The 72,089-nt window shown below is 30.0% G+C and overlaps 4 protein-coding genes across 17 annotated transcripts in view; 3 read left to right on the forward strand and 1 right to left on the reverse strand.

Moving 5' to 3' along the window:
• Window positions 1–210: 210 nt before the first annotated feature.
• Window positions 211–6,720, reverse strand: LOC110650492 (uncharacterized). Of its 13 annotated transcripts, XR_009143510.1 has the most exons (14): window positions 6,468–6,719; window positions 5,762–6,139; window positions 5,224–5,289; window positions 4,894–5,033; window positions 4,357–4,483; window positions 3,834–3,985; window positions 2,517–2,652; window positions 1,979–2,407; window positions 1,707–1,843; window positions 1,434–1,491; window positions 1,029–1,116; window positions 846–896; window positions 613–719; window positions 211–526 (listed from the first exon to the last, which is right to left on the reverse strand). XR_009143510.1 is itself a non-coding variant. In XM_058135371.1 (11 exons), exons 1-10 carry the CDS (start codon window positions 6,582–6,584, stop codon window positions 1,479–1,481), a joined length of 1,695 nt encoding a protein of 564 aa, XP_057991354.1. In that variant the 5' UTR covers window positions 6,585–6,719; the 3' UTR covers window positions 211–526; window positions 1,434–1,478. The 13 variants fall into 13 exon arrangements, 4 of the variants coding, with proteins under 4 accessions (XP_057991354.1, XP_021661163.1, XP_021661154.1 ...); XR_009143521.1 differs by lacking the exon at window positions 613–719; XR_009143502.1 differs by having other exon boundaries at window positions 613–896.
• Window positions 6,721–7,722: 1,002 nt separating this feature from the next.
• Window positions 7,723–17,629, forward strand: LOC110650494 (magnesium transporter MRS2-11, chloroplastic). 2 transcript variants are annotated; one of them, XR_009143686.1, is made up of 15 exons: window positions 7,723–8,212; window positions 10,112–10,184; window positions 10,431–10,501; window positions 11,212–11,297; window positions 11,450–11,540; window positions 12,608–12,676; window positions 13,539–13,619; window positions 13,704–13,869; window positions 13,967–14,012; window positions 14,984–15,064; window positions 15,936–16,018; window positions 16,639–16,682; window positions 16,781–16,897; window positions 16,989–17,018; window positions 17,116–17,629. XR_009143686.1 is itself a non-coding variant. In XM_021805474.2 (14 exons), the coding sequence occupies exons 1-13, from the start codon at window positions 7,871–7,873 to the stop codon at window positions 16,874–16,876; spliced, it is 1,329 nt and encodes a 442-aa protein (XP_021661166.1). In that variant the 5' UTR covers window positions 7,724–7,870; the 3' UTR covers window positions 16,877–16,897; window positions 17,116–17,629. The 2 variants fall into 2 exon arrangements, 1 of the variants encoding a protein (XP_021661166.1); XM_021805474.2 differs by lacking the exon at window positions 16,989–17,018 and having other exon boundaries at window positions 7,724–8,212.
• Window positions 17,630–33,288: 15,659 nt separating this feature from the next.
• LOC110673296 (agmatine coumaroyltransferase-2-like) lies at window positions 33,289–34,891 on the forward strand. The gene has a single exon (XM_021836384.2). It carries the CDS (start codon window positions 33,375–33,377, stop codon window positions 34,695–34,697), a length of 1,323 nt encoding a protein of 440 aa, XP_021692076.2. The 5' UTR covers window positions 33,289–33,374; the 3' UTR covers window positions 34,698–34,891.
• Window positions 34,892–67,962: 33,071 nt separating this feature from the next.
• LOC131168793 (protein argonaute 5-like) overlaps window positions 67,963–72,089 on the forward strand; it is a 6,509-nt gene continuing 2,382 nt past the window's right edge. The window contains exons 1-13 of the mRNA XM_058135791.1: window positions 67,963–68,650; window positions 69,248–69,465; window positions 69,604–69,753; window positions 69,878–70,011; window positions 70,095–70,204; window positions 70,454–70,557; window positions 70,659–70,797; window positions 70,880–70,996; window positions 71,090–71,200; window positions 71,303–71,374; window positions 71,468–71,590; window positions 71,695–71,857; window positions 71,931–72,052. Of these exons, the coding sequence (XP_057991774.1) occupies window positions 68,153–68,650; window positions 69,248–69,465; window positions 69,604–69,753; window positions 69,878–70,011; window positions 70,095–70,204; window positions 70,454–70,557; window positions 70,659–70,797; window positions 70,880–70,996; window positions 71,090–71,200; window positions 71,303–71,374; window positions 71,468–71,590; window positions 71,695–71,857; window positions 71,931–72,052 (2,061 nt within the window). The 5' untranslated portion in view covers window positions 67,963–68,152. The remainder of the gene's footprint in view (window positions 68,651–69,247; window positions 69,466–69,603; window positions 69,754–69,877; window positions 70,012–70,094; window positions 70,205–70,453; window positions 70,558–70,658; window positions 70,798–70,879; window positions 70,997–71,089; window positions 71,201–71,302; window positions 71,375–71,467; window positions 71,591–71,694; window positions 71,858–71,930; window positions 72,053–72,089) is intronic.

The raw sequence follows: 72,089 nt of genomic DNA on the forward strand, positions 1-72,089 counted from the left end.
TGAAAAAAAATATTTTATTATTTTGAAGTTATATCAAATTTAACTTAAAATTAATTTTTAATACCTCGAACAAAGTATTGAAGAAATTATTTTTCTCAACAATATTTTCAATAACAATACCAGTTCATTCATTAAATATTAGATTTGAGTCTAGTGAACTGTGATGCAATATTTTTTTTTTTATCAACTTCTTTTTTGAATGTTTAGGCATTTAGAAGTTCTCTGTTTCTTTTCTTCCCAGTCACAAGAAAGTACAAAACTAATGATTGAAAATGGTGCATAGTTTTTCCCAACCTAACAAGTGCTAATTTAGAAGTCGACCTGCAAGATCCTTCAAGTCCTTGTGTTAGTTTACCCTGTTATGGACATTTTCTTTTGTATCAGAGCTTGAAGGTGCAATTAATGCCTTTCCAGAAAGGATTCTCTATTTCGCTCAGCTCATCGGTGTAGGCAGCAACATTCCTAACTTGTGACCCCTAGGCTCTTGTTACACTTCTTTCCCCACTATACTGATGGACTATGGTTTCTGAGCAGAAAATACATTGCTGTTAGAAGACTTGTGATGCTTATTGCTTAGCTATGAGTAATAACTGCAGGAAAGAGAGTGCTTACTTTATATGTTCACAACAGTAATCCAACAATCTACCAATATTTACATCAATCGCATAACGTTCTGACTATTCTTCAAAGATTTGGCAGTGGTCCGGACAATTACATAACTATACAATAAAGAACAGTGCAATTACAATTGATTTGGTTGAATTGATTTGGTGGATTAGGGGGCAAAAAACATGAGCCATTCTGTTTATTAATGGTACAAGAATTGTATTTCTGTTTCATGTTACCTGACGCACTGGATATGGAGGTACACTTGTCATACGGTGCTGGAATTCCAACTGAAAGATCATGTACTCAAGCTATCATAAAAATACCTTCCTCATGATTGATTTTATGTTATTTTTTAACTTATAAATCAAATCAAACACTAATCTACTAATGACTTTTTAAAAATTTGCTCCAAGCCATACCATGTACTGGGGCTTTATGCTCTGATTTAGGATGGGCATCCAAATACCAAAGTATCCATACATTGATCAGTCAGTCTGCATGCTTCATCTGTAATACCAGAAAGCCTCCTTTTATATTCAACTAAAGTCTACAATTAAGAATTAACAATACATCAAATGCTAACTAAGACCTAGGCATATACTCGAATCTACTTTAGGACAGAAAGGAAACTACTTATAATATGGTTAGGTCATTAGTTTTCCTAAAGAACTGAAGTCAAGTATCAGGATAAATGGGTTCCAAAATATAAGCCAAGCGTTTCAAAACTCTGGCATCCATAATACAGGTTGAAACTCGAGGTACAGTTATAGCAGCTAAAATCACTCTTTAAGGCATTGAAGAGGCATACACATTCTTCTACCTACCCAATTTTGCCATTTCTCCGGGCATGCCACAGGAGGCAGTTCTTTTTATAATATTTTGCTGCACAAAATCAGATAGAAAATTGAAAAAGCAATGTCAAAGGATAAAAGTCAGTAAAAAGAAGTGTTAAAACCTTTACGCGCCCATGAATGAGCAAAACACATTACCATTAAAAGAAATGCAGACTCAAGAATCAAAACTGAGTGAAGCTTAGCTATGAGTAATAACTGCAAGAGAGAGAGAGAGAGAGAGAGAGAGAAAGAGAGAGAACCTACTTTATATGTTTACAACAGCAAGCCAACAGTCTACCAATATTTACATCAATCGCATAATTTTCTTCCATCACATCATCCCCTTCGCGAGAGTCCTTTGATGCTGTCCACTGATTTAAAATACTGACTATTCTTCGAAGCTGTGGCAGTGGTTAAGGGGGGAAAAAGATTTGCAATATTGGCATATGCTATAAGAATGTATAGGCATGGTGTTTTCCTAAACAAATTTATGCATATTTTCAACAGACACCCAAAAAGAAGACAAAGGAGGATACAGCTGTTCTTCTAGTATCTGATTTTATATTGGAACTGGTCAAACTCTTGGATTCTTCACTCGGATTATCTAATTTCTGGTCAAGAAGATCATCTTCAATTAGGTCAGTTTTGCTTACTAGAGCCAGCACATACTGATGCAGATTTGATAGGCCCATGTCATTTTCTTTTACACAAACCAGTAACCTTGCAATAATACTCCAGAGTGCACTCCGTGCTTCCAAATCATCCGAGACAAGAGGAAATATATCAAGCAAACCCTGTAAAAAAGTCAAATCTGGAAATATCCAATGCATCACCTCCAGTCCAATTAGAGCCTTGATACAATGAGAAACATACAACTTACCATGTGATATCTCCAAAGCAAGATCAGGTACATCAGACAGAATATTTGCAATTAAAACTGAAGCAGTAGCACAAGAGCTGGCAATCTGCAAACAAAAAAAACCTTCAGCAAGTTACCAGCTAAATAGCATTAGCTTGAAACAATGAGATAAGTAGAACCAACAGTAATTCAATAAATCTGGCCTATAAATATACCTCTACTTTATCAGGGAGTTTGACCAGGTCACAAACTAGTTGAAAGAGTTCCTTGTTAAAACAAATTTCTAGGGAATTGCCATCTAAATTTGAAAGAGCTTCAATTGCACGAAGAATTACATCAAGAACAGCATACCTGCAATATAGATTGAACATCAAATACAAAACAATCAGAAATTCATATTTGGGGAAAAAATGCAAGATAAGCACAGGAAAAAAAAAAGTTCAAATTCATTTGGCAATCATGCAAAAATAATTTACAATTTCCTAAGCGAAAACTAATTCTTAACCCACTATCACATGAACATTTTTTATTTGATGACAGGTGTAAAAATGTTGACAATAGTGTTTAGAACAGGAAATTAGACCACTTTACTAAATAAATAAATTACTCCAAAAACCCTCAGTTGCCGGCAAACATTTGAACATACATGGATCCCAATTCAGCTGCCAGCTGATGGGCAGGCATTAATGATTAGTTCTGTTTTAGCAGGAAATCTAAAACACTCATCACTCACAGCCAGGTGAGACAAGTTAATTGACTAGCTGCGCACAGATCATATAAATAATGAATTGGCAAGGGCAAAACTACCAAAATAAGCTCAGGCATGTGTCATTACAAAATAATGATCTAGATCCAAACATACATCCACGATAAACCCCAACAGCTCACAATAAGAATTATGTACTGATGATCATAGTTACATTCTTAAAGACATAGATACATCAGAAACACAGCCTTAGTATGTTAGAATGCTGACCAAAAGAACAAAGAGTATGTGATCCATAAGTGTCTTCTTAGTTATGTTAATGAAACATAAACCAAGATGAAGTTTAAGAAACTGTGGTAAAGATAGTTTCTAAATTTCCTCCCCTGTTGACACGAGGGCTCTTTGAAATCATAAACTGAAGACAATGGGGAAATTGCTTCACTAACAGTAAATCCAGACAGATGAAGAAAACTCATTTTGCCATTCTTTATGACAACACTTTTAAATCTGTTAAAATTTAGAATGATATAAAAGATGAGAGAGAACAACAACAGAATGATTTATGTGGTTCGACTACAGGGAGCCTATATCCATGGATGTAAAACCTTAAAAGGACTACATTTCATTCACTTGTGTGTTTGTGTGTGTAACATAATACACAAATCCAAATTTATAATGAAAGATACAAGATTTATATGGCAAACAATCAACAAATCATAAATCACTCATTTATACAAGAATCAATCAACTTATAGACTATTGCTAATCAATCACATGAGTTTCTCATAATCATGGGATTCTTCAATAAAATCCAATGATGCCATACCTTTCAGGTACTCTTTCCCCTTTTAACATGCTCATTTCAGAAGCAAATAGATTTATCAATAGACCTGTCAAACCCAGTTTCATCAGAGACAGAAGATGAACAGATGAAACATCCTGCTGACTTTCAAGGATAGCTAATAATAATCCCACACTCTGTTCAAAAAGGAATATTCTTTAGCCAATGGATAAAAAACAAGTTAATCAAATAAAGAATTGATTTGTGAGAGTATAGTATGTGACAAATTTAAAACCATTTAGTTATAGTATGTTTCTGCAACTTTTGGATTAGTAACATGTTAGCATAACAAGGAATTGCAAGGGTCCTATTGATGTCTATATGAAAGGGTAACCCTTAGATATTACATAGCTAAGCAAAATTTTTGCAGAAATGCTTTCTTTGTAAGCACTTTGGAGATAAATTATTATATCCAAATCTTCACTGTCGACATATTGTTGCCACAGCTTGTATTCATGCACAATTTGCCAGAATCATGTATTAAAAATCTTCATAGCAATTCTCCTACCTTTTCTAAAAGCTGTGGATTCAAGGTATTTTCTGCAACCCACACAATGCGCCCCAGAATATGTTCAGGCTGTAATGCCTCAGCCCAAGTATTGCACTTGTCACTTTGAAGACCAGAAGTTAACAACCTGTGTCCGAATATCAACTGTAAAGAAGATATACAGCAAATAACAAGAATAAAATATCACATGCCCAGGGCACCACCACCATCTCTTTGCCTGCAATATCCATGAAAATTTGAAAATAGAAAATGCAAGTTCTTTTAAAACAAAATCCCCAACAGGTTGGTGTTGTCTTTTCATGTTTTTTTCTACAGGTCCACAAGAGCTAAGTTTTTCGAATTATAAAAGGATTAAAGGCTGAGAAAATAGTAAAATTCAAAAAAGAAAAAATAAATGAAGAAAAGGAAGAAAAAAACAAGAAGAAGAAGAAAAAACAATATATAAGTCAATACCAACTATGATTAAAAGAAAACCTGAGAAGTTCTCAGCTCAAGACAAGACCTCAAAGATTAAAATAAAAATACATATGTATTTACCGACAAGCTTCACACAGGCATTGAGTGTCATCCAAAAACAACTGGTCGACAATTATCTCAATCAGTCCATTAGTAGAGATTATATGCTTCATTGGAACTTCATGACAGGCAAGGTTTCCAATGATGCCCAGGCAGATCTCCTAAGTAAAGGAAGGGCAAAGCACAACAATAAGCATCAAACTCTCAAAAACTTTTGCAAGTAACCAATTCCATAAAAGCCAGACCAAAAAGAGAAAAACAATCTCATAAATAAAGTCAATGATGCAAAAAAATGAGCTTCAGCTTACAATGCAAGAGGATTTTCAAGAAATAGGTAATCGTGTAGCTCACCGTGATTCTTACTGACTGTGAAAACATAAGGTGAGCCAAAAGCACTTCAAGTATAAGGTTTTCCACCTATAAAAAAACATTTAAGGATACCGTTCCAGTAAATAAAAAGAAAAGAGGGAAATTTAATCTTTCCTAGAAGCAGATACACAATTATTTTATATTTGGAACAAACTAAAAACTAGAAGGGCCAGTTTCATCCAAACCCCATTTCGGTTCCCATCGTACATATAATGAATACCACGCTCTGAGTGTTTGCACATGATGAGTTAATAATTTGGTGGTGCTTGTACAAGGGTAAGGTGGAATGTGTGCTTGGAGATCTTAAACATTGAGGCAATGAACATTAATCTAGAAAAAGCCAGAAAAATCTTCTAATCATTACAAATATGATCAAGAAAGCTTAAGATTTCAAAATGGTACTTTCTCTTGTATTTTTTCCATAATCCAAACAAATTAAGTGCAAATTAGAATGCAAAAGAGACCAAAAAAGAAAACAAACATCAAGAGAGATTAATCAGAAACGAACAAACTCGAGTACCATAAGTTCTGCATGAGTTTTACTCGCAGCAAGATCCCACAAAACACATCCATACTCTTCCCAAGCCTCTTCTCCTGTTGGCACACAAGGCTGTTCACATCTAAAAGATGAATCCTTTTTGTCTCCATCTTGACAAGCAGATTTATCCAAACTATCAACTGTGCTCATACTCTCAGACTCGTTGAATGAGTCTTGAACTTGATCTCTAGATGGAAAGGCTCCACAATCTTCCATGCAATCAGCACTCAACCCATCACCAGTGGCATCGCTTGCATCAACTCCATGAGTGTTGTGATCATTCACCAAACCAGTTGGAATAAGTTTTCGTATCAAAGATATAATATAACTAGGATCAACTGTAGTTGAAATGTCAAATAGCTGTACAATAATAATTAATCATTGTTAATATGAGCATTTATCATCGTTAAGAGAAGAAAATACATGATTTTTATAAATATTTAATTAAAAATGGAACTAAAATTAATTGCATGAGTGATAAAATCTGCAATTACACAAGCTTTTTATCATTCAAAACTTCAGTAACAACTACGAAGACTAACCCAAAAACGAACTGAAATTTCAGAACCCTACCTCCAACAATTCGTTCATATATACATAGCTCCCACTAGGGATTACAAATTTAACATAAAAAATGAATTGCGATAAACAAAACTGAATAAGGAATTTAGTGCCGTAGGATTGTGACCTCATCGGGAGGGGCAGAAGGGTGATGTGCAGGCGCCTCAAGGGCTGCTTCTTGGTCTTGCTGGTATCGTTGTTGTTCTTCTTCTTCTAGTGGGTTTGGTTCTGATTCCGACGCCATCAAGCTTTGAGCGTGAGCGAGGGGAAACGCGTTAAGCCTCGAAAATATTTTCTTCTATTATACCGTGTTTGGAAGCAAAATTAGAAGGCGAAAAGCGAGGAGGGGAAAAAATGGGAGGGGGACACAGTGGGGGAGTTGGTTTTTGAAAAATGCTAAATATTAAATTTCACTCTTATATTTAAAAAGGTGTTGAATTTAAATATTTTTAAATTTTTATCTAAATTATATCAGTTTAAAAGTTTTAATTTAATTTAAAATTTATATACGAAAATTTTTTTATTTCTTAATTTAGATAAAAATAAAAAAAAGTTTATATTTTAATTTTTGAATTAAATTGTTCAATTTCTATTTAATTTAAAAATTAAAAAGTTTAATTTTTTTATTTTTAGACCAAATTAATTTTATATGTAAAATTTTAAATTAATTTAAATAAAATGCTGACGAACACAATACATCTAAGTTTGGATTATTACAATTCGGAGTAGAGCCAGTGATGGATTGATTTGAAATTGAGTCTAAATCAAAATTGGATCGATTAAGTTAGGGTTCAAAATGATTGATCAATTTATAATTTTGAGCTAATCAATTAAAATCGGTTACTTAATGTAACGGTTTGATTCGATTTAATTCTTTTAATAGATAATTTAAAAATAATTTTCAATCATTGAGTTTTTTTTTTTTTAAATTGAATTGGAATTGAAATTGAAATAAAAATATTTCTCAAATTAAATCCATTGAAATAATTTGTGGGTCTCCATCCCAACAGCTCCGTGGGTTGTAAATTTCTTTTTTTTGTGGATTTTGGTTTTGTTGAGCTGCCGACATTTCATGTTGAGAGACTCTTTTAGGCCTGCTCTTATTTCTACGATGCTTTATCCTTTGTGTTAGATGTTTACCAGGAACCATCTAAGTTGGCACTTGATATTTTGTTTGCATGGCGGATGATAAGTTTTGGTGATGGGAACTCGTGGGGTTACAATGAACGGTCGACTCGAAAGGTGTGAGTAGGATGCCAAAGAGAACCACTACTCAAATAGGGGATTTTTAAGCCAGGTGTCAATCTTTGAAACTCACTAAACCATCGGAATGTATACGGCGGGACCACCTTCATTAGAATAATAAAAATCCGTATTCCTCAAAATTACAAAAGCAGATGAGCAATGAAACCGAATCCAAGCCACAAATAACTGTCGCCATTTTCATACCAACAACTTCCGCTCTCTCTCTCTCTCTCTCTCACCTACCTTCCAATCCATGACCAGAACTTCTCACACTCAGAAACGGCAATGTCTCATCCTCTTCAATTTCCACTCTACACTTCGTCTCCAGGGCCTGATTATCTCCTCCTCTCTCCCTCTCCATTCCAATCTCCTTCTCCAATTTTCATCTACAAGACGAAGATTCCACTGTTCCCAATCGCGTTTAAGGTATCTTCGAGAGTTAGGTGCTTGACCAAGCCGTCTACTCAAGAAGATCGCTGGAATGAACCGGAGACTTTGGTACCTGATGACGGTGATGGTGTAGAAGCATTGAGAGAGAACGCGAAAGTCCAACACCACCAGCGAGATAGAATTGCCACTTCGAATGGTGATTCTCTCTCGCTTGGGATTCGCGAGCCGGTTTATGAGGTTCGTTTCATTTTTTTTTTCTGCAATTTTTATTAATTATTTATATATTTTTGTCTAATTTTTTTTTTAGTGATTAAAGAATTTTATTTTTCACCCGTTTGGATAATGGCTTGCGCTTGTGGTTTTGGGCTTAACCATCGTTTGGCATAGCTTTTCAACTTACTATTCGGTGGGTTGAGATGGATATTTCGCATAATTTATAAAATTTTAATTAGATTTTATTTTTTATGAATTAAAATAAATTAAAATATATTTAGTAATTAATAAATATTAAATTGTGTTTGATAACATTATTTATAAATTAATATTTCACTTAAATAAATATTTTTAAATTATTTATATATTTAGTACTTATTTTTTAAAATAAAGGGGACACATAGAGTTACTCAATCTATGAAGTTGTGGAACATCAACTACGTCATTATATACTATCTCTCCCAATCGATTTGGCTTCATGCCTGGTCGTTCAACTATGAAAGCTATCTTTCTCATTATAAGTTTGATGGAGAAATATAGAGATGTGAAGAAAGATCTACATATGGTTTTTATCGATTTGGAGAAGTTTTATGATAATGTTCCAAGATATGTCTGTTAGAACAAAAGAGGTTATCTATTAAGTACATACAAGTTTTGAAAGATATGTATGAAGGAGCAACTATTATTGTGAACATAGTGGGAGGGGACGTGAGAGATTTTCCTATCTCAGTTGGATTACATCAAGATTCAGCTATAAGCCCTTACCTTTTTACATTAGTTTTAGATGAATTAACGAAACATATACAAGAGACGCCAGATGTTTGCGGATGATATAGTTCTGATAAATGAAGCGCCAGAAGAAGTCAATAGAAATCTAGAGCTTTTGAGAAGTACTTTAGAGTCAAAGAACTTTAAGTTAAGTAGAACGAAGACAGAATACATACATTGCAAGTTCAGTGAAGGCCGAACTGGTAATAGGGAGTTAGTTTGGATGGAGTGGTACTGTATCAAAGTAATCACTTTAAATATCTCGGCTCAGTCCTTCAAGGAGATGGGGGATGTGAGGAGGATGTTAGTCATAGGATTAAAGCCAGATAGTTGAAGGAAAATTTTAAAGTACAGCCATACGACCGGCTATGTTATTTGGTAGTGAGTGTTAGGCACTGAAAGAGTCGTATGTGTCTAAGATAAGAATTGCGGAGATGATTGTTAAGGTAGATGAGTGGCTATATTAGACTAAATAAAGTCCGTAATGAAAGTATTAGAGAAAAGGTAAGAGTGGTGCCAATTGAGTATAAGTTGAGAGAATGGAGATTGAGGTGGTTTGGTCATGTGAAGCGTAGACATACAGAGTCTCCAATTAGACAAGTAGAGCACATTAAGTTAGAGGATAGAAAGAAAATAAGGGGTAGACCTAAACTAACTTAGAGAAGAGTTTCGAGGATTTAACCTAAAATCGTTTAGAATGGAGAAAGAGAATTCATATAGCTAACCCCAAATTTTTTGGATAAAGGCTTAGTTGAATTGAGTTGAGTTTATTTTTATATTTAAAACTGTGATTAAGATGAAAAGTGTGAGGATAAAAGCTATAGACAAACCTATACTAGTGTTATCTTTGTATGTATAAGGGAAGAGTGTAGTGAAATGGCTTTGTATTTTTGATTCTGTTGATATATAAGATTAATGCAACAGCAGTACTGAGAAATAACAGCAGGGGGAGCCTAGAAGGTTAGCAACATCTTTAGAATAGAATTTACACGGAAAAGTTTGAAAATTCAATTTGTTTGAAGCTTCTTGTTGTTTATCAATTATTCTTAAAGCTTTGCAGCCGCATTTTGGAACTTCTTATGCTTTTCTGTTGTCATTGCTCAACATCTGGTGTTATTTCCTGCATGAATGTTGCTTTCTTTTTTCACTCTACAGGTTGTAGAAGTGAAGTCAAATGGGATGCTATCTACAAGGAAAATAAACAGACGCCAATTATTGAAGTCAAGTGGTGGGTAAACCATTCCAGGAAAAAACAGCAGATTTTCTTCCCATTTTGTAGTAATAATATGTTTGTATAATTTCTAGAGTTCCTTAGGTTTTCCTTTGTTACATTAACCACATGCTTTCAACATTTGATTATCTCGCTGGCATTTTTTGATGGATCAGAAGAAAATTTTAATTTATTTATTGTACAATGATGTGGGTTCTTTCCTCTTATGAGGTTTTTTTTTTTTTAATTTTTTTTTATCACGAGGTCTTCGCCCACGAGATATCCGGAGTGTTGATCCATCATTGTTTTTGACAAATTCAATGCCCTCTTTACTGGTACTTTGTCAGCTTGTCTGCTCCTCTCATTGTTTCTATTTTGTTATATGTTTTTTATTTGATAATTTGGATCTATTTTTAGGAGAGCCTTCTGTCTAGAATGCTTGTGTTAGTTGTCTCCCTTTTAAGTTTCCTACTAATTGAGAGGGTGCCAAATTAGCTTGAGTGTAATTGCAAATAGAACAATAAAGTATTGGAGATGAATGCCAGTTTACTTTTGCATCATGTCTTCACGTTGTTACCCACTCAATCTTTCCAGATTTATAACTGTACATGTTGAGGAGGTATTAAATGGTTAATTAAATTGCATTGTCTTCTTCTTCTTCTTCTTCAATTTTTGGGTAGTAAAAAGAGGACACATACATATGATAGAGGAAACAAAAAAATTGGAAAAAAGGAGTCCCATCCTAGATTATTAGAAGGAAAAGTGCTTCTTCTTCTCCTTTTTTTTTCTATTATTTGGTAATAAAAAGAGGACAAATAATGCACATATGATTGAGGAAACAAGAAAAATGCAAAAAAGAAGTACATCCTAAATTATTAGAAGGAAAGTGCAAATTAATGAAAATCAAACTTACCAAAGGATGAAGCATGTGCCTTTCTGCTTGAACCTTTTGGAATTTTCATTCTGGATAATCTGTGCAAACCTGATATTGATAGTCTTCTATTTGTTATGATGAACTGATTGGGAATTTGGGATACCCTTCTAGGTTCGTGAGCATGCTATATTGCTAAATCTGGGCTCATTGCGAGCAATAGCAATGCAAGAGCGCATCCTTATATTTGACTACAACCGGTAATATTTCTCTTCTAGAGTGGGGCAAGTTATCTTCTCAATCTCATCCTCTTCTCTTCTCCTCTAAAAATTTCTTTTATTTATTTACCTTATTCTAAATTGAACAGACAATGGAAGATTTATTTTAATTTTTATGGGCTAATACTTTTCAGTAAAGGAGGGAAAGCTTTTATAGACACGTTATTACCTCGATTAAATCCCAGAAATATCAACGGAGGGCCCTGCATGCCATTTGAGCTTGAGGTCAGTGGGGTATCCTGCAATTCTGATTTTATTTGTTGGAACATGATGATGATGATATGAATGCATTTTGCTGGTTTGATGCTTTAATTTGTTAAAAGCTTTTTTTCTTTTTTTTTTTTAAATACTAAGTCAGTTGTTATATATCCCCTAATAGCCCAATGAAAAGAATTTTCTCTGAGTACAGTTTTGCGTGCCATTCTTTTAATCAACCAAAGAATTTCTGTATTACATTATATATGAAAGAGAAAAAAGGTGTATAAAAATTCATTTATACATACCACATAAAAACACCGTTCCAGACAACAGGAAATTGGAAAACAGTGGGTTAGAGAAGAAGTTGCAATCATTTTATGGGTGATGTATTCAGGCCTTCAAGTATTTCTAGAAATACTTTCCTCAATAGCTAGATACAATGAATTGAGAAACTGTAAATTGGCTCCTATTTTTATGAAAAAGAATCTCTGGCTTGAAAGTAAAATGAATATAGAGGGTGAGGGCCAGAACTGAGCAACTTTTTGAATTTTAATGCAGCAAAATGCCCTCTTTGATATCTATAATCATTTCTTGGCTAAAACTACTCCAGCTAAATTTGTCTTTGATAATCTTTTGATGGAGAAATAAAAACTTCATTTGGGAAAATTTGTTAACAGATTATTTTTTACTGGTCTTGATATTAAGCTATTTTTAAGAAAAGGCAACTTCATGTTTTCAAAATGGAAAGTCATTTTCCTAACTTCAATAAACTTATAAAATGGGAAATAATATAAGAGAGAACCACGTAAGCACATACCTACTAGTCCATTGACCATCTTTGAATTCCATAGGCTCCACTGGGCTTTCATTAGTTGCCATTGTCACTTCAATGTGAATCAATTATCATTAGCGTCATTGGAACATTAATTGATTACGTCATTGGAACATTAATTGATTATGGGGGCTAAAAATCATGTAGAGTGGAGAAAGCGAATCCATATAGCCGACCCCAAATTTTTGGGATAAAGGCTTAGTTGAGTTGAGTTGAGTTGTACCTGTGGTTTTGAATTGGACTTTTGTCATTAAACTTTCAGGTCGTTGAGGCAGCATTGCTTTCAAGAGTACAGCGATTGGAGCAGAGACTAATGACTATTGAACCTCGTGTGAGTATGGGAACATAGTGAGTATGTTTTGTATTTTGTTTCTTTTCTCTGTTTGATATTTTGTTGTGGAACAGTTCTTTAACTAATAGTACTCTTATTATTACCTTGACCTGCAAATTAATGACAATTCCCAGTTTGTGTAATGTATTAGATGGCTGATGTTTTTATGTTCTAACGCCTAAAAGTGCAGTTTATATCTGATATTTTAAAAAAAGTTGTTAGGTATTGGCTGAGATGAAAAATGGAGGATTGGGCTAGCCGTAATCTTCCTAGTTTACCTGATCAAATAGAGAATATTATAAGATCTTTCAGGGTTTCAAAAGAACAAAGTAATTTATTTTTCTTCAAATACAAATGCCTCGATGTTTGAAAAGAGTTTTTTTTTTTTAATCATGGAATGATTTACTTAAAGTTACCTTGTATTGTTTCTTATTTCAAAATTGAACATATTTCTCTCTCTAAAACCCTCATCCCCATCTACTCTCCCATTATTTTGGTAATATTTTCAAAAATAAAATTACTGCAATGCAATTCTGGGACATTTGTTTGGATACAAACAAGTAAATTCTATCGGACTTGAAGTTCATATGCCCTAATAGTCTTGTTGATTCAACTAGGATAATACTTAGAGACTGGGGATAAATTCATGTTGCTTCCATCAAGATGCACATTGTTTACTTTGTTGTGCTATTCATAGACCAAAAATTCCTCCTTCTGTTAATAAAATTTGCTGAACCATATGATTTTCAAGATTGTTGTTTTTATGTAATTTCATATTACATGTTCTTGGATTTGAAATCTAGATTGTGGTCTTCCTCAGATGTTTTCTACCATTATGATTAGTGCTTTGCTGGTGCTTCAGGTTCAAGCTCTTCTTGAAGTTTTACACAACAGGTTAACTGCTGACATTTTAGAGGAACTCCGTATTAGCAAGCAAGCATTGGTATAGCATACTTGACTTGGAATGATATATCTGTCATGGTAGTGGAATGGTCTTTGGTTTTTATATTTATCTTGCATGTGGAAGGTTGAATTAGGTTCAAGGGCAGGAGCTCTTAGACATATGTTGCTTGATCTTTTGGAGGATCCACATGAAATACGCCGTATATGTATAATGGGAAGAAATTGCACTCTTGTAAAGGGAAATGATAATGTGGAATGCTCTGTTCCCCTAGAAAAGCAGATTGCTGAGGGTAAGCCGTATAAAGGAGCTTATGTATTCTAAAGTTGCATAAGTCGTGTTACAGTTTAGTGTAGTTTTCTCATGGGTTTTATTTTTTTTATTCACAGAGGAAGAGGAAGAAATTGAGATGCTTTTGGAAAATTATCTTCAAAGGTTATTCCTGCTTGTTTTTCTAGTGCTTTTAAAGAATATATAACATAGATATTCTGTTCTTATTCATGATTTGCAATGTAATATAGATGGTCTATAATCCATCTCTCAACTTTTCTTATGATGCGATGCAGTTTAGTGTAATGCTATTAAGATTTCATTAGGATATTAACTCTAAATAGTGCTAAAAGTAAAAGAAGAAAAGAAACAAAAGAGAATTTTAGAAACCAACAGTAATTTTTATTGACATGATCTTATATTTTAGTCATGAATCAATGTCGTTGCCTTATCAGTGCATATGGAGTGTGTGCTGCATGTCAATATTTCCATGGTCATATGCTGTGCATTTTTCATGGATAAAAATTTCCTCTGTGATGACTTGATCAATCTACATAAGATGCAGCCAGATGATTATAAGCCCCTGAAAATGTGTTGATTGGAATGGAATTTTGGTATTTATACATTATCACAGTATTAGTGTTTGTAGCAAAGTATTGGATCATCCAGAGAGATAGCTTTTTCTTTTTATTTTATATTTTTGGTTGGCTTGGGGGTTGGGAGAGAGGGATGGCAGGATATAAGCTAGTTTATGAACCTCTCTTTGAAATTTCACTATTGATACTAGCCAATGTTTTTTAAAATTTTCTGTCATAAGCAAGCCCCGTATGGATAGGGAAAACACTTGATCCTTATTTGTTTTACTTCAACTTTAAAAACAGCAAGGACCAACTAGAAATTATGCCCTAGTCTCAGAGGGCAAATAATAATTCACTCTATTTTGTTTTCATTTTAGTTCTACTTAAAAGAATCAGAAAATAAGTTACAAGAAGTGTTGCCCCACAAAGAAAAAAAGGAAATGAATCGATGAAAGTGCTTGCAATGAGCTTTAGTAATCTGGTATGCATAGTAAGTCAACATCTATTCTGTTCATGTTAAGTATTCTGCATCCTGACATCATCTTATTCCTTTTGCAGATGTGAATCTTGTCATGGTCAGGCAGAACGACTTCTTGATTCTGCAAAAGAAATGGAAGATTCAATTGCTGTCCATTTAAGGTTTGGACTTAGGACTCTGGATGCTATCATAAATATTTGTCCTTTTCTTAGCATTAGAATTTCTGCTAAATATGTTAGCATTCCATGCTCAGTAGTCAGTACACCATTGATTTTGTAATAAGCTATCTTGAGTCATGCTGAATTACTAGGGAAATGACAAACAACTACCTGCTCTAGGAACTTAATTGTCTGTATTATTATAATAATTCTTAGTGCTGTTGTTGCTGCTGCTAATACAAACTGAAGATGAGTTTTGAAACACAGTGCAGACTACAGAAACACATTTGCATATTTGCACAAATGCACTCCAGTTCTGATCATTCAACAGAGAATGTTCTTGCTTCATATTAACTGGCATGTAGAGTGAGCCACCTTCAGTTATTTTTGCATTTTTTTTTTCCTACTGAAAAATAATGGCTTTGGCCAGAACCTAAAGAGTTAAGACACGTGATTAGTTAAGGTCAGAAATCATGTTTTTGGGGGCATAAAAAGCATCTCTATTTTGCATTGATTTTAGTCAAACCATACAATTCATTTGTATTGAACACAACTCTGAATTGATTCTAAAATTTGCTCATTTTATATTTTTCATGTTAAAAATAATTGCATTTAAACTACCTAACCATATTCTTAACTCTTCATTGGTAAATGTAAATTCCATGCTATGGTAACTCAAATTTTTCTGTTGAAAAGAGATTGAGGAAACATGGCTCATCCCTAGGTGTGGGGTAGGGGGGAAGAGGGAAAACAAGGAAAAGCCATGGCCTAGTACGCTGGCAATGGTGGTGATGGTTTTCAATAGTGCATAATGATTTGGAGTTCATTATTCCCCACACTTTTGTCTTTGAACTTGTACTCTTTTCTTTATCAGCTCTCGGAGGCTTGAAGTGAGCAGAGTGGAATTACTTCTTCAGGTTGGGACATTTTGTGTGGCAGTTGGTGCTCTAGTTGCAGGTGTGTCCTTTACCAGATGTGAAGTTAATGCCTTTCATACTGTACATGAAATTGTTAGGACTACTACAGCATTTGACCAGTGGTCCAGTGACACAAATGAAAGCCATTCTTTGGGTTATTGTACTTCATAACACGCTAGTGTTGAATTGTCTACCATCAGAGGCTTCTTGATTGGGAAGTGAGAACTACTTGCTAGCCTAAGCAGCATAGTGAACTCATGAGTCATGAAATGCATATATCAAATTTCTGGTCAGCATCATTATTTAATTCTAGCAGCTACTGAATTCTGAAATGATCATACTGCTGTTGCAGGTAGTCTTATAAATAAGTGGATCAGAGAAGAAATTAAGTTTGGACATTGGTCATTGTGTTCTATGGTACTTCGAAATATAAAAATTTCAAAAATTGGGTGTGTTGTTAATGTATCATTTGACTAAAAACATTTGGTAATACTGACAGAAATTTCATATTTCTTAGATGTTGCTCACATTTCAGGTTCAACATTAATTAAAGTCCAAACAGAGTGATATATTCTATGGCTTGCAATGATCTGCAAAATTGTTGTGTGAAGAATCTATTCATGCCACATGCTCATGTGAGCAATTGTTTCATGATTGCAGGTATATTTGGCATGAACTTGAAGTCCTATCTTGAAGAGCACGTGGTATGCTCATCCTAAAGTTTAAAAATCATCACGCTTAAGCATTTCCATTTCTGTTTCTACTGAAAACAATTCATGGTAACGTAACCTTTTTGTTGCAGTTTGCCTTTTGGCTGACAACAGCTGGGATAATTGTCGGTGCTGTTGCGGCATTTTTTTTAGTTTATTGGTATCTCAGGGCTAGGAAAGTACTGTAATTTAACAACAATTTGAGTTAGGTAAGTTCCTTTTTGCCCGATTATTCTGGCTATCAGCATCCATTTGCAATTCTACTAATAAAAGATATTCCTCATGAACATATACCTCCAGCTCATTAGTGAAGATTATCAATTATTGGAGGTTTATCAATCTTTATCACAAAGTTTATTCCTTGAAACCCGAAATTGAGTTTTAACGATGGTAGTCAAAACCTAAAACTGTCTGTATTTATTTTCAGGTGATTTCAAAGGTTAAGCATACGTGGCCAATTAATTTTGGTTGATCACTTACAAGGGCCACTTAATGGTGTTTGAAATATATAGTCCAATTTTTATTGGGAGTCATGTTTCACCTACAAAATCTGCAAGAGTGGAGCTTCAATGCTTTCATATGTGCTTGAGAAAACGATTGAGGTTCCATGTTTTCTTGAAGGAAATTGTTTGGTCATTGTGGCAGTGGAACAAAACTTGCTATTCAAGAGTATGTTAGCATTTTGCAACTTCATCATTTCTTAGCTCAAACAGAGACATCTTAGAGAAGTTGGCCATCTCTCTCTCTCTCTCTCTCTCTCTCTCTTGGATGTAATTGCACTAAGTTTAGGTCAGTAGAAGCAGAATCAATTGAGTCGTGAAATTTTAACTTTAAATTAAATTAGTCTAAATATTAAAAAAGGTAATCGGACATTTAATTATGAGTCCTGATTAATGACTAATCTATTATTAATTTGAAGGAGGACTTCGTTTTTGCTTTGAGATTTGTTCGAGTTCTCCAAGAAATTTTACTCGTTCACGATCATTAACTATGACACTTTTTTTTGCCTACTCTGATTTCATTTAATAATAATGATAATAATAATAATAATAATAATAATAATAATAATAATAAAATTATTACTTAATCCTTATATTTCAATATTATTAACTACTTAATTTCTATATTTTTAAAAATGTATTATTTAATTTTTGTATTTTTATTGTTGTTAAAATATTTAGTCTCTCCATTAAATATTTTATTAGCAAAAAATTTTAATTCCAGTTAAATTATTATTTAGTCACTCTATTTTAGTAAGACTAGTTAGTTAGTCATTATATATTGAAAAAATATATTTTTTAGTCTTTATAATTTAATTATGTTAACTTTTTAGTCTCTTTTATTATTTTTATACATTCAAACCACCTTAACTCTCCCCCTTATATCTCTATCCGCATAATTTTTCTTTCTGCACTCACACCCTTCTTCCTCTAATTTTATCTCTATTTTTCATCTTTTAATAGAAATTGGGATAAGTTGTAAGACTAAAAATGTAAATTAATTTCTCTACATTTCAAAGTAATTAAGATGTTAATCTAGAAAATTTGTTTTCTAATAGAAAAAATACGAAAATTATGTATAGGAAATTGAATGACTACTTGAATAATTTAAAGAACAAAGTGTAAATTCATATTTAATCTTAACACAACAAAATTTTCATTTTCATTCAATAATCTATTTTTAAAATATTATGTTTTTAAAATACATGGGCTAATTAAATTAGTTTCTCTAAAATAAAGTGATTAAATAGTAGTATTTTTTAAATTATAAAAATTAATTAATTAATTTTACTAAAATAAAAAGACTAAATAATAATTTGACTGACATTGACTAATAAAAAATTTAACGAAAAAAATTAAATAGTATATTTTTAAAAAAATTAAATTATTAATTTTATTAAAATGCTAATAATAATTTTTTATGATTCATTTTATTTGAAGAGAGGAAACAGAGCACTAACCACTACTATAAGTCCTTTGATAATCTCATAAATGCAATAATTAAATTGTAATTTTTTTTTAATGGTAGCTCTAATTGAGATTTAAATTCGTGAAGATATTTTAGTATTATCAAATTAAAATTTATTAATTAAATACATATTTACATTTATGTATTATTTGGATTAATTAACCAATTGAATATCTAAACTAAAATCTAACCCATTAAAAACGAACTTATAATAACTATAACAATTAAATACAAATTAATCAGGTCATCAATAACTTATAAAAAAAAAAAGAATTATTCCATTTATTGCTAACTATACTTTAAATTTGGTTAGCTGTACTTTAAATTTTCAAAAAAATAATAAATTTACTCTCCAAATTTACAAAACTGGTCTCACTTAGAGTACTGTCAACAAAATTTGGAATACAGTTAACAATAAGTGAAACTATTTCTTACTTTTTTTTTTTTTAACAAGTTATCAATAATATTACTTATTTATGTTTTAAATATATATTTTGTTAAAATTTATTGATAATTATTTTTAGTTCATTTATTTTAAAAATTACTTATTAATCAATCAATCATAGCAAGAATTCAGCAATCTTTTGGCAATTCTTATCGACCAATCTTCTAAATCGTATCTCCCTCGATACAATTCAAGATTGACAAGAAATCCCTTAATTGAATGCTATTGCCTCTTCCTACATCTTCTCGACAATGTCTCTTCCCCGCGAACATTGACACCACAACTTTAATTGGCGATGTTTGTGTGCTATTCTCAAGAGGAGCGGATGCATGTGAATCACCAACTTCATAATGAATGGTCTCTGGCCCATTTCTCATATTCTCAAGATTTTACATGCATGTGGATCACCATACACAATAATTATGGTTGGATTTTATTAAATAGCATTATAAAAAAAAATTATGACAATATTAAATCAATATGAAGAAATATATTCTCAAAATCATTAGAGAATGAAATTTAATTTTAACATATTAAATTAATTAGAAATATGTGTTTAAAAGTCAGGCTAGATTAATTTTTAATTTAGTGATGAATTGTATTGATTAATTAAGCAGATGTTCTTTACCCTTCACTTTGGATTGAGTCTAATTTTACTCAAAAACTAATTCAAGAGAAGAAATTTGCTCAAGTTATTTATATATATATAACTTAAATATTTCATTTTCAACAAACGTGAGATAATAAATCTCCTCACGCTCAGACATGAATATTTAAAGTATGAAATTTACAGACAGATACATCTGTGAGTAATCCAACATTGAAATATATAGATTTTAATATCATATAAAAAAAATAAATTATGTATAATTTTACTCTAAAAACTAATTCAAAGAAAAAATATTTACCTATAGATTAAATATCTCATTTCAAAGGAAAGTGACTTATAAAATAAGTAATATACCTGCAATCATCAAGTCAGGCTCTTCACCCTTTACTTTAATGTATATATATTTTCTTATTTAGTTGATGCTCTTCTTATAAGATATGCCCATGTGTGGGTGACAAAATTATATTTGCATAGGGATTAGGGAAAGTTAAAAAATAAAAAGTAAAACTTTTCCATAATCAGCTTATTTTTATATACGGGAGTTGAATGAATGACTTGAAACAAAATAATAATTTAATTTATTTTTCATATTACAAAACAATAATGTATATATTGAATTATCTCTTTCAATAATTTTATTAATAATTCAATTTTCAAACAATTAATAATTACCTAGCTACATATTTTCAATTTTAAGAAAAAAAAAACCGAATCAATAAAAAAAATTGCTAAAAAAAATTAAAGATGAGCATAATCGAATTTAAAATTAGACTGAAATTGGTCAATATTAAATTTTTCTTAAAAAAAATTAAATTTAATTAAAAATAAATTAAAATAAATTGAATTAAATTAAAATTAGAATCAAAATTGAAATGAAATAAATTATTTAGTTCAATCGTAATTTTTTTAAATCTTAAATTTTTTTAATAGTAAATACAAAACAAAATTCATTAAATCTCAAACTTTTAGCAAGAGTAATATATTGAGAAAAAAAGATTGGATCTAACTCTATTATAAAAATTAACTTAAAGAAAATATCGAATCTAACTCTTGTAACGCCCCTGCTCCAACCACTAGAGGAATTGTCTGTTTTGGCTCATCCTATCTTGAGTTTCATGGTTTTGTCCCATAGGTAGAATGGAGAACTTCTCAGGAAGTCACCCATCCTAGGATTTCTCTCAAACGAGCATTTCACCAAAAGGCGTTTCTAGTTATTAGTTTTTCCTATTTCAGTGTATGATTCAGTTCATTATTGTCCCTCATTTAATTAAGGTCTCAAGTGAGGCCTCACCTCCAGCCGTAGATTATTTCTACTTGTCGCACGAGATGTTACAAGCCCACTAGTTTCCGCCTAGTTCATCCCGGAACCACACATCTATTAGAGGGGGTCCGGCTCTGATACCATCTATAACGCCCTTACTCCAACCACTAGAGGAATTATCCGCTTTGGCCTAACCCATCCTAAGCCTCACGTTTTGTCCCATAGGTAGAATGGAGAACTTCCCAGGAGGTCACCCATCCTAAGATTTCTCTCAAACGAGCACGTTTAATCCTGGAGTTCTTCCAACTCTCCATTCTACCAAAAGACGTCTCTAGTGATTAATTTATCTAATTTCAATGTATGATTAAGTTCATTCCTGCCCCCCATTTGGTCAAGATCTCAAGTGAGGCTCCGCCTCCAGCCGTAGATTATTTTCTTTTGCCACACGGAATGTTACAACTCTATCCTAAAAATTAACTTAAGGAGAAGAGGTTTATTCGAGTGACGAACAGGAATAAATATTTGAAGTGTGAATGAAAAAACAGCCCGGACTTAACTCTACCATAAAAATTAGCTCAAGAAAATGAGGTTTATTCAAATCACGAAGAGGTATGAACATCGAAAGTGTGAATGAGAAAATAAATCGAACCTAATTCTACTAAAAAATTAACTCAAATAAAAAAAATTATCTAAATTTTATATTTTGCCCAAAAATTAACTCAAATAGCACGAACAAGCATGAACATCTGAAGTGTGAATGGAAAAATAGTTTGAACTTAACTCTACCAGAAAAATTAACTAAAGGAAATGAGGTTTGTTCAAGTCACGATTAGATATGAATGCCTAAAGTGTGAATGAGAAAATAAATCAAGCATAATTTCACTAAAAAATTAACTCAAATAAAAAAAAATAATCTAAATTTTATATTCAACACAAAGTTTTTATAGAAGAGCTTGTGGATGTACCACAGAAATTCTGAACAAGGAACATGGAAAAGTTATGGATATCCACTAAGCAAAAGAATCAAACCAGACATAATTATTAATTTTCAATCAAGTGGCAGTTTACAATTCATTTTAATTTAACGACTCTCGTGGGTGGGGTTGAGTTTGGTCACTGACCCTCTCCATAAATATACATAATTTTCACCTCCATATTTTCCCCACAAATCATATGAATAATACATGCAATGTCAACTCTTCCAACAGTACATTATCCCATATTGTTATAATTCTATGATTAACTTAATTAATTAACTAACAAATTGATATATTTTATTAATTACTCATATTCTTCATTTCCCATGTAAAAAATAATAATATATTGATTTTCTTTTTTTATTTATTAAAATTCTAAAAGAAAACAGGAGACGTGAATTATATTCACGAGCATATTCGGCTAATATACGTTAAATTAATAAATATGAAGCTTCGGCAGCTATATAATTAATAATTATTTGAGAAATTATGAAGTCAACCAAAGGGAGAAATTTTTTAACAGATTGCAGTGGCTACCAACAACCAGTGTTTTGTGTTTTTCAACAATTTGATAAACAGCTTTTACTTCAAATTTGACTTTTTGATGATTATGGATATTGATTGTGATTAATAAGTTCCTTTTTTTTTTATAAAAAATAGAACACTCAGATATAATAATCATCATTATGCTCATATTTACTAATTAACATTATCAATTTAATTTAATTTTATAAAAAATATTTTATCTATCGAATCCGAAATAACATTCACAAAGCGCACTAACTTATAAAATTAATAAATTCAAATCTGATAATAATATGTCTTAATAAATACTTCTTCCGCAAATCTATCAGGGAAAGGTTCAATCTAGACAGGCCACCTTACAAGCGGATTTGGGTCTCTGGATGCCACCTCCCATGTCACTTTCTTGACCCTTGTAATAATTACCACTAATTATATATCCATTTTGATTTTTGTGTTTGTAATTATTTAAATTATTTTTTATTTTAATCATGATAAAAAAATTATTAAATTAATTTATTTATAGTAAAATTAACTTTTTTTCAAAAATTATATACATATGAGACTATATAAAAATTATACAACAAAATTAACATGCTTATTTATTATTAGTTTTTATATTGAAAATATAAAATTATATTTTCTGCAATATATATCATTAAGATTCTGTTTATTCATGAAAAATAAAAAAATATTTTTTAATTTTTTTTAGTATTTAGAGTATTTAAGAAAATAAATAAATAGAAAATATTTTTTCTAATTAAAAGAAAAATTAAGTTATTTTTAAGAAAAATAATTTTCTCTTATATTTTCTAAATTTTAATATTTTTATTAAAATATAAAAATATTTATATATACATAATATAAACACCCATAATTAATTTAACATTAGAATCAAACATTAAAAATGTTTTTTAAAAAATATAAAAAATATTTTTTATAAATAAATTATTTTTCAAATAAATAGAGCATCAATATCTTAATTAGAAAACCTTTAATTAATTGATGATTGGTGAAATTCTTCAACCCTATCTTCCTCGTAATCATGACATCATGCATATAAAATGACAGCATCAATAGCTTACTTTGCATAAGCATTATTAGATAAAATTTACGCAATGAAATTAATAAGCTTCTTATAATTAATTAATTTTTCAACCCTTTCTTCCTCATAATCATATATCGTACAGCCCCAACAAATTCAGGTCAAGTGATATGGAAGCATTATACTCCATTTGCAAGGATTAATTAAATTAATTAAGAATCTAAAATTTATAAGTTTAACATATATAGGTGTATGTTTAAGAATGACGGGATAGCTAAGCTAACATTATAACATAAAACCAATTGGCCACAGATGGGGAGAAAGCTACTCCTAAACTAATCTAAACATATATTTAAAAAAAAAAAAACCATCAAATTTTAAATCTCACCGATAATAATTTTCTATCAATAAAAAAAATAATAATATAACTAATCACAGTAATTTGGTTGATCTTCCTATACCTTTAAGGTATAAAAAGCAGAGAACTCTCAAGTTCAAGTCTCTTTATTTAGTTTTTTTAAGATTATTCTGCGGTATAGCTCATCACCTATAACTGACTCATTGTGCATCCATTGAATATATATATATATATATATATAAATAAAAATTAAACTTGAAATTTAAATATGAATATACATGTATATATTCAATAGGCGACAGAGCCAGTCCGTTATGAATATATATACGTATATTTATGCAGATCAGGCGATTGAACCGACCATATGCATGCAAAAGAAAGAAATATTTGTAATTTTGTAAGAAAAGAATTGAAGAAAAACTTACTTTAAAGCTTTATAAAATTTGTAAAATTTGTACAAAGGTTTTGTAGATGTAATTCCGGGTAGGACTTACAAAGGTTGCTCAACACATGAGCTTCCTAAGATCTACTACAAGGAAATACAGGGTTTGTAAGTTTGTAGGTGAGGTAGAGGTAGGGTAGGATGGGAAGTGAATCAACCTTCTTGCTCCTTTCTTCACCTCGGGGTGAAACTCCTTCAGGACCTTATTCGTATTCTCTCAGCTTCAGAAGCTTGAAGGGGAGAAGCTTGGGCTCAAGAGGCTTGAAGAATGGTTTGAAGTGGCTTCCCTTTGCCTTGGATGGGTGCCTCCTTATATAGAAGTGTCCAGGGGCAGTTTTGTAATTTTGAAGGTTTTGAACAGTGGCTGTCACTTGATGCCTTCACGTGTGAACAGTGTTTTTTGTCTCCTTCACATGCTAATAGTAAAAAAGTGAACAATACAAGATATGACAGGTGAACAGTGTCCTGTCTGGTTTTGAAATAAAGGAAGAGGAAAAAGAGAATATTAAAAAAATGATTAAAATAAAGGAAAATGAAGAGAAAAAGGGTAATTTTGCCGCCATAAATTTCTTTTGCCGGTCTTAAATTTTTTCTTTTTCTTTTCTTTTCTTTTTTTTTTTTTTAATGGAGTGGAGCTGGGACCACTCTTTTATCCTTCCATCATGTTTTGTAAGTTGTGCCATGTTTCCTCGTCGTCACTTGTTTCGTCATCTGACGAGACAGAAGATAAGTCGTAGTGACTTTCATACTGAACCATGTAATTTTCATACTATGTTTCAATATGAAAGGGTTTTGGACCTGGCAAATGTTCATAATGAACAAATATCCGAGAATATGTACCCGTATAGATTAGTGCATATTCTGGATATCGGTGTTTTTGCCAATTTTCAACGACTGTCTTTGCTCGCCATTTGTTGAGTTGGACGAAATAGTCTTCATGATTGCATGGCCAATCCGGAAGATGATAGAGAGGAGGAAGTTTTGTATCCAGGTAGAAGTAATGGATCGCTTATTATAGCTCTCCATTTGCTAATACTTCTGGAGGTGTTGAAATAATTTGTATGTTGACTGGTTTTTGGAAGAATAATAGTCTTCTTACTTCTTGAAGGACTCTATTTCCCAAAAACCTTGTCATTTCATAATCAGATCTTGTGACTCGGACTCCAGCTAACATACCCCATTTGAATAGTTCTCTGGCGTCTAGATATCGGATTCCAGACATCTGAGTGGTTTTGAAGCGGGGGATGCTGAAATCTAAGCTGTGTTCACAGTCTGGATAGCACAGAGGGTATCGGTTAGGATGTGCCTGAGTGCAATGAAAACGGGGTTTTGAATAGTACTCCCATTCCCATGACCATCCATTGTGACCTTGCTGATTGCTTTTTGTAAAATTGAGACATTTTTGGAGAACATCCAGCTGTTCTTTGGTTCTTGACTGGATGATGTTTTGTAGAATCTGCTCGCGGATCTCTTGAGGAAGGCTGTTGAGAACTTGTTGCCTGAATTTCTTTGAAAGACAACGGGTTTGGAAATGTTCTAAGGACCTATTGGCACCAAGTGAAGCAAAGAAGACTTCACTATGGTGATAATTTTTCACATTGACTAGTGGGGCCAATGGTAATTTTACACTAGAATCCAGTGGGGATCCTAGGCCTTCAGTCCTTCGCTTTTGAATTCTTACACTAGAATCCAGTGGGGATCCTAGGCCTTCAAATTCCTGTTTTTGTAATTCAAGGTGATGATTTTGGTTAGAAGTGGATGGATCTGATGGACTATTTCTGGATGTAATGGATTTGTATAAATTTTGGTTTTGTAAAAACTCAATGAATGATTGAGCTACCATGATATGATCCTCATGATATTTAATTCTACTAAGGAGGTCAGCCACATATTTATTAGCTTCCTCAAACTCAATACAAAGTGCATTGAGAGCTATTACTCCCAACTTTTTATTTTGTATTAAAGTCCAAAGATTGTCTAATAAACATTGGTGCCTTTCTGTGGGAACATATGCAGTTCTGGCTACATTAATTATGAATTTTTGAGCAGGAGTTTTGGAGAGGACTATTGGTCCAAAGTGGACTAAATCACCATTGTTGGATGATTCTGCCATCTGCAAAAACTCACAAGGGTTAGTTTGTAATAAGCAGTAATCAAAAAATTGATTTTTGAAAACAAGCTTGCTTAATGAAATTTCTTTTTGTAAATGCTGTCTTATTTCCTGTTCCAAAACATTTATTTGATTATAAAAAATGGAATAAACATTTATGATACTCAAATTCTTTGTTTTGGGTTTTTCAATAAAAGGAAAAACAAGATTTTGATTTTTTGTTTTAAAAGAAATATTATCATAGTTGACTTTGTAGGGAGTAATCAAATTGATGAAAGGCGTCCCTAACATGACACTATGACTGATATCTTTTATTAAAACAAATGAAGTTTTTAGAAGGAGATTTGAATTGGCTATTGAAGCCTCTGTTTTGTATTTGATTTTATTTGCAGCTGAAAGGTTTTCAGTAGTTTTTTCTTGGAATTTCTCTGGAACAATGCCTTCTTTAATACAATTTAAATCTGCACCTGTATCAAATAAGGCAATTGTATCGATCCTGAAATCTTTTGAAAAAACTATCGAAACTTTAATCAAATATTTTCTGGAAGAAATCTCATTAAGAATGAAGAGAAAATCCTTTGTAGGTTTTTCAAGACTTTGAATTTCTAAAGTATTTTCTTCATCTTCTTCTTCGATTTCTTCATTGATTTGTTTTGAAAGTAATTTTTGAAGTGTTTCTGAGTCCTGTGCCTGTTTTTCTTTTAGCTCATTAAGCTCAATCTTAACAGCTTTTATTTCTTCCTGGAGGCTTTGAACTAAAACAGTTGATTATTTTGAAGTCTTTTTTCTACCCATCATGGCCGTAAGGTCATATGTGTTTTTTGTAATAGAGGGCAGAATAGAAGGTTTTTGTATTGGCTGTTCTTCAAAGGTTTTTAAAAGTTTTCCTAAAAATTCCTTTTGTAGTTGAGAATCTTCAACCTGTGTAAGGATTTTTAAGAGTAACTTCTGGTCTTTTGAAAGAACATTGATTTTCAATTTTGATTTTATAAACAGTCCATTTTCTGTTTCAGAATCTGAACTGGATGATGAACTTATGATTAATTCATCAATTTGTAATCCTTTTTCATTTTCTGTGAGATCAGTATTGCTGGACTCACCTTCGGTTTCAATTAAAAGAGCAGTTATTTTATTAATAACTTCTTCTTCTAATTGCAACTCATGAAATTTTTTGTTTAACTTGCAAAAATTTGCAGTGTGGCCTTTGTTACCATATTTGTAACAAGTTAAATTTTTTATCTATGATTTGGATTGGGGACTAGGTTTACTAGTCTTTTTTGGAAGTTTTTTGTAATATGGATCTTTTTCTGGTTTTGAAGAGTTTTTATATTTTTGGGATGATTTTTTGTAAGGTTTTCTGCTACAACTTCCTCCACAATTTGGAGTAGGGTTTTTGGTTCCTATTTCAAATTGTTTGCAGAAAGATCCTAACTCTTGGCGAGTTTTTCTCATTTCTCATTTCAAATGTTTTTGTAATTTCAAATCCTGACAAATCTTTAAACCTTCTTTTTGAGTGAGACTGACTAGTTCACCATAGGTTAATTTATCATACGGGATTTGATTTTCAAATGCTTCCTTAATTTTATTCCTAACCTTTTCTCCTAAAAGGACCGGAAGTCCAGCAAGGAATTTTTCTTTCCAAAAGGGTTGATTAGAATCTTCTCTAAGCATTACCCTAGTAAGGAAAGTGTTTTTGTAATACTGAAAATCACTCAGTTTTTTGCATCTAAGATTTGAAAGGAGTTCGGCATTTTTATCCTTAAGATGAGATGGGTCACCTACAAAATGTAATGAAATTGTTACAATCAATGTGGCTACTGCATCTGGGATTGGTTGGCCTAGCTCATCAAAAATTGACACGCCATCTTCTTGAGTTTGTATGGATTCTAGAATCTCAAATTTTTGTAGGTTCGTGAGATGATAATCCCACCATCCTTTGAGCTGTCCTGAGAATCCTGCAATGAGGAGTTCAGCAATAGCTCTTTCTGGGGTTCCAGTTTGGGTTTTGTAAGCATTTACTGCCATGGTCATTTGCTGGAGCAAATTCAAGATGTTGTACTCAGACATACCATCTATGTTCCATCCATAGACAGTAGAGGCATTGAATTTAGACTGGGTCAGAATTTCAAATCTATTTTCTATGCCTAAGTCTGGAGCTGTTATTGGGAGAGGTGTTGCTACCCGCGGCCAATAAAGTCTATTGATTTGTAAAGGTTTTGAAGAATGAATTTTTTCAGTTTGGATGGGCTCATTTTCTTGGCTTTGGACATTTGAGTCTGAATCTTCCTCAATTAGATTGACACTCCTTTGGGAGGTTTGAGGTGTTTCAGGTGCTACTAAAGTAGAAGTTGAAGCTTCTAGCCTAGTCTTCATGTCTTTCAAAGCTTGGATGAATTCAGAATTGTTGTTGTTTTGTAAATCTTTTTTACTGTTCTTGGAAACTTGAAATGGTTTGAAAATTGGGTTTTTCAATTTTGTATCCGGCCTAGTTTCAATTTGGGAAACTGTAGCCTGTTGGTTTTGTTCCATTTTTTGTAATTGCTTACCTATGGTATGCAAATGGGTATTTGTAAAGTTATTCTGTAGAACAATGTTTTTTATATTCACAGAATCACTTTCATTTGGAATTTTGTAGGGAGCTGCTTCTACTATTTGTTCCAAGTGGGGAATTTTTACTATCCTAAGAGGAGGATGTTCAAATTGTATTTTTCTACCATCTGAAATTTCCCATTCAGGAACTTTGTTTCTAACAGTAACAGGATTAACAGATAATTTTTCTTCTACTTTCTTTGGAAGATCTTTTAGAGCCGCAATGAACTTTGATTGATTTTCTCCTGACTCCTGTTGTTTAGGTTTTGAAATTTGGGAAGGTTTTGAAACTAGATTTGATTTTTTGAAAGTTTTTGGAATTTTGGAAAACGGATATGAAATGTTATGCTGTTTAGCATACATCTCAAACCAATCAAAGAAAAGAATATGAACTCTGTGTTGGTGTATAAAGTCATAATATTCATTTTGAATTTCTTTCCTTTGATCATTGAAATTTTTGAAAAACCACATTTGCTTTTTATGATTTTTTGGAGAATAAAAATCATCATGCAAATATTATTTGTCTACTTCAAATACTTTTTCAAGCACATTAAGTTCATGGTTTACATTTTCTGTAATGGCTGAAAAGGTAGGAGAAGTAGGTTCTGACTCTGTTTGGGTTTCATCCTGAACAGACTCATTTTGTAAATTTGTATAAACTGGATGTGGAACATTTGTAGAGTAATCTATGTTTTGTAAAGTGAATCTAGGTATTTATGAAGTAGAAAACCTAGAAGAGCTAGGTAAGTCTGAAGTAGAATACTTAGGCTGAATATTTTGTACTCCAACTGGTTTTGTACCGGGCAAACTAATGACAGAAGGTATACGAGACACTTTTCCTATGTCTACAGTACTGGATGTTGAGGAATCATCTGAAAACCTAAGGCTTCTGTTAAAGCTAAGGTTGACTCTTCCGTCTTCATACTGGGTTATTTGCCTCAGTTGAACGTTTGGCTCAACTATTTTTGAAGATTCTGGTTCTACTGCACCTTCTAAAATCCATTCTTCTGGTAGGGTTATGTCCTTCCATTGGATAGATCTAGGGATTACAGTGTTGGATTTTGTAAGATCAGTTTGTAAAAGCAAAGTTTCTCCTCTTTTACTTTGAAACTTATGTTTTGTGGCAAAAGCAGAAACCATAGCTTTGTAATGAATTTTGTAAATCAGTGCAAGAGGAATAGATCCTTCAAGCATTTCGTAATTGTGAGTTTTGATTTGTAAAACAAGGGATTTTGTAATATTACTGTCGTTTAACAAAACAGTAAAATTTGGATAGCAATCAAAAGATATTGGTCCACTGCACAAACTAGACTCGACTGAACTAAGCAAGGAGTCCTGGAAGTTTATGAACCTAGTATCTCTAAGAACTGCTAGGATTGAGGTGTTCAACCCTTCTTTGGTAAGCGGTTTAATTCCAACTTGGACTAAACCTATATAGATGAATTTGTATTGTTTTTCACGGTGTTTTTGTAAGGATTTTTTAGACAGAAGAGAAATCGTCTCAAAGGGTTTTGTAATCTGAAGATCTCTTTCTTCAGTTTTGATTGTGAAATTAGTTTTGAAAAAATTGAGTTTTGTAGTCTGATAGATCTGATCCTTTTGTACTTTTGGAATTTCCCAATTATCTATATATTTTTCAAAATTTTCGATTATTATTTCTTCACTATTAATTATCTTTCTCGACTCGGAGGACAAGGTAGAAGAGTTTGAAGAAGAAACTGTCCTACAGAAAATTGGATTCATAGTTAAAGAATTTTTCTAGGTTGATCTTTTGAGTTAAGTGAGGTAATCGCACCCGGAATCACTGCCCTAAACACGCCCTCTCGGCTAAACACGGGACTTACAACCCAGGCCTGTTTACACCTCTAAAGAAGCTGTCTTATCACCTTAGGATTATCTTACCAACCTCTAAAAAATGTTTAAATGTGAATCCTAACCTTAAATAGAACCTTTTCCCCCCCAGGCTCTGATACCAAGGACGCACTGAGATCGAGAGGGGGATGAGCTAACAGGGAAGAAGAAACAATCTAGATCTTGAATAATATATAAATAATTAAAGAAATAAATAAAATGCACAGGAAAGGAAAATCTTCAGAAATGAAAATTAAATTTGTAAATTAAAGAAATATATATATTCTATAGGCGACAGTGCTAGTCCGTTAAGAATATATATACTTAACAAAATAAAAATTAAACTTGAAATATATTACCATTAATGGAAATTCTAAATTAGTTCATATAGTTGGCTTAATTTATTGAAATTTTCTATTTGTTGTTTTTTTTTCTTTTGTCGATGGAAAATTTTGCTTGAGATTTTTATTTTTAATAAGCGAAGAGAAATATTTTAATGAAAGAGAATAACAGGATGATGAACAAGCCAGGGACTCAGATTTTGCTTGTGATTAGGGATGGATATTTTTAATATTTCAGAAATTTTTAAAGGGTAAAAGGATTTAAATTTTAAATAATACCTAATTAATCTCATGCATTATTTGGTAGGCAATTAATCATTAAGTTGTTACTCTAATATATTGTGAAGTTTTTAGCAAACACGCTATTAGTAACATTAATAATTAATTAGTTTTTATAAACGACTTAATTATTATTAAATTATAACCTTAATCTAGTCTTTAATAATTAATGTTTAAAATAAAAATTAATATTAGTTTGATATTAATTTAATTATCTATCTAATTAATATAGCTAATTAAAAAACTTAACTTTTTTACTTTGCTACTAAAAATGGGTACACATAAGCTCCACACACTCCACATAAAACATTTTATTTTTCATACATTACATCTATATTGAAATAATAATTACATAATATAATTAATTACACTTAAAGTAATATAATAATAATTACATATAAAAATAGATAAAATTATAATTATTAATTTTAATTTTTTTATTTATCAACAGTACTACAAATCACTACCCAACCACATCCACTACTACCACCAATATCGGGCTATCATCGCTGTCATCACTTTTGCCATGTCACCACCACTGTTATTATTATTGTCGTTACCATTTAGTTATTACTGCCGTCACCATTATTAGTGAAAATATTATTTAAAATTAAAATAATACTTAATAAAATAATATTATATGTTAAAATTTTATACTAATTTATTACATTTTTATTATATTTTTGTTATACATGTAAATAATCATGAGTTATAATAGTAATTACATTAAAATATTAATTTTATTATATAATTAATTATATTACATTATATCTAATATTTAAATTATTACTAAATTAAACAGTAATAAATATAATCCAATAATAATTACATATATTAAACATAAAAGATTCCGATTCAACTTCCCCTCCTCTTACACGTAATGGAGACACAACAAGTGTATCAAGGGAACATCACCATGTTTTTCTTCGAAAAATCCAGAAAAAATTGAAGAATTTACAGGGAAAATCAAACAAAAAAGGCACTAATGCTACTAGCTTTCACATTTATCTTTTGAGAAGTTATTTTAATTGGTCTAATCTGTGAGCTCTTCTGACAATTAATTATTCGTCGGTGTGTGGATCTGTTGGTTTTCTTTTCTCGCATTTTTTTCCCATCACATTTTCCCACGTGAATCCCTGAACTTAATAATTATTTTTTTAAAAGGAAAATTTAACAATAATAAGTTCTAATTTAGTAATAATGAAATCATTTTTTATTATTGTAGGATATCTATTTCGATCTCCGATCATAAAAAGACAAGGGCAAAAAATAATTAATGAGTTTGACATTGAGTGAATCAATTTAAAAAGAAAAAACAATAATTTAATTGAATCAATGACGTTTAGGGATGTTCCTCATACGTAAGGGATGATCTGGCCCTGCTTAACACTTTAGTCCACACAGTTCCAGACACTTGTAGCTAACTTGAAATTTAAAAAAAAAAAAAAAAAAATTAGATAATGAGAGATTTCTGATTCACGGTCAAGCGTACCATGATTAGTAAAATTCTAACTCTCAATTTAATGAATGTAATTAACGAGTATTACAAATCGAATCAACCTTTGTTAGCTAGTTCTTTTTATTATTTAATTTGAATTAATCTTTGACTTGTACTGATTATTCTGTTTTTATTACATGGAGCTTAAATCATGTTCGCACTTTAGTTTTACAAGAAAGGAATATAGAATTAGTCACCGTTTTGCAAACAGTTGATTAGCTAACAATTCACCAACCACAAAAGGTTTGGTGCAGGGAAACACTTCACTATATAAGGAGATGAGCTATGCCTCAGCTAGATACGCTCAAAATAAACCTTGTTTTCTCTCTTGGAATTAGCTAGCCAATATAGCCTTATCCAAAAAAGAAAATTACCCAAATACCAAAAACCATGAAGGTGAGAATAGAGAGTACAAGAACTGTTAAGCCAATTTATGAAGGGAATTGTCCTCCCCCTACCTCACACTGTATCCCTCTGAGTGTGTTTGATAAGGTCACCTACAACACCCACATAGCAGTCATTTATGCCTATCGTCCACCAACACCAATGAATGCAACCATTGAGCTTGGCCTCCAGAGGGCCTTATCAGAATACAGGGAATGGGCTGGAAGATTAGGGGAAGATGAGAAAGGTGATCCTGTCATTTTTCTCAATGACAAAGGGGTGAAACTAGTTGAAGCTTCTGTGGATTGCAAGCTTGATCAACTCATGCCCTTGAAGCCATCTCCTGTTTTGCTTAGCCTTCATCCTAGCTTGAAGGACGTGGAAGAGCTCGTGCAAGTTCAGCTCACAAGGTTCAGTTGTGGCTCATTAGTAGTTGGCTTCACAGCCCATCACTTGGTAGCTGATGGGCATTCCACCAGCAATTTCTTGGTTTCATGGGGGAAAGCTAGTCGTGGACTTGACATGAACCCACTTCCTCTTTGTGATCGAACCATTTTCAGCCCTCGAAAACCTCCTCATTTCGATTTTGAACACAGAGGAGTTGAGTTTAAAAGCAAGAAGCTTGTCAAAGATTTTCCAAATATATATATTGATAACTTTGTGGATGACATTATAGTCCATAAAGTCCATTTCACATTGGAATTTCTCTCCAAGCTCAAGGCTAGAGCCTCTCCACCATCAAATAATCTGCAGAACAAGACTTATAGCACTTTCGAGAGCTTGGTTGCTCATCTATGGAGAGCCATAACAAAGGCTCGAGGGCTCGGTGGGTTCGAAAAAACACATGTGAGAATCTCAGTGAATGGACGCATGCGAATGAATCCAAGAGTTCCCAATGAATACTTTGGGAACTTGGTGCTATGGGCATTCCCAAGTGCGAGGGTTAAAGACCTACTACGAGAGCCATTACCTTATGCGGCCAAGCTCATTCATGAAGCTATTGCAAAGGTAAATAACAGCTACTTCAAATCATTCATCGACTTCGCTACCCACAAGGCAGGGAAGGAAGAAGACCTGGTGCCCACGGCGGAGATGAGCAAGTCGGTGTTGTGCCCTAATTTGGAGGTTGATAGTTGGCTAAGGTTTCCATTTTATGATCTGGATTTTGGAGGAGGAAGTCCTTATATATTTATGCCATCTTATTTTCCAACAGAAGGAATGATGTTTCTTCTACCTTCGTTCATTGGGGATGGAAGTATAGACGCCTTCATACCTCTTTTCCAGGACAATTTGGCCACCTTCAAAGAAATTATCTATTCATTGGACTGATCAACTAATTATTACTACAATAATTTATTTTTTCCTTTTGGCTATTTTTTTCTTTTTCCATCGTTATAATTAAGAAGTTCTTGTTAAATATATAGTTGTTGTCATGTATTTTTCTTGAAGGTGGACCATCTACCTGCTTGTAATAACAACTGCTCATAAGAGATATCATTAATTATAATTGCATGAAAACTTTACTTGGGGAGTAATATATATATATATACATATACACATATATAATTGATCAACAATTAACCATTTGATCAGTTTTTTTATTTAAAATTTGTCCCTTTTTTATTGTTTTTAATGAATAAACTAAGATTATAGTATTTAATTTAAACTTAAACGTCAATTTTAAATTAATTATACAAGATATCGAAAGTGATATAATAAATTAATTTATTAGTCATATTTGTATATCATAAATTCAACAATATATTTTTTAATTTTTCTAATTTATTTAACTTTCATTTTTTAATTTAAAAATTATAATTGAATTAGTAAGTTTAATTAATCAATTTTTTATTCGATTTTATCAATTTTAGTATTTTTTTATAACAAAAATAAATTTATTAATAATATTAAAATTTTAAGTATTATAAATAATTACTAGAGGGACAAGATTTTACTCCTATACATCAGGCATAGAACATATTATTATAAACAATAAAATTCATTAATCTTTTAATATAATGATATTAAATCTTTTTATTTGAAAATAATTTTGAAAAATGATATAAATCTTTTCAAAAGATTATAGAATACTTTCTGGTGCATATAAAAGTAGTGCTTTCTCTCTCAGGAGGCCATTGGTCTTTTATTAAATTTAGATAGCAAAATATTTTTTTCAAAATATTTCATACCTGAGTTGTTTTTTTCAGAATTTGATATATATAATTTATACAGATGAGTTCAACCATTACATGTTAATGGAGAAATAGATTACACTACTAAATTTTATTTTATATATATATATATATGCATACACACTTATGAAATTCTTCGCTTTAAATTAAATAGCATTTGTATACCTTTACCTAAAAAAAAAAGGAAAAAATATGTTGAAATTTGAAACCCAATTTCTTATAAGAGATGATCATTTTATTCTACAACTTTGAGCATCATATGGCATTTATTAATTAAAATATATACAATAGGTGATCTTTATAGTCGTGGAAAGATATTTATTATCGTTTGAATATATATATATATATACACACTAGCTAATTATTTATTAGTATAGTTTGTTAGGTGGTGTGGGGACGTTTGAAGTTGATGATATCAGCTAATATGTAATTAATTAATTAAAATCTTGGATTAGGTATGAGGATATTAGACATTGTATTAAGGTGATGTTTATATAATATATACGTATGGACTCGTGAACTTTGCATGGAACCATGTCTTTAAGGTCAAATTTTGGGGGTAGCCTTTTTATTATAAAAAATATTTATGTCACCTCTTCGCTAATTAACTTCTTGTTATCTCTCTTGACGGCTTTCTTTAGAAAGCTAAACAATTTGTTTGATTTAGGGTTCTAATTTAATTTTTTTTTTCTTATCTTAAGTTTTTTAATTTTGACGTAAATAGTGTTCTTTGATTAAATTGAGTGTTGTGCCTATTTGATTGAGCAATGGAGAGTTGATTTTTAAATTGGTTTGAATGAAAGGATAAAAAGAAAGAAGAGAAAATGAAGACAAAAAAAAAAAAGGATGAGTTATCTCTTTAAATCCAAATTTATTTTTTCATCAAAATTAAGAGAATAAGAACTATCTGTCCTTTAATATTAATTTTTTTAAAAAATAATTATTCTACAATTAATGTTTAATATTCTTATGAAATTATTTAATCTTTTAATTTTTTTCCTGTTCCATGAATTAAACACTATTTTTTTCTTTTCCCATTCGATAAAAACTCTTAAATATAGTGTTAGATTTTCCTACTACTAGATTACAATTTGTTGTGCACTATGAAATTATGTAAATTAAAAAAATATATAAAATAAACACATAAAATATCAATATTTACGTGATTTACCTTCTCAATATACAAATTCAAAATTGTACTACTGATTAATCCAATTATGCTCCCAAAACTCTTGCATCTAACTAATCATACTAAATACATTAGTTAGTCCTTTAAGTTTCTAAATATAATCTAATAAATTTATTACTTTACCTACTACACCACCACAAAGGGTACTTCAACATGTGAGTAAGAGTCCTTTCACCAATAGACAAAAATTCATTTCTCTTGAACTTTACATAATTTTTTTATCTTAGGCAGAAGTCTCTTTTCTTCTAATGGACTGCAGTGAGCAAAAACCTCTCATCAATAAGAAAAGTCGAATCCTCAGTAATTAGCAAAGCCTTTTACTCTATGACTGAAAGTCACTTTCTCTTCAATAAGCTAAATTACTCTCCATGGACAAAGTCAAATAACTTTTTTACAATACTCATATTTATAGTTTCAATCCCCTCAATTCTAACCAAATAAGGAATCTCACCCAATTTAAAAATAATACTAAAATAGAAATTTCACTAAATATTTCATCATCTTATTGAGTAATATTTTTTCCACTCAAATTAAGAAAAATGTCTCTTTCTAAATTCTACTAAAATTTTGAGTAACAAATCTTAAAAAAAATTTAATAAATATTTTATTTATATAATCTTTCAAAAATGAGTAGTTGACTAATTTATAAAATTATCAATTAATGTTAAAGCTAATATTTGTAATTATCAACTTCCAACCTAGCTTTAATTTAATTAATATCCACCATATTCAATAAATTAGTCACAATCATTAAATAAATATTGATAGATATGCAAAATTAACTATTGATTTGTGATATGATCTCTCCATCACAAAACCAAAATGTAAAATAAATGAAGCTTGAAGAAGTTGTTCATGATAAGCAATGTACATGGACTAATTCCGCCATTGTCATGCACTTAAAGCTGCTGGCAGCTTAATGTTATTCTGTGATCTGTGTTTTGGCTCGGCATGTTGACTGAAATATTTAAAGAAAAAGATAGAAGTTTTAAGTGATATGATGTTTACTTTGTATTATAAATAAATAAATATAACAAGAAATTATAAAAAATTAATTTTAAAGTAAATTTAACTTATTTTTAGCCATTAAAATTTAAGAAAAGATCAATGTTTATTAGTTATTGCAAGTTGCAGTTGGATTTTCTGGGATATTGTAAGAGAATTGTCCCCCAAAATTGTCAATGGCTGTATATATATATATATATATATATATATATTTCAATAGCATCTTAAATAGTAATATTAAATAGACATTGTATTCTTTATTATGTAGCTTACTTTCCCATTAATCATTGTAGAATAAATAATTTAGCGTTTTAGGTAATAAAACATTTTTATTCGATTCATCATAAGCATACCGCGTTGGCGCACTCATGGATCACACTAATAATATATTTTCATTTTTTAATATTTTAATTTTAATTAAAATTTATAATTTTAATGAACACTTAAATAATATTAAACTAAAATATATTATATATAAAAAGGTTGTTGATTATAGAATTTGATTCCAAAATTTATTTGTACTCAAACGTTTAGAGTTTAGGTAGAAAAAGAAATTCTTTGAACAAATTTTCTATTTTAATGCTAAAAAATAAAAAGATTGAAGAGATACAGAGGAATGATAATGAATAGGATATCCATAAAAATTATCATATTCAAACTTGAAAAATACTTGAATCTATTTAGTTTTATCTATTTTAATTATTAATTTAAATAAAATTTATTTTTATTAATAATTTAAGTTTTAAATTTTAATAATTTTATAAAATATTTCAATTTTATTTTACATAAAACAAAATATATAATATTATTATAAAAAATATATATTTTATATTTAATTAAATATTTATAAAAATTAATTTGTACAACGAGTATCATAAAACCTGAACTCGATCTGAACTCATTACGAGTACTAAATTTCAAATTGAAATCTATTTTAAATTTAATATATACTACTTAAATCTATCTCATTAAAATTCGATCAAATCGAATACTAAAAAAAATCTAACTTATTGCCATTACTAAAAATATATTAAAGGAAATTATTTAAAAAATTAGTTGTACACGATTAAATAAAGCTGTAATCGACGAATTATATTGAAATGTTATATTCATTGTCAATCACTACGTGATTATTGGTCAAACTGTCCTATTTTTTTCTTTCAACCAATTTGTAAATGACTGTTGTATTAATAATTATATATATAATAATCTACATGTATTTTTTTTTTATAAATTCAAATTATTTCATTTTAAATTATGAATTAATTTAGAATACTTATTGAGTTATTATAAAAAATTAATTTACGAATTGTGGATTATTTTATATTAAAATAGTAACTTATTAAAAATAATTTTATTAATTTATTTTTTGAACAAAAAGTTGATTTGTTCAAATCAATTAAAATGAATTAAATTTTATTAAATGAATTAAAGTTATTCTTTTCTTTTTTAGTGCTGAAAATCATAGAAAATTTCAGCGACAATTTCTCAAGAAACGAACAAATAATTATGATTAAGTTGTGTCTGTGAAATGTGTGCATCTATTATATTGGCTGGGGAAGTGCTTATTTGACAATGATTATGACAAGTTAGGTTGAGAAAGAAAATATGTTTAGCCGGCAATTCCGTGTTGATTAAATCAATTTGATTACTTCATAATCGTCAAATTAATTGACTCCAATTTTGATCATTGTTATGTTAAATTGAATTCCCATTGTTTAATTAATTCTTCAAATTATGTGCTTTGACAGGGTTTTATTTATTTTTTTTTAAAGGTCCAATAGCAAGGTTTTTTTTTTTAATTAAAGATATAATTTTTATGTATAAATAGTCTTACAATGTCAATGATAACATTTGTCTCTTAAATTTAATATATCAAAATACAATTGTTTTATAACACAACTAAAAATTTTTAACTTAATTTAATATCAAAATTATGACACTATTTTCAATTGCATTGTATTTTTTTTTTTTTTATTATCAGTGCTATTATAAATGGCAACGAGACGGGTTAGGATAGAGAATGAGTTCGAGTTAAGGGGTAGGGTTGTCAAGTTTAACGGTGGTTCAATTTTAAGATAAATTATTGGATTTATGAAATTCTCTTAGGTTTGAAATTATATTACTGTAAGATAAATATTATTTAATTGATTATCTCTTAATTATTAGCACCACCCTTGATTAATCCCATATCACAATAAAAATCTATTGACTATCCAAAACAATACGAAATTACATTTAGACCCTGTTAGGTTTAATTTTATAATAAAATTCATTTCATTTATAAATAAATTATATGATAGAATTTATTTACAAATGAATTTATTTATTTGGTATATTTTATATTAAATATGAAATTCAGAAATTCATTTCAAATGGAATAAATTTTATATTTGGAATAAATAAAATAAAATAAAATGATATATAATAAGAAGATAATTTTATCACTTGAAATGTATATGATTTTAAATTTGAAATTCATTTGCAAAGTTTATCAATTTTGATGAATTTAGTTTAGTTATAATAAATTCTCTGAAATTGATTATTAAGAATTCCAAATGAATTTTCATTTAAGTCAAATATTAAAATTTTATATTTACAAATAAATTTCACAAAATTTTATGAAATTCATTTATACCAAATATTACATTAGTAAATTTAGTACAAAAATTCTCCATATTTAGTCCCTACATTCAATAATTATCTCTTCAATATTAATTATTAAAAAATTAAACTAAAATTAATAAATTAAGAACAAAATTAAAGTTATCAATATGACTAATCTTGATATTTGAATTGCACTTGTGAGTTGATAATATACTTCATCTGTCGAATAATATAATAATATCTACATTTATCTTCTAGGTTAATTTCTTCATAAGTGATTTAAGTAGTTTATGTTATGTCTAAGGATTAATTAAGCATACCTTCTCCTATGTGTATGATGGAGATTTATAACAAATCCTTACAAATTAATTAAGAAAAACTTACTTTGATACCTTCTTAATTTCTTAAATAATAAATTCAGGAGATGATATTTTTATTTGTGATGACACATTTGCAGGCTTGCTTATAGTTGTCAATCACCCTGCAACATTCTAATGTTGAGCCAATGACTGATCCAAGTCGGCTACACAAAACACTAATTTTTTCTTCCTATCGTTGCTCTCAACAATGCCTTTATTAAACAAACTAAATTTGAGCTTTCTTATTAGAGTGCGCTAGACCTTATCGATAGGCCTTATCATTACACCTGACACTTGTTAATAATTTTAATTAATTTTAATTTAAATTTTAAAAAGATTAAAATTTTATCTTAGAATTTTTATTGATTTTAATTTTGATTTCGATTAATTTTATTTTAAATAATTTTAACTTTAAATTTAACTAATTCAATTCCAATATAATTTATATGTATAAGAATTTGCATGCTATAGAATATTATCTATAATTTTTGCATGATCCCAATTGTAGTTTGATTTAATGATAAATGTCTTTTCAATACTATTAATTAATTAACTCACCTTTATATATATATATATATATATATATATATATATATATATATATATATATATATTAAAAATTTCTTATAAATAATTTGAAGAACACATTCTCTTATGTCAATGTACTTAGAATTATTACTTATAAAATACTTTCAATAGGATTATTCATTATTCATTACATTATGATTATTACTAATTTGATTTGATTTGATTTATAATTAAATTTATCGAATGAACACCTTTTTCTTCATTGGAAAACCTTGATTGATAAAGAAAAAAAAACTCACATATTTACCAATTGAATTAATTTCAACAAGGTGTGTTTGTTTAATTTCTTCTTTTATTGATTGAGAGTCAATTTGGCAGAGTTAAAAACAAAAAAAAAATTCTCTTTTATTTCTCATTTCCCTTTCATTTAATATATATATATATATATATATATTTTTTTTTTATTCAAGGAACGGATGAGGATCGAATATTGAGATTTAAATTAGGAGATAAATATTTTAATTATTAAATTATTATCTTAATTTTAAATTTTTAATGATAATTTTTCATTTTAAAAATTTTTTAGCATATTTATTATTATATTTGCTATTATGGACAAATTCTTTCTAATAATATATGAGCTTTTTTAAATACAATTATTCAAAGAGTTTAGTTTTTTTTTATTGTATTGTTTAAAAAAATAATTAATAACCATTTAAGAAATAAAATTTTAATTATTTAATATAATTAATTAAAAATTTTATTATTAGTAAATATTTATATAGTATGATTTTAAAATATAAAATATTAAAAAATAATTATTAAATTATATTATTAAAATAAAAAAATAAACCACACAACGCATAGACAAAACAATTAATTATTAACTTAATTTAAAATTTTTAATGATAATTTCCCATTTTTTAAAATTATTCGGTTGAGATTAGATTAGAGGCCTAGATTAGAATGGGCTTCAGTTGATCTAAATGAGTGCTTGAAAGAGGCCCATGGGTTTCTTTCTCAGACTTCCACAGCCTATTACAATATTAATGAGCTTGTCTATTATACCAATCTATCATTGTTGGCTGCTGTTTAATTTGAAGGTAATTTAAAATATTTATAAATATAATTAAAAAAATAATTTTCTAAATTAATAAGATTAGGTCTATTTTAATGGATTACGAGATACCTATGATTTATTATAACAGTTATTTTAATTATCATTGAATTATGTCGCTGCTCACAATGGAAAACTACCGTTTTCTATCTTAGTTAAGAAAAATGGGCAAATTGGCTTCAACGTGGATGAATTTACTAACTCTCTCGATCCTCTAGTCTACGAATCACAAATGCGTTGTCGTATAGCGTAAGGAAACTGGAAGCTGATGCTTTAGAAAAGTTCGAAGCACATTGCATTGGTCCATGATTCTTTTGTCTTCACATTCTTTTCATACGTTCCCAAATCTCAAGATTTTGATGTCTAGGGATCTAAAACTTGCATTTCACATAAAATCCTTTGCCTCAATTAATTGAAGTAATTCTTGTTGCTTATTTTTCCAAAACTTTTAATTTTAAATACTTAAAATAAATTTTTTAAAATTGAAGAAATTTTATTCGATACTCAAAATTTATTCTCAAATTTTGATAGGTGAATGACAATTTAGTCTATGGAGTTTAACAGAACTTATAACTTAGTTTATATATTTTGAAAATTAAGCAATTTAATATTTAAAATTTGATAAAATTTATAAATTAGTGCTTCGTTCAATTAATCATTAATTATAATAAAATGATTAAAATACCCTTTACTCTATATTTTTATAGAAAAATAAAAAATGAAAAATTATTTATTTTTTCTATCCCATCTAGTTATCACATACTACGATTTAAGAATATCAAAAGTAATTCAGAGTTAAAGTGAGATACGTTTTTTGATGCCAAAATAAAAGAATAAAGATATGTTTTTATACGTGCAAATTTACATTAATAAGGACTTTTATCATGTGAACGAAAGAAATATATTCTCATTTTATTAAAAGTAAAAGGAAAGCACCCATGCCCCCGAATTTAACTTCAACTTGAATGAAGAAACCTACAAAATTGAAGATAAAGCAAAGCCCAAACCTGCATATGGGAAAACCCACAAAAGCAAAGATAAAGAAATTGAAGTAGGAAGAATGGTGCATTTCCCATGTGGAAAGGAACTAATATTCTTTTCTCTTCCCTTCCTTTTTCATCTTTAGTTTTCTATCCTTTAATTCACTTTTCCCTAACTCCATAGCCAAAGTCTTAACATTTCTTCATGTAATGGGATGCCATTCCTTTAATTTAAAGGTTGAATTGAATTTAGCACATCCCCAAAAAAAAATTTATAAGGGATGCATTATCTCTATCTCAAATTAATATGAGACGTCAATGCATACCTCTCGTGTACATGACAGAACATAAAAGGCTTAACATCAATTGGGAGATTTTGATATCATTTTAAAAAATTGAAAGCTTATTAAGAAATAAGTGTATTATCCTATGCCAAATTGATGTGAAATATTAACAGTTTTTACATATATTTTAAAAATACAAATTATAAATTAAAATTTAAAATGGTTTTTTTTTTCAAATAAAGATAAATTATATTATGGTGAGTTTAGGTAAGGATCCATTATGCACCAAAACAACTAAGAACTTTAATAACCAATGATATGATTTTACCATTTGAAACAAAGTTTAATTTGGCATTTCACAAAGGTAGATAGATTATCAGTAAAAAATGCTCTAGCTAGTTCTAGGCAATGACATGATTTGTGTTTGGTGTTCAAGTCAAAAATTCTAAGCATGAAAATAAGAACTAATGATGTCTTTGTCCAATTACAGGTTGCTTTCCGATCATTTCATATGTTAATATTACAATTTTTTTTAACCTTGTGTGGTTACTTTATGGATAAATATCTTCTCTTTTTGGCGTCTCTTTAACATTATTAGAATTATTCCTAAGAAAAATATATTTTTATGAATTAATTTAAAATTGATTAAATTTAATATATTATAATAACAATTAATTATATTAAAAATAACTTTTAACAACAATTAAACGGTTTTAAAACTCAAGTCTTAATCGCTCAATTTTCCTTCAAAATTTTCAAAGCACCAATAAAAAAATTCCAATGGTCATATGACTAAACTTTGAGAAAATATTTTTAAAATTCAAGTCTTATATTTTTATTTATTGAACTCTATTTAAAATTTGAGAAAATATTTATTTATATTGAATATATTTATTAGGAATATACAAATATGAAATTTTTATATCAAAAAAAGGTGAAATGAATAAGAGATATATAAGTGAGAATTAACTTAAAGTTCTGAGTTAGGCATAGTATTGAATCTATGAGTGTCTTATTTCATAAATCCTATTAAGAAAGGTTCTACTAGGCACTTTATGCTTTCCAAATCTTTAACAAGTGATATTAAAACTGATGATTAGATAAGAACAAGTATGGAAAATGGTGGTAAGTAATTCTTTTAAATTTAAGATGATTACTATCTATCTATATATATATATTAATTTTTAAAATTATTAATTAATGATTCAAAATTTTAATTATTAAATATAAATTATAAATTTTTTTAGCAGTCAAGTTTAAATTATGAAAATTAAACATAAACTATTACTTAGTAATAATCAATCAATCGTTATATCAAACGTACCCCAAATAAAAACTCAGAAGTCATAGAATGAAAAGCATATGTTCCCATGAAGCTTCCTCGAAAAATTCTATACATGAGCTTAGTTGACTGAAAATGCCAAGTCGTGCGGTCAAAACACTTACCACTGATAAAGAGTCTTATTTTATTAAAAAAGATTGAAAGTTTTTGTTATAAATAGTTAGATATAAAAGTTATCTTGTATCAAAACAGTTATATTTGTTTATTAAAATACATCAAAAAAGTTGTTCATTATTAAAAATTATATATTTTATAAGAGTTGTATATGAACTGATGCAATTGTTCTATTTTAAAAGGAATAATAAATAGATATAATTTTTCTAAGACATATGAAGGGAATCATTATGTTTATTATAAAAGTTATAAATAAATAAATATGATTATTCTAATAGATACAAAATGAATTGTTATATTTGTTTAAAAAATATGTAAATCCTTTATAAATAACAGCGATTTTTTAAACAGAAATATAATTTATCTCTTTCTCTTTTATCTCTTCTCTTTACTTTTACTAATAATCAACATTATTATTCTTTAATTCGTTATTGAGAGAATTCTAGAATTATTGTCTAGAATTTTATTTTGACTTTGTTATCCTGGAGGGATTTGCTTAAATTAACTAGCAACAACATAGTGGGGGCCATAATTTCCTTAAAGAGAGTGACCACACGATCGAAGTCTATTACTATTGTTATTATTATTATTATTTTTCTAATAGTTTTATTATTATTTTTATAATATTAGAGTTATTTTTAAAATTATGAAATTTAAATTTTAAATAAAATTAATTATATAATAATATTTTAATCATAAAATTAAAGTTATTAATAATTAAATAGGTTATGCTAACCTTTTTTAATGTTAAAAATTGAATGATTTAGTGTTTTGTATTTTGAATTTATATATTTATATTGAAAATGTACTATTATTATTATATTAAAAATTATTTTTTTTTTATAAGTAAAAAAAAATTGCATAACAAATCCTCAAGGGCCATCAGAGTATAAAACAGACGCTAGTATATGTGGGGTGGAGACAACCCAACTAGCAAGTAGATCCAGGGACGGAGTTAGGAGTGGGTCAAGGATAGCATTGGGTTCTCTTGAAATTTTAAAAATTTTTAAGGATTTCATGATAATTTTTTTTAAAATAATTATTCATTCTTTATTAAATTTTAATAAATATGGGATAATTTTAAAAATTTTAAGTGAGTTTAATAATAATTTTATATAAATTTTATTTTATAATTGTGAAATAATTATCTTTATTAATTAATTAATTCTTTTAATCAATACCTAAATAAATAATTTATTAATAAATTATATATTTTATTTCAACTTTTTAAAATAAAATTTTGACTCTGTCACTGAGTAGATTCTTTAATAAAGACAATTATTGACAGTTTTTTTTAACTAGGGAAAACTACATACAAGAAAAGGGGGAAATATATGCCTTAACAGCTAAAATAGTGAAATTAATTTCCCACTAAATATTAGCATCAGGCTTAGTAAGAGCTTGAAAAAGGATAGCAATTTACCATTTCCAAAACAATAGATTTATAACCCCTTGAGCAAGCGTGCTCATTGCTAGGAGAGTTGCTGCAGCTATGGTTGTTGAAGGAGATGAAGCTCAAAGCCGTAATTGGTCCATTTTATAAGATATCCCTTATGATCTCTTACAATTATAATTTTTGTTGTCCAATTGAGTTTATCCCACCAACTTACATCTGTGTTAAACTTGAAAAAACTATGAGGAGGAGGCCTCCAAGAAATAGGGACAAGAATAGGGGCTCTATATTTTAAGTCAAAATTTCTTTTCACTGCAGATTAAAGAGATTCACAGAGCTCTTCTGTGTTTCGTATTTGAAATTTATACATTTATATTGAAAACATATTATTATTGTTATTATATTAAAATTTATATTATGAAGTATAACTTTATTTTTTAATTAATTATTGTAATTTATTCTTGAGTTAATTGTGTGTTTATTTAAAAAAAAAAAAAATCTGGCACACTGCACGGTGCAATGAAGTAGGTCCCATGTAATGTAAATGATGGGACTCACCAGATGAGGCTCACATTTTATGACACGACTTCTAATTTTTTTTATAGTAATCATGATTCCTAGTACACCGTGAAAATTTTATTTGCATAGCTGCCTTGCCTATTTCCTGAAAAGTTACTTTTCAGAAAATAATTTTATTAGATAAATAAATTATTTATCAAAAAGTTATTTTTCAATAATTATTTATTAAAAAGTAAAGAAATTGAGAATGTTAATTATCAGAAAAGTCAAGAATGAGCTAAATTTTATACCTATTAAAAATTTGAAGTTTTTGAATTGAAAAAATATTTTTAAATATATTAATTAAATGTATTAAAAATTAATTAAATAAATTTTAATTATAAAAGTATAAAATAATAAAATATTTTTATTTTAATAATAATTAAATATTTTTTAAAAAATAAATTTTTATTTAAAAATATCAATATGAAATAAAATCATATTAGATGCTATTGTAAAAATATATTAAGCATCAATAATTAATTGAATATTAGTCTTCTAATATTTGAAAAAAAAAATGTATTACCCTTGAGACGAAAGTAAGATAAAGAGAGAAGGAGAGAGAAAGAGAAGCAAAAAAAAAAAAAAAGTTTAGAGAGGTAATTTAATTTTTTTTTAATTTATTTTTTTTTTTTGGTATTTGGAATAGGTAATTGTTAATTTTTTATATTAATTTAAGATAAAAGTAATATATTCTTATAAAGTTTGAGTTAATTTTTACAGTGAGTTAGATCGAACATGTTTTTTTAAAATAATATTAAAGCTCCTTAATTAATATTTAAGTTTCTCATATATTTATTTTTTAATATAAAAAATATTCACCTTCATTAATTTTTGAGGTGAGTTGGATAATTTATTTTGTTAAGAGTAAGGATTGAGGGGGAAATGAGTAGGGGTGAGTAATCGGTTCAAACCGAACCGAATTGAATTAAATTATAAAAATTGAACCGTCAATTTTAGAAATTAAACCGAACAGAAATTGGTGAAAAACGAATCGAACTGAACCGCTTTATTTCGGTTCGGTTCAGTTTTAATCGATCGGTTTGATTTTTGATTGATTTTTTAATTTAGATTTAATTTTCAAGTTATTTGGTCTAATTTTAACTTTGACTTGAACTAAATAACCATTAATCAATGAAATTAAATAATTAATATATATAAAATTAAATATAATTCATAAATTTTTCATAAAAATAAATTAATTCAAAAATCAATTCAGTTCGATTTGACTATATAAATCACTATTCGATTCGGTTCAGTTTAATCGATTTTTTCTCTTCAAAATTGAATCGAACTGAAATAATTGAAATTTTTATAAATTAAAATCAAATCGAACTGATTTAATTTTAAAATCAAACCGATTGAACTGAATTGACTAAATTCGATTCGATTTTTTAATTTAAATTGAATTCTGCTCAGTTCTAGAAATGAGAGGAGAGAAATTGAATTAAACTCCATTTGGATTATAATTAAGAGGTCAAAAATTAAATATTATTTTAAGAAAATAATGTAATTATACTTCTTCCCCTCCCCCAAAAACAGAGTGTTAGGCCAAAGGCTTTGGATCTTGGAGTCGATTTACACCGCTGCATATAAAAAAATAATTATTTAAAAAGAAAAAAAAGTTGGAAGCAGTATCCTGTCGTTAAAGGAGAAAAGCAAAAGGATAATGTAGGCTTTTTAAAAATTCATAATTCACCTTTTGACACCGTCAGCATCACTGTTTCTATTTTTCTATTTTTTCCTTCGAAGGCTGATGAATTAATTGCGCAAAGATGACGAATGCAAGCGTAGGGATAACTTTGGCTCTCTTGGGGGTGTCATGTGCTCTCTAATTTTGGTTTTATTTAGGGATTTGCTTAATAATTGAATTTGATTTGAACTTTTGTGATGATTTTGATTTGATTTTTTTATTTAGTTTGATTTTTTATACTTTAATTTTATTTTGAATTTATATTTTTTAAATAATATATATATTGAAAACATATATTATAAAATTAATTTCTGATTTAGTTTTAATTTGATATGATTACAATATAATTTTAATTTAATATAATTTTAATTAATTTAATATCATTTTTTAGTTCAATCAATAATTGTTAAAAATTGTGCATTTCAAATTGGATATTCATTTTTTGGTTGTTAATGACTTAATAAAGTTAAGTACAATTATTTAGTATGAGTAGTTTAATATTCTTATCTTTTAAGTAATGTCGAGTATACGATTTATCGCGAAAAGAAATAATATTCATTAAGAGCATTTCACTCTTTAAAGAATCAATTCAGTTAAAACATAATCAATCTTTTTACCCATTAAAATGAGAATACCTATGCAATATGAAAAAATAAATTGGTTTGATAAAGTTAAAATTCTATATGATCATCATGAAGATAATTCTTTGTGCAATTTGTCTTCGGCACATCAACTTTCTTTGAATTTATTCTTTTTTTTTTTAATAATTATGAGCAATAATTATGAGTAATTATTAAAATTTATATATATATATATTTTTTAAATTTACTTTTGTGTTGTTAAAAATAGATCAGACATCATTATTTTCTAAAATATTCCTTTTCTTTTCCCAATAGAATCCCATAATAACACTATTTTACCAACAAAAAAGACTGATATTAAAGCAAACTTAATATACTAATTTGTCTGCATGCTTTCTCTTTCATTTTCTCTCCAGATTGTGTGTTTCCTTTCTCACCAAGTTCTCTGAACACACTGCCTTTGATTGCTTTTATACTGTTTAAAATTTGTAAAGCAATTTCAATGGTTAAGATCTATTGGCCATTTTTGTATTGCAGATGCAGAAACTTTCCGTTTTTTTTACCACAGCTTTACAACCCCAGCTGATTTGGACTTTCACATTAACATATTGCCTTTGATTTCTTTTATACTGTTTAAAATTTGTAATAATTAAAATCTAAGATTTCAACTAATCTAAGAACTCAATCCCCAAAAGAGTGGGATAATTTAAGATTTCTTTTAGTATGCATGAAAGAAGAAAAATGAATCCTATACATAATTGTGAAAAATAGTATATAAATATCAAATGTAATTAATAATCTCTCACATTATTTATGGTATATTTGACATTATTAATATAAAGAAAGATAAATTTTTAAATATGTTGCTATGTCAATAAATTATTTAAAATTTATTCGATATTATTATTAAATTTGATATTTAGAAAAATAATTTCCTAAATATATTAATTATAGAGAATATTAAAAATTAATTTAATATATTTTAATTTACACTTGACTCAATTTGATTATTAATAAATTTAATTCAACTCAAACTCATTAGTATTTAGAATGCATGTCTACTATTCAGTGTTAAAGTTAGATTTGTTTTTATATGAAAAGAAATATTCCAGATTTATTAAAATAAAAAGCCTTAATTTTACTTCAACTTGAATGAAGAAACCTACAAAAGTAAAGAGAAAGCCAGAAGAAACCTACAAAAGTGAAGAGAAAGCCAGCCCAAACCCGCACATGGGACAACACACAAAAGCTAGATAGAATTTTTTTTTTTTTTTAGTGATTTCATAGATATTTAAGTTTGCGATTTTGCAGTTTTTTTTTTTAATTTAATTTATTATTAAATAAAAAATAAAATATATAATAAAATTTATTTATTAAATATTTATATTCATGTATTTATATATTAAATCTATAATAAATTAAATTTAAATAACAAATTTTCAATTTTAATATCACTTGAGTTAAAATTCAGCCTCCTCCATATGGAAAGGAAATAATATTCATTCCGTTCCCTCCCTTTAATTAACGTTTAAAGGAGTCCATAGCCAAACTGTCGGTCCTTCATGTAATGGGAGGCATGAATTTAAGGCGGGTTTAAATTTGATAAATAATATTTATAATGAATTTTGATCGGATAATAAATACTGAATATTTATTATTTAAAATTATTTATATAAATAATTAATTAAATATAAAATATATTTTTTTATAATAATATTTATAAATTTGTATATGTAATATTTTAAATAAATAGAATTTATAATATTTAATAAAAAAATTAATTTTAAAAATATAAAGTATTAATAAAAAATATTTTTAAGTAATCATTAAGTACTTTCTAAAATTTTTAAAAATACAACCAATCATCATTTAAATTATAAGTTTCATTTTAAAATGAAATTGGAGTATGATCTCCCTTGAACTATATGCTTCCAAATTAATAATGAATTATATATATATATATATATATATATATATATAACAAAGGTAAATTGCTTATCCTATTATCCCTTTTTTCTATTGTAATTTTAATACAAAAATGTCTCTCACAGGAGACACTAAGTGACCAACCCCCTATTTAAACTTAAAATTTTAAAAATTAAAAAAAAAATCTATGACAAATACAACATTTAGAGGTCTATTTGGCATTATTATTAAAAAAAATTACTTTTTTTAAATATATTAATTAAAAAATATTAAAAATAATTTACAATTAAACTTGATAAGTTTTAATCATAATAATATTAAAATAATAAAATAATTTTTTTTCAAATTATTTTTTTCAATCGTATCTAAAATAATATTTTTTATTAAGAAAAGTAATTTTGACCTTTCAAATTTAATACCAAATAAACACTAAACCTATGTGAATTTTAGTATATTTAATTCATAATTCGAGATTTTTTTAATTAATATAAGCTAATTAAAACAATAAAAAAAATTAATTTTTAACTTTTTCTAAGAGATCAAATGTAAAACTCCATTAAATACATATCCCTATTTAAGATACCGTTAATTAATAATTATTTTTTTTTTTGGGGAAATGATGGCCCTATCAGTCCCTATAAATCCGTGGTTGAATGAATCGAAGCACCTAAAAACTTTTGTTTTTTTAAGGAAAAGCAACTAAGACCTTTAGGAACCAATGATTTAACCATTTCAGATAAAGTTTAATTTGGCATTTCACAAACTTAGACTTTCAGTCAAAAATGATCTTAGATTATCAGTCAAAAATGCTATAGTGAGTGACAATGACATGATTTGTCTGGTCTTGAAGCAAAATTTCTAGACATTAAAATGTGAATCAATGATGTCTTGTTCAATTACTGGTTGTTTTCCTTTATTTTCATGTGTTAATATTATAAATTTATTAACTTTGTCTGTAGTGATTTTATGGCACTCTATCTCTCTTTTTACAATTTCTTTTACATTACTTTCAAAGTGATTATTAAGTAAAATGTATTTTTTAATATATTAATCAAATGTTATTAATAATTAATTTAAGAATAAATTTAATCTAAATTAATTATAAAAAATTAAAATAAATAAAATAATTTTTTAACCCCATTTAATATAATATTTTTTTAACTGCCTTTTTTAACTTTTGGATGTTAATCTCAAAATGGAACCTTGTAGTTTTCTGAATTTTATTTCATATTTCACTTTTATTTTTAAATTTTAATTTATTATTAAAATTTTTTTAAACTTTAATTTTATTTCATAAAAATCATTTTAACCTACTATTGCATATTTATATATTAAAAAATAATAATCAAATTACATTTTTATCTTCTTTCTACTTATCCTAAAACACTAGTTATTTCAATCATTATTTGAACTTATTATAAAAAATATTAGTATCATTACAACGACGTGCTTCTTAGAAAATAGAGAATTTACCATCGACCAAAAAGCGTTGAAACTGCATAAAATATTACATTGTACTTTAAAATTATTTTTTAATTTATAAACATGTTATTAAATTTTTTATAAAACAAAATAAAAATTTAAAATTTTTTTAATGTAAATTAAAAATAATAGATATAAGTGAAATATATGACAAAATTCAATGATGATTAAAAAAATTACCCATTAGGCTAGTGATAGGATTGTTTCACAATGCAATCAAATTGCTCAATTTCTTTAGAAAATATAAAAACACCAATATTAAAAAAAATCCACTAAAAATATGATTAAATCAATGATATATATATATATATATCAACCATTCCGTCTCATTTAGCAGTTATAGCCGCAGCTAATATACTTCTTATTGTTCTTAGGGCCTGTTTGGTTTAACTACTGAATACAATTGATAACTGTTAATTGATAGCTGATGATAACTGATTTATGTTAAGTGTTTGGTAAAACTATTTTTAGCTGTTGCTATTGATATGTTAAATGACCAATAAGAGTATATATTATATAATTTATTTTATTATTGAAATAAGAAAATAATTAATTTTTTTAAAAAAATAATTAAATAATTTTAAAAATACAAATAAAATGATAAAGTAATTATTATTGTTGATAAAGAAAAAACTTATAATTAATTTTAAGTTTTTAGATATAAATAAATATTTTATATTTTATGTTATTAATAAAAAATATTTTAACAAACATAAAATGTGTTAAATAAAATATTAAAATTATAAATGAAAAATATAAAAATATTAATAATATTAATTTTTAAGTTAAATAAAAAAGAATAATATGATCAAAATAAAAAGTAAAATCAAATTAGTCACCGGCTAATAAAAAGTAATTCTAAAAATAGTGCTGATACAAACTGCAACTGATGGATACCATATCAGCTATCCAACTCCCAACTATCAGTTTTATTTTTTTAAACTTACCAAATGCTCTAATTCATTTATTTGGATGTCTATCAGCTATGAGTTATACCCAACAGGTGAACCAAACAATATTTCCTCTTTTTATTCTAAAAGGAAAAAATAATTTTAAAATTAAATTTTTAGCTCACAAAGGGTTAGCTTAACGGTTAAGTATTAAATTCCTTATGCATCTCATGTCAAAGTCGATCTCACTAATTGTTATTAGAGCATTTCATAGACGTCCGATACATAAATTATATTGTAAATTTCAAAGAGTCTGCAGGCTTTTTTTGACTCTATGAGGAGAATAACTTTCCCACCCTTAACTTATTATAAAAAAAAATTTAAAAAAAAATTCTTATTTTAGATTATAATAATACACATTAACTATTAATTACCAACAGTCAATCGCAACCGTTAGATCAAGCATAAGCATTATCCATTCCCATGATCATGAAGCTTCTGGAAAAATTCTATATGAGCTTTTATTATTTTTCTTTCCTCCCCATGATTTATCCAAACATGGTGCTAGTTTCCTTCCCATAATTCTATATGAGCTTTCATTATTTTCTTTCCTCCCCATGATTCATCCAAACGCTCCCACTAAAACAGGGGTTGGGCTCTTAGCTTTGGTTGTTGGTAGTTGCTTTACAATCCGCGCTGCTATTAAAGAAATGTTGAAGCACTTTTTTGTCGTTAATGAAGGGAAAAGTGTACGGACAACTTAGTCTTTTTAGAGCTCATAATTCACCTTTTGACACCTTTATTCCTTGTGATCTTGTAATGTCCGTACATAACTCTCCCTCTATTGTTGTCATCCACTCAAGGTGTTTGGTGATAAATTATGGATTACATGACATCCTTATGGTACTACTTCATTCATAAGGTTTGTTTTTCATGGAATATCTCATGCATATATAGGAGGGTAAGAAGTATTAACACTATAGATAAAATAGGGATATATGGATTTGAGTTTTAATTGGTATAGGGATGTAAGGTTCTAATTTCGATTCGAATTTTTAAGTAATATTTAGTATAAATGAATTTCTTAAAATTTAATAAAATTTATTTATAAATTTCAAATTTTAGTATTTAGTTTAAATTAAAATTCATTTGAAATTCTTAATACTCAATTTTATAGAATTTATTATAATTAAATTAAATTTCATCAAAATTAATATAATTTATAAATAAATTTTAAATTTAAAGTCATATATATTTGAAGTGATCAATTTATTTTTTTATTATATATCATTTTATTTTATTTTATTTTATTATAAACTCAAAATTTATTTCATTTGAAATAATTACATATTTAATATAAAATATATCAAACAAGTAAATTCATTTGTAAATGAATTTTATTATGAAATTCAATTACAAATAAAATGAATTTTATCTTAGAATTGAACCAACTAGGATCTTAATATGAATTGAAATTGAATTGAATTTTTTGTATAGTTTCAATTTAGTTTTAGGATATTTTGATTTTTATTCAATTTATATAAAGTTGGTGGAAATTGCCAAGCTAGAGTACTAGTGTAGAAAGCAAGAAATTTTCACATAGCGTTGAAATGCATGAATATTGAAAAGAATACCAACAACGAAAGTACTCTATTAGGTCGGCGTTCACACTGAGAAATGAAAGGTAGGATTTATATTTTATAAAGTTGATTATTAATATACAATATATTATATAATATATCATTACTTATTTATTAATTATATAATCTTTAATTATAGAATACATGTATATATATAATTAATAATTAAACATATTATATAATATATTAATAAACTTATAATTAAGAATTATAAGGTTATTGATTTTTTAATTAAAATTATTAAGAAAATGTATGAGAATGAATGATAATATTAAGTTATATAAGCTATAATTATAATATGTTTAATAATTATTATATATTACACTTTTAATTTTTAGAAACCAAATGAATTTGATTGATTTGTTACTCTTTTTATCTCATTTTGAATATTTATCTTCAATGCCTTGGCAAGTTAGGAGTTAATAATTTAATATGTCAAAAATAATTATTGTGTAAATTAACTTTCACATTAAATTAAAAGTTAATTTTTAATACAAAGTATATTATGTAATATACTTTTTATATATGTTTTAAATATATAATCTTTAATTATAAAATATATATATATATTTAAGAATTAAACATATTTTATAATATACACTCATAGTTGTAAGATGATCCAATGTATCTATAACTAAAATTATTAAGAAAATATATGAAAACATGAAAGACAATACATATATTGCAAATTCAATTATATATAAATGTTTTTATATATAATTGTATATTACATATAGATTAATATATATATATATATATATATATATATATATATATATATATATATATATATATAAATTGTAAAAAATTTATGTATAAAATAAATTTTCATTTCGATTTTAATTTATTTTTTTATCGAAAAATCATAATCAAATTAAAACAGTAAAATAATTTTATTTAAAAAAAGTAAAATAAATTTAATTTAGCATAATTTTGATTAATTTGGTAAAATTTTTATCTCCATTTATCTCTTGTTGTCAATGACTTGGCAAGTTATGAGTTAATATGTCTGTGTAAATTAACTTCCATTTCATGATTAAGAGTTTCCTTTGGATTTACTTTTGTGCTCTTAAAAACAAACATCATTATTTTTCAAATAAATATTTATTAAATTGAGGGTTATAATTTTTTTGGTATAATTAATTTTTATTAATATTTAAATATAAAATTTCATAATTTTAGAAAGATTTTAATAAGGTTTTATTAAATCTCATTTGATATATTTATATTATTTTAAATATTTATTAAAGTGATTTGAAAGAGGTTTATTGCAAAAAGATATTCAAGGTAATTTGATAATTTTGAATTTGAGATAGCCCTCAAAACCCTTTTTTTTTTAAATATAATTTCATTAATAATATCAAATTAAACTCTAAGCCTTGCAAATAATTATGGGAGGGACAAGACTTCACTATTGTCAATCGAATATGTAACTTACGATTATAGACAATAAAATTCATTGATATTTTAATATAATGATATTGAATCTTTCTGTTTAAAGATAGTTAGCTTCATACGCGGAGTTAGCTGATTGAGAATCTTTTATATTATAATTTATTGATTTTAAATATTTTTATTTTTAAAAATTATTTATTGGCATAAATTTTGATCTATGAAGAATAATATTTAAAACTTAAAATTGAATTTTAATATTTCATAAATCATGTAATATTAATATATAATTATATTAAAAATATATAATATGTTTACAAAAATCATAAAAAACTTATATATAACATTAATTTTTAGTTTTTTTAATTTAATTTTTAGTAAAAAAAAAAGTCATGCTAAAACAATAAAATAAATTTAATTCAAGAAGATTTTGATCAATTTAGATATTATTTTATATCATTCTGAGTGTTTATTGTAATACCCCAAATTTTTTAATTTATTATTTTGTGGATAAATATTAGTATTTTATTTTATTTAAATTTTAGGAAATTATTTGAAATTTTTCAGATTTTAGAAATCGGGTTCGATTTTCCGAAAATATAAAACTTTGATGATTTTTAAAAATTAATTTAAATATCACGTGGCAAAATTAAAAATATATTTGAACTCTATGAATTTTTATGAGTTTTCTAGAATTATTTCGAAATTTTTGGACGTCGTTTTCGGTCCCAAGGTAAAGTAAGAATTTAAAATTTTGTATCTTGAATCGGACCGGCTGAACCGAACCGGATATGACCGGTTGAATCGGACCGGCCTTTCTTTTTCTTCTTCTCCCTTCCGTCGCACGCCCGACCTCTCTTCCTCTCTCTCCCGTTTTCTCTCTCCTCCTTCCTCCCCACGCCGCGCAGCAGCCACCCAGCCCTCCCCACCTCTCCGGCGCGCCTCCCCAACCTTCCCCCATTGCCGGCCGGTCTTCCAGGCTGCCAAAAACGACGCACGAAGAGGCGCGACGCGTAGCGTGCGGTTTCAACTTCCCGGTCGAAATCCGGCCGATCCGGCCACTGATTGGGCTGGGTCTTGTGTCAAATACTATCTACACCTCGAGAGCTTTCCATAGACACCAAGAACACCAAAATTCATTAAGCGGTTTGCCTAATTTTTGTCCGGGAAGTTTTAGCCCATTTTGATTTTTGAACTAGATTTCTCGCAAACCGTGAACCCCACGAGAAAACCGAGGGTACCAGAGCCCTCCACTCGTCGAGAGCTTCGCGGCAATATAAATTTCAAAATTTTCCAACACCATTTTTTAGTAGGTCCCACGAAACTTCGTAGTGTTTTTTCGAGCATTAAATGAGCTTAGAAAATTCCATAAAAATTATATACTAACCCCCGTATTGTGAGCTTCATGTAGGTACCTTCAATTCGCAGAAATTCAACGGTTGCCCAGGTTTGTAAATTTCAGGCTAGACAGACAGGCTACCAAAAAAGTCTCGGAATTGGGTTGAGATTTTGGCTATCCCACCATTGTCAGATGTCCCGAGCGCGTTCCCGAGGTCGGAATCGGCATAGGTAAATCCGAACCTTACTTTTTCGTAATTTCTAGTGCTTGAATTGGACTAAAAATTCATAAAATATTCGTGGTAGCTCAGAAAATTATAATTCCTTTTACACTAGTTTAGTAATGATGCTAAGGACTGCGGGGCAAAGTTTTAGAATTTTTAGAACTCATTAGGGTGATTTTTGCAAGAGGGTTAAATTATGAAGACTAAACTGTAATTTTACATGTTGTGATTGATGACTGTTTGGATGGGCACAAGAGGGGCTGTGTGATGTGATTGAGTTGTGTGTGTATGACTTGTGAATATAGAAGTGCGTTTTAAACCTTTTTGCAGGTTGGGTAGGTCCTAGATATAGGGGAGACTCTGCCGGATTTTCAGCAAGAATTAGGACATCTTTGGTATTTTTCTTAGTTTGTATTGAGTCAAATGTACTGAATAATTATAATAAAATTGTCAGGTGAGCTGGGATAGCCTTCCTCCTCCGCCTAGCCGCTACAGTGACTGCGGTCAAGTCTGTGAGTAAAATATTAATTTTAATTGTAATTTCGATATTATTATATATTCAAGCATGCCCATGCATCACTTGTAAATATGTATCTATGTAGTTAAACTCTAGGCACGTTTTATGTTGCATTCACAACTGTTAAAGTGCCATAGATGTTGTTGTGGTAATTTGAAGCAGTGTGCGTGTGTTGGCGTGCGTGTGGTATGGTGTTGGCTATGGACAGGACGGGTAGACACGGCTTGAGTTCTTCGCTGGAACCCCGATTTGGTTTATTAAGCGAAAGTCCGGCTTGAGTTCTTCGCTGGCACAGGTTGGATTAAGAGGGCTGTATAGGGGATCAGCTCCCATATATGTATTGTTTGACCTTATCGGGTGTGTGAGTGCTCAAGATTACCTTTTTACTATTTTGACGTGAAAATATTGATGATGTTGCATTTCACTCTACAGGGTGCATTAGCTTTAGATAGTTATAGAGATTATGGTTAAAATTGATATTTTACTCTTTGAGTCGAACGCTCACTCCTGTTCATTATTTTTCCAGGCTACAGGAGGATTATTGTTGTGGTTAATCTGCTTTTCTTCTTCGCAGGTCATTTATTTATGTTTGTGTAATTCTGTTAACTCCTAGAATTTTCGAATGTATTAGAAATATTTATTTGATTTGGGTCTGTAATATAATTTGTCATGTTGGACCTGTAAACTTATTATATGCATGTATGTTGGACTAGATGAGGAAGCTGAGCTCCCATTTGACTTTATGTTATTATGAGTATGTGGAGGGTGAGCTGAGCTCCCCAATTGATTATATATCGTGTTTACAGGTCGGGTGAGTCAAAAACTCCCCGTTAAAAGGTTCATTTTATAGCCGGACTCTGTCCTGTTGAATTCTTCAAATTGGGCCCAAATGGGCCTTAGAGTTGGGTTGAGGAATAGTTAGGCTTACTGCGGGCCTAGGGGGCTTTAGGCTAGCCCAGGTCCTAGTGCCGGTCCGGCCCATAGGTTGGGTCGCGAAAAATGTGATATCAGAGCTTAGGCTCCAGATTCATAGGGAATATTTGTCTAAAGTGTTGGGAAGAGTCTAATAGGAGTCACATGGGGAAAATAGGGTCCACATTCGTCTTGCATTGTCATCTTTGCTTCTAGTTTCTGCATTATATAATTATGTGAAATATGAGTTTATAGAGCTGTGTAATATGTCATTTTGAAATTTTGTGGCCTAATGCTGCTAAATTTCAGAAAAATGAGTAGAAGCAGGAGAGCTGCCACTGCACCAGAACCAGATGTGCTTGACAAGTTGTCGACACAAGATGAGGTGCCTGCCCCGAGGAGGCAAGGTAGGAGGCATAGAGCTGTTCAAGTAGAGGAGCAGTCACCACCAGTTTAGGAACAATCTTTTGTGGTCCCGGGTCCTATGGACCCAATGGCAGCTACTCTAGCTGGTTTGCAGAGAACCATCGATATGATGGCACAGCATATGGTCCACCCTCCCCAACAGCAGTAGTCCACCGCACCAAGAGGGGTACCTTATAAACAAATAATTAATTTTAAGAAGTAGGTGCCTGGTACTTATGATGTGTCAGAGGATGCCTATCGGTTTTTGAATTCCTGCAAACAGGCAGGGATGGAGTTGCAGTTGACTGACAGGAGACTTATAGAGTGTGTGTAGCATGTCATGGGGCCTATGCCTAGACAATGGATGAATGACTACATATTACTTAGAATGGAAGGTTTGTCATGGACACAATTTGTGGAGCTGTTTATCAACAGGTTTGTGCTAGAAAGTTTCAAAGATCAAAAGCAGTGGGCTTTTGAGGCCTTAAGGCAGAATGGCAGGTCTGTAGATGAATATGCTATAGAATTTCTAGAACTGAGCAGACATGCCCCTACAGCAGTGGCTACAGAAAGTATGAAGGTGAAAAGGTTCCTAAAGGGGCTGGACAGGAGGTATGCAAACCTGGCCATGATGTCTGATCAGTCTTTTGATGTGGTAGTTGATCAAGCCCGACAGATTGAGATTAGCTATACTGGAGATGATGGTGGAAGGGCAAAGAAAAATAGAGCAGAGGGTTCTTCAGGTGTTTCCCACATGGGTACTATGGATAGCGGAGGCTAAAGTAATTACAGAGGAAAAAGTAAGAACAAGAGGAGTGGTTTTGGACACAAATCTTGAGGATTAAGACTAGGGTACGGATCCAGCAGTGGTCACAGTTCGGGATACAGCAGTTTTGGATCTGGTTCAGGATCCTACTTGGCACCTTGCACACAGTGTGGAAGAGGAGATTCAGGACATTGTCTGATGGGTTCAAGAGTGTGTTTCAGGTGTGGCCAACTAGGTCACTTTGCTAGGGAATGCCCCGTGTTCAGCGAGCCACAAATGGGGTCACAGGGTTCTGTTGCAAATGTTCCTCATCAGTTTTATCCTGGTGCTTTCAGCATGGCAGACAGTCAGTTCAGTGGCCAATAGGGCCGAGGACAAGGAGGACGTGGATTTGGAGGCAGATCAGGAGGTAGAAGTCGGTATTAGGGTTCTGCAACGCAGGGTAGGGGTCAAGCATGAGTTTTCTATAACACCCCTATTTATATAGCCTGGTATATTTCACTATTTCGGTGACCGGTGTCGGTTCGGACAACTGAGGGGATTAGAACCATACTTAAGACAACTAGATAAGCCCTGAACACAAATAATTAGTAATTGCTAATTAGTTAAGTATAAATAAGAAAAACAGAATATAAGAAGTTAAATAAGCCGAGAGTCACAGCGATGGGTGACCTTCTCGGAAAGGATTGCAAAGTTAATTTAAACTCAAATTTCGAACCGTAAAATGTGACGTCGCGATCCTTAGGACTATTGCGAACACAGTGGAAAGGAGAAAATCACGAAAAAGAATTGTTAAACCAGTCAAATAATTAGGTCAGGGATTCGAAATAAATATTGAATTATTTTCAAACTGTGTCGAACCGGCGAGGGGCAATTTGGTCAATTGACCCCGAGAGCTGACTCCTGACCTAACTGTCATATAAAATTGGAGAAAAGAAAATTTCAGAATCAGGAATTAAATTAAAGAACTAATAGAAAAATAGATATAAAAAAAAAGAAAAAGAAAAAGTAAAAAGTGATGACATCACGTATGACCTCATGCATGATGCAATAATTATTATAATTAAAATTTATTTTATTTAAATTTTGGTCTTCCTAAGGGATAAACTAATAAAAGAAAAAGAATTAAAAGTTGAATTATTACATCACACATATGACATCATGGATGATGTCAAAATTCATTTTAATTTTCCCCCAATAATTGACCAAGTCAAATATAATTATTAAACACATAAAATACAAAAAAAAATTAAAAGAAATTTCACTCTTCTTCCCTCATCATTTTCGGCCAACTCTCTCTCCCTCACTCACCTCTATTTTTACTCATCCATTAAAGCTAGAGCAAGCTTTTTACTCCCATCAATTAACCCTAATTCTCAAAAATTTCCCCTATAAACCTTACAATCTCAACTAGAAAAGGAGATTGAAGAAACAAAGAAAAGGAAGAAGGGAGAAAAATTGAAGATTGAACTCCAAAGTTGAGATAAGGAATTAAATTGACATTTTTAGTTTAAAATACATGTTATGAGTTAAATTAACTTAGATTTCAACTTTAAAATCAAAAGAAAATATGGTTGAGGGACCAAACATAAATTTCAGCCAGCCTTAGTTAGGGTTTGAAATGAGTGAATTTGATGCATTTGAATGGTTGCTTAGGTTGAATTAGGTATGTAAACTATGGATAGATGTTTAGAATGCATTAGGTTTGAATTTTATGAATTAGGGTTTTGACACCTAGGGTTTTGGAAGCCAAAAATTGGAGAATTGGTCGAATGATGTATTTGACCTAGATTGAGGTGAGAAATGGTCATTTGTGACTAATTGGAGTATGTTAGAAGTATTTGAACCAAATGCAAATTCGGATTGCTTAGGGTTATGCTGCAAGCAGTAGGACCAAGGTCCCTTTCAGGGATCAAAACTCAAAATTTACAAGTCCAATTGGTGCGAGGCCAATTGGGAATAAAAATAGACATAAAATAGAACATTTTTCATTTATGAATCATGCCCAAAAAGTGACCATAGCATAGTGAACAAATTGGCCAAATCCGGGTGTGAGTGTTCTGCCCTGTACAAAAATGACTAAATGAATTTGTTCATTTGGCCATAACTTCGGCTAGGCAGATCTAAATGACCTAAGATTTTATCAGTAGAAAGCTGAGATATAGACCTAAAACTTTTCATTAAGAACACAAACCCAAATTATGCCCTTAACCAAGTCATTTGGCCACCCAAATTTGGTGACCTAAAACCACCAAAATCAGAATTTGCCCAGAAATCTGGATTAAGTCCAATCTGGCAGCCATCATTCAAATTGCTATAACTTGAGCTACAAAACTTCAATTGGAATGATTCAAAAAGGAGAATAAATTTAAGACAATAGGAAACATTTTCTATGAAGAAAATTTTACCAAATTCTAATAGTAAAATGACCAATGGAACAGTGTAACATAAGACACCCAAAACTGAAAATTTGCAAATTTGTCTAAAAAACTTAGAATTTGAGTAAATAACTAAAACCAACAAATTTAGTGACCAAAATGTGGTATGTGGGTGAAGTTGGAATTCCCATACCTATTAAGCCTTAGAAAGTCAACAAATTGACTTGAATAATGTAGTGAATAGTAATCCCGAAACTCAAATTTTAAATAACGTCAAGTTTAGTACATTAGAGCTAGGTAAAAGTGAATTTAAATTTATTTTTGGATTTATGCTAAGTTATGGTACTGAAACACTGTGACATTATGTGTTTCAGTGAAAAAGAATACCGGGAAGGAACTTGAGGTGTCGAGTCAAGGCCAAAAGGCGACTCATATAAGGTTTGTGCACAACATCAACATGGTTTAAAATTCATTTACAAAGTACATGAAATGTGTATCATGCTTTTGCTTTGAATTATTGAAAGTTTATTTGTGTATATTTGAAATAGCAATGTTTAGTAAATTGTTAAGATAAGTTTTGAAACCACAGTGTTATGACCATATATTTGAACACCTCACTAGCATGATTAGTGGGGGTAATCAGTTTCGAATTTTGATTCCTTCTCTGGTTGAAGTGTTGAGGTGTGTGCCAGTAGAAGAAGAAAAATAAAGTGTTCCCATATATTTGAGCTAGTTAGCATTGTGATGTGACTGCTCCTTAGCTTCTGGTTATTGAGATTATATTTGTTTCGAATGGCATGATATAACTGTGGGTTTTATGAAATTGGTTTTGACACTTCGAAATGAAATTATTTGGATTAAAATCCATAATTCATGTTTTGTATTTAATTCTCATGTTCAGTTCAATTTTTGAATAAATATAATTTAAATTCAGCATAAAGTTTTTTTAGTATGTTGTGCACCACTGAGTCTTAGTACTCAGCGATGACTGTTATTGCTATGACAGATATAGAGACTAGAAGAGCAGCAGAGTGAGCTGTTGAGGACAGAGGAGTTACCTACTCTGAATTCTATCGAGTATATTTTATACCCTAACTGTAAAAATTTATTTTGATGTATGTAATGTATGTAAATGTATGGACATGTAAAACTGGTCTTGAGCAGTTTGTATAAAGTTTGTAATAAATTTTAGTTTGAATTTTTTCTAATTTAAATTTTTAGTATGATGTATATTAATTGTTTTACATTTAATTACATATGAATAGAAGTATTTTGTTTTAATTTGAATGAAATTAATTAGTAATATTTTGGATGATATTTGAATTGGAGATTGTGGATTTGTATTTTTGGAAATTGATAAGTGATGTTGAAATTGATTGGGATGGTTGTGAAATTGAAGAAGTTATTGAGACAAATTATTGAAAGTGCTTTTTACAGGAATTTGAAGAACTGTTTTCTCAAAATACAGACGGTACTCTGCCGAAATTTCTATAAAATTTGTGAAAAAATAAAATGGAATTTTACTAGTTTTAAATCTTTGAATAAATGATTTTAATACCTATTAGAAAATGCTCACCACTTATAAAAGTAAGAAAATTGTTTTAAAATCCCTTGTAGGGTACTTAATGAGTTATCAGTAGGTGAAGTTCGGTAGTTCATTAGGTATTCTACGGGATCATGTTATGCCTTACATAAAGGTAAGGTGTGACATGTTTTAATGGTATCAGAGCAAAATTTTTGAAGTATGTTTTAACTTGTGAATTTGTGTCTTTTCTTTGCTAAGTACAACTGCTCAATGTCCTTATTTGTTACATACAGTGCATTACATCATAAATATGAACTAACGGAGGGAATCTCCTTGTGTTATTTGTTCAGGAGATATCCTACTCCAGACTGTTATGGAAGAAGGGGATCGCTCAGTTGAGCAATCTGTTGAAGTTGAGGCACAAGGGGAAGCCCCAGTTTTACAGAATGTCAGTGGGTTAGTGGCACCAGCCCCACAAATGCCGCAATTTCCTGCATAATTCGCATAGCAGATGGCGGCAATGTTTCAACAAATGGCTGGGGGTATGCCTGCTCAAGCTCCACCCCAGACATCTTCCTCTCTCTCCCGTTTTCTCTCTCCTCCTTCCTCCTCATGCCGCGCCGCCGCTACCCAGCCCTCCCCACCTCGCCGGCCCGCTACCCCAGGCTTCCCACACCGCCGGCCGGCCTTCCAAGCGGCCGAAAATGACTCGCGAAGAGGCGCAACGTGCAGCGCACCGTTTCAGCTTCCCGACCGAAATCCGGTCGATCCGGCCACTGATTGGGCCAAGTCTTATGTCAAACACCATCTACACCTTGAGAGCTTTCCATAGACACTAAGAACATTAAAATCCATCGAGTGGTTTGCCCAATTTTTGTCCTGGAAGTTTTAGCCCATTTTGATTTTTGGGCTAGATTTCTCGCAAATCGTGAACCCCACTAGAAAACCGAGAGTACCTGAGTGCTCCACTTGTCGAGAGCTCTGCGGTAATATAAATTTCAAAATTTTTCGATACCGTTTTTCGATGGGTCCCACGAAACTTCGTAGTATTTTTCTGAGCATTAAATGAGCTTAAAAAATTTTGAAAAAATTATATACTAACCCCCGTGTTGTGGGCTTCGTGTAGGTACCTTCAATTCACGGAAATTCAACGTTTGCCCGGGTCTGTAAATTTCAGGCCAGACAAACAAGCTATCGAAGAAGTCTTGAAATTGGATCGAGATTTTGGCTACTCCATCGTTGTCAGATGTCCCGAGCGCGTCCCTGGGGTATAGTTCATAATTATAATATATAAAATAATTATTATATCAATCTATTACATTGTAAATATATATATAATTATATTAAAAATGAATAATATACATTTTTATAAAAAAATTATATATAAAAATAATTTTCAGTTCTGTTTTACTTTACTTTTGAATGAAAAATTAAAATAAATCAAAATAATAAAATAAAACAAAATTAATATTCTGTAGTATTTTTGTCTCATTTAGAGTATTTATCTTTAATATATATATTGTGTAAATTAACTTTCACATTAATCAAATGAAGCAAAGGATGTGAAAGTACAATTGAAAAAATGTGTGGTGGGACATATAAAATCTCTCCCTTTTTCTCTTTAAAATAATTAAATCACATTGTGCTTTTGAGTTCCCTTCGGATTTACTTTTGTGCACTTGAAAACAAATATTATTGTTTTTTAAATAAATTTTTATTTATTTCATAAAAAATATTTTTCATATTTTTTTTACGTTTAAAGTATTTAAAAAAATATAATAAGAAAAATTATTTTTTATAAAAAATAAATCATTTTCACTTTTTAAGATATAAATACATAAAAAATATTATTTATAAAAAATATTTTTTATACATAAATTATTTTTTATAAAATAAATAAAATCTAAATATTTTTTTCAATTTACTAACAATAAAGACTATTATAAAATAAACACAGTACATAATTGTAGCCATTTGATTTGAACTTTCATGTGAATCTATCGCCTTTAATTATTGTAAAGAAAATAGATTGAATATAATTTTACTCTAAAATCTATATCAAAAGAAAGAATTTTACATAAATTTTATATTTAATTTAAATATTTTTCTATTTATAACTTATTTATTAATATAAAAAATAAAAAATTTAATATAAAAATTATTAAAATTTGATAATAATATTAATTAGTTTTGATTTAATAATATTGATAAAAATAAAACACAAACACATTAGAATTAGTAGTTAAAATAAATTATAATAAAATCATGGCAATTCAAACTTAAAATCTCATAAAATGATTTTAATAATTTCCTTTATTAAAGTGACTTGAAAGATGTTTATTCCAAAATTGTGAATTTTGAATTTGTGGTAACCCTCTCGACGAAGTTTAGGTATGGTTTCGATGTTAGCCTCAAGCGCGAAGTTAGCTGCTGAGTTGGCGGCAATTTCAGCATTTATCAAGCAAAATGATTCCATCCTTCTCTTTTTTGTATTTTCCATATCAAAATCCATTTATTTATTTCTTTATTATTTTTTCCACCTCATCCCTTCCATTTCCTTGCGTGTAAAACAGGGAGTCCAAGGCACAAAGCCTCGCCCTTTTGCAACCATATGTGGGGCCACAGCGTACAGCACGTGGGTCCAAATTTTAAACCATGTGTAGGACCCGCACGAGCCAGCCACGACTCACTTCGAAACGTCGCGTGAGCCGTGAGCTTCTGATTGGTAATGATAGTTATTTCTCTGGGCTAGCGCCGCCGCTGCCTAGGAAATTGATTGCCCTCATTTTGTCGTTTTGCTTAAAACGACCTTCAGTTAAGGGGTGCAGGTAGCGAGTCGCGGGTTTGGTTGGCCTGCGGGGCCGGGCGAGTACCTGCTCTGCTGCCTCTGCATTGGGTAAGTGGCGTTATGGTCTGCTCAAGCCTAAAGCAATAAGAATTTTTTAGTAAGAATTAGAACTTTTCTAATTCCAATATTACCACACATTTAAATTTCGAAAGTCCTCCTTTATTTCTCTTTTTTTATTTAAATATTATTTTTTTAAAAGTTAAAAATATCTAATTCCTCCACGATGCCACTCCGCAGTCCACATTTTCTCAACAGACCATAAAACTGTCCACCTCACACATTACCCCGCCCTTTTTCTGTGCCTGGTCTAAACAGACACATATATTAGTACAAACAATCGAGGGTATAATCGTCATCAAAATATTACATGTCATTAGTCTGTCTGACGTCTCGCGCACACCTCAAGGCTCGCGACTCACGTCCTTCGACGCGTCCGCTTTAGTCTATATATATCTATATATGTATGTTCTCTCTCCTTACTGTCTGATTCACTCATTTTCTCACTTTGAATTTTTGGTTTCGTTGATTTTCGGTTTCGTTGATTTTCGGTTTCGTTGATTTTCTTCGTGTTTTCTCACGAAGTGTAACGGTCTTGCACAATGTCTCGACGTGGCGGTGGCCGTCGGTCGGATTCTCGACAAGACCAGCAATCATCATCTCCCTCGCCGTCATTTCAGCGCGGTGGTGGAGGCGGTAGAGGTGGAAGAGGTGGCAGAGGACGTGGTGGTCCTGGATATCATCCGGCTCCAGCTTTCACTCAAGCTGCTTCTACCCCGGCTTCGGCTTTCCCTCCAATATCCCGTCCGCCGGCTCCTGCTTCCTCTCCGGCAGCTCCTGCCCCGTCGGTTGCTCCGACGCCTCCTGAAGCTGTGGCTTCTTCTTCGCGAGCACCGCCGCCTAAGGCCGCCGCCTCGAGTTCGGCGGCTGTGGAGGAGTTGAGACGAGAGGTGGAACAAAAGCTGACAGTTGGAGATCAGTTGACCAAGGATGTTCGTTTCCCGTCTAGGCCTGGGTTTGGGACCGTCGGCAGGAAGTGTGTGGTCAGGGCGAACCATTTTTTGGTCCAAATCGCAGATAGAGATCTGTGTCATTATGATGTAACGTTTCTTAATCCGATTACATTTGCATACATACGTCCATGATGATAACAACTATTATATAAGATGACTTTTTTACACTGTTTATAAGGACTAATCCGGATGTTGTTTTCTGTGTGTGTTATTTTCTCTTCTGTTTTATGAATTCTTGAATTGAATGCAGATAGTTTTATTTATTTTTAACCATTTGCCCTTTATAATTTGGTCCTTTTTCTTCTTCTACTTCTCTCTCTTTTTCTTCCAGCATGTTTTGGTTTTTATGATCTTCTGCTGAATTTATCGATCAATGTGATAATGCCTTTATATACTCTTCCAACCAATTTGTCTATGATGGCTACTCAGTATGGAGTATAACTTGCTCAATTTTTTTTTAATTTATATTTTTAATCTTGTGTTATGGCTGATTAAAAATTCTGGGTTTTCTCCCTGAATTTTTCACACATTATTTATTATTTTTTTGGGGTACTTTTTTTTTAATGTTGGAATGAATGCGGTGAGAACGAAAATGGACTTTTTTTTTGCTATTGCACTATTTCTGGTTGTTTACTGCACTTAGATGCTGGATGTTTACAAGTTGGGTTATTGCTTCTGATCTAGGTTACCATAACTCCTGAAGTAACTTCGAAGAAAGTAAATAGGGATATAATATCTCAGCTTGTTCGTATGTATCGTGAGTCACACTTGGGCAACCGAATGCCAGCTTATGATGGCAGGAAAAGCCTCTACACCGCTGGGCCTTTGCCTTTTGAATCTAAGGAATTTGTTGTCAAGCTGGTTGAGAGGAATGATGGTGCAGGGTCTTCTGGTTCAACCACGTAATTATGTTATTAACCTTAAATCTCTATTTGGTTTTGCGTTTTTTTTTTTTTTTTTCCTGTTTACAACATTCAGCTATCTGATATATTTATTGTCATTTGAGCTTTGGTCATTTCTTGTCATTGATCCTAATGCAGGAGGGAGCGCCAATTTAAGGTGGCAATCAAATTTGCAGCTAAGGCGGACCTTCATCATCTGCAACAATTTTTATATGGTAGACAAATGGATGCTCCGCAAGAAACCATACAAGTTCTTGATATTGTTCTCAGGGCATCTCCGTCGGAAAAGTATTCTAGCTTTGCTGTTTTATGGAGCATTTGAATTGTTTGCGGTCGATTTTTCTTATCAATACTGCTTGCAGAAGTTTATGAATGTTGATATTTTGTTAATCACTTGGAAAATTTTGAGCAGGTATATAACTGTTGGGAGGTCATTTTTCTCATCTGATTTGGGGCCAAGGGGTGAGCTTGGTGATGGTATAGAATATTGGAGAGGTTATTATCAAAGCCTTCGGCCAACCCAGATGGGATTGTCTTTTAATGTTGGTTAGTTTCTTTTAATTTTTACTTCTTTTAATATTTATTGTTATTTATTTCCTTGTCCTGAATATTGAATTTGCATGCCACAGATGTGTCAGCCAGATCCTTCTTTGAGCCAATTATGGTGACTGACTTTGTAGCTAAATACTTCAGGTTGAGAGATTTGTCAAGGCCTTTGTCTGAACAAGATCGCATTAAGGTTTGGTTTTTTGGCTTCAGTTCTGAGTGTGTGAGTGAGTAAATGATGGGTTTTTAATTTCAAATATGAGTAAATGATAGTTGTCATATTATGGCTTCAAGCAAGGGGTGCATGTACCATTTAAGATCTCTCTTTCATGTGAAAAGAATATATTAGTCTTAGGGGAAAAAGTTCTAAGTTTTCCACATGTTTCCCTTTGCTAATAGTTTTGATACATTTTAAATTTCCCCGGAAATTTTTTATTTCTAGGTGAAGAGGTCCTTAAAAGGAATAAAAGTAGAGCTACGTCACAGAGAGTATCCTAAAAGCTACAAGATCACTGGTGTATCCAATAAGCCAATGAGTCAAACATTGTAAGCTTATGAATTTGGTATTTTGTTGATAAATGTCTATTTTTTTAACAGTTTTGTCGTAATTTATTCAGTATCATGCCTAATTTTTTTATATCATCCAGCTTCACTCCTGATGATAATAGTTCAGATGTGTCAGTTGTTCAGTATTTTCGTGCGAGATACAATATTGGGCTCCAATATACGTCCTTGCCTGCCCTTCAAGCTGGGAGTGATTCAAAGCCCATTTATTTGCCTATGGAGGTTTTATTCTTTTATATTTGGAGATTTCTTTTGTTAACTCTTACATAAGAAGATTATTCACCATGTATTCTTTGTATTACAGCTTTGTAGGATTGTTGAAGGACAAAGATACACAAAGAAATTGAATGACAGGCAAGTAACTGCACTGTTAAGAGCAACTTGTCAACGCCCTCATGAACGGGAAAATAGCATTAAGCAGGTATTATGTCGTTTCTGAAATCTTGTTTACTTTGTTGATATGTTTATGTTTACTGTGCCTTTTTAAAAAAAAAAATATATTTTGCTCTTGCAGATGGTTAGGCGGAATAGTTACAGTAGAGATGAGCTTGTGTCAAATGAATTTGGAATTCAAGTTAAAGAAGAACTTACATATGTTGATGCTCGAGTTTTGCCACCTCCTATGGTAATTTTGCCATACTCTTGTTTTTTTTATATTTTTTATGTTATTTTGATTCTCAAAGTTGTGCTTGTGTTTTTTGTTTGGTCTATGCTGTGTTTGCTGCAGCTTAAATATCATGAGACTGGGGGTGAATCAAGGGTTGATCCCCAATATGGTGCATGGAATATGATAAACAAGGTGGACGTCAGAAACTAAATCCCTGTGATATGAGAAATTTTAATATTCATGAAGATGATGCTTAGATGATATTTTGTATTTCTGATTTTGCAGAAAATGGTGAATGGTGGGATGGTGGATTTTTGGACATGTGTGAACTTCTCTATGCAGGTCCACCGAAATTTGCCTCATGACTTTTGTTATCAGTTAATTCAGATGTGTGTCAGCAAAGGAATGGTAAGTTGTGCTAATAATATTTACTTGTATATTCATTTAAGCATGAAGTTTCATTCTTAATCTAGTAGATTGACCATTTTGATTTTATTTGATATAATGCCTAGGGATTCAACCCAAATCCTATTATTCCAGTACAGTCAGCTCATCCTAGCCAAATTGAGAGGGCTCTTGCTGATGTTCACAAGCAGTGTACTGCAAAACTTGCAAATGAGAAGAAACGGCTTCAGTTGTTGATAATCATTTTACCTGATTTAAGTGGCTCATATGGTGAGGAACAAAACCAGATCTAAAATTTGTGATTGGAAGCTTGTTCTGCATCTGAATTTTGCTTTTTTTTTAGGGAAAATTAAACGAATCTGTGAGACTGAATATGGAATTGTCTCTCAGTGCTGTCAACCAAAGCAGGCAGCAAAGCTAAGTAAACAGTATTTTGAAAATGTTGCCCTCAAAATCAATGTTAAGGTTTGTTGTTTTGTAGTGTGCTTGATTATTTGTTTGC

Source organism: Hevea brasiliensis, chromosome 1, assembly GCF_030052815.1.
Source record: "Hevea brasiliensis isolate MT/VB/25A 57/8 chromosome 1, ASM3005281v1, whole genome shotgun sequence".
In the NCBI taxonomy this organism is placed as follows: domain Eukaryota; kingdom Viridiplantae; phylum Streptophyta; class Magnoliopsida; order Malpighiales; family Euphorbiaceae; genus Hevea; species Hevea brasiliensis.

Excerpts from the sequence above, each read along its gene's own strand:
- LOC110673296 (XM_021836384.2), top strand. The coding sequence starts at position 33,375 with ATGAAGGTGAGAATAGAGAGTACAAGAACTGTTAAGCCAATTTATGAA.
- LOC110650494 (XM_021805474.2), top strand. The coding sequence starts at position 7,871 with ATGTCTCATCCTCTTCAATTTCCACTCTACACTTCGTCTCCAGGGCCT. Across the intron at positions 10,502-11,211 it reads ATTCAATGCCCTCTTTACTG|GTTCGTGAGCATGCTATATT; the intron begins GTACTTTGTCAG and ends ATACCCTTCTAG. Across the intron at positions 11,298-11,449 it reads CTTATATTTGACTACAACCG|TAAAGGAGGGAAAGCTTTTA; the intron begins GTAATATTTCTC and ends AATACTTTTCAG.
- LOC110650492 (XM_058135371.1), bottom strand. The coding sequence starts at position 6,584 with ATGGCGTCGGAATCAGAACCAAACCCACTAGAAGAAGAAGAACAACAA. Across the intron at positions 2,653-3,833 it reads GGGGAAAGAGTACCTGAAAG|GTATGCTGTTCTTGATGTAA; the intron begins GTATGGCATCAT and ends TCTATATTGCAG. Across the intron at positions 2,408-2,516 it reads AACTCCCTGATAAAGTAGAG|ATTGCCAGCTCTTGTGCTAC; the intron begins GTATATTTATAG and ends TTTTGTTTGCAG.